General features: G+C 48.8%; 4 protein-coding genes across 5 annotated transcripts; 1 reads left to right on the forward strand and 3 right to left on the reverse strand.

Moving 5' to 3' along the window:
- Positions 1-1,240: 1,240 nt before the first annotated feature.
- Positions 1,241-14,459, reverse strand: ZNF653 (zinc finger protein 653; the record flags this gene model as incomplete). The annotated part of the gene is made up of 9 exons (XM_084249310.1): positions 1,241-1,418; positions 1,635-1,734; positions 2,315-2,429; positions 3,358-3,469; positions 3,566-3,746; positions 3,883-4,500; positions 7,350-7,565; positions 9,387-9,430; positions 14,167-14,459. 9 exons carry the CDS (start codon positions 14,457-14,459, stop codon positions 1,241-1,243), a joined length of 1,857 nt encoding a protein of 618 aa, XP_084105436.1.
- Positions 14,460-14,898: 439 nt separating this feature from the next.
- ECSIT (ECSIT signaling integrator) lies at positions 14,899-25,945 on the reverse strand (the record flags this gene model as incomplete). 2 transcript variants are annotated; one of them, XM_084249573.1, is made up of 7 exons in its annotated part: positions 14,899-15,249; positions 15,807-15,912; positions 16,091-16,239; positions 16,362-16,419; positions 21,504-21,727; positions 21,979-22,396; positions 25,850-25,945. In XM_084249573.1, the coding sequence occupies 7 exons, from the start codon at positions 25,943-25,945 to the stop codon at positions 14,975-14,977; spliced, it is 1,326 nt and encodes a 441-aa protein (XP_084105699.1). In that variant the 3' UTR covers positions 14,899-14,974. The 2 variants fall into 2 exon arrangements, with proteins under 2 accessions (XP_084105699.1, XP_084105700.1); XM_084249574.1 differs by lacking the exons at positions 21,504-21,727; positions 21,979-22,396.
- Positions 25,946-59,050: 33,105 nt separating this feature from the next.
- CNN1 (calponin 1) lies at positions 59,051-64,931 on the forward strand (the record flags this gene model as incomplete). The annotated part of the gene is made up of 7 exons (XM_084248725.1): positions 59,051-59,113; positions 61,034-61,155; positions 63,176-63,242; positions 63,352-63,489; positions 63,663-63,773; positions 64,460-64,606; positions 64,686-64,931. The coding sequence occupies 7 exons, from the start codon at positions 59,051-59,053 to the stop codon at positions 64,929-64,931; spliced, it is 894 nt and encodes a 297-aa protein (XP_084104851.1).
- A 4,626-nt stretch (positions 64,932-69,557) lies between these two features.
- Positions 69,558-70,413, reverse strand: ELOF1 (elongation factor 1; the record flags this gene model as incomplete). The annotated part of the gene is made up of 3 exons (XM_084249080.1): positions 70,125-70,413; positions 69,905-69,975; positions 69,558-69,622 (listed from the first exon to the last, which is right to left on the reverse strand). Exons 1-3 carry the CDS (start codon positions 70,316-70,318, stop codon positions 69,558-69,560), a joined length of 330 nt encoding a protein of 109 aa, XP_084105206.1. The 5' UTR covers positions 70,319-70,413.
- Positions 70,414-70,777: the final 364 nt, after the last annotated feature.

Consider the following 70,777-nt stretch of genomic DNA (forward strand, 5'->3'; position numbering starts at 1 on the left):
CTGCGGTTCCCATGGAAACCACTAGGCACCAGCAGTGCGGGGAAAGCTAAGGGGACTGAGTGAGGGATTGGGTGGCGGGTCTCGCTGGGGCTGCCCTAGCGGCCAGACTCGCGCATTTTCGCCGACTATTCCATTCCTAACTGGGGTAGCTCCAGTCTGAAGCGTAAAAAAAAGGCCTAGCTGTGACCCCGCCCCAAGTTGGTGAGGAGACGACGGGGCCAATCTACGCGTGGAGCTACAGGGCTCCCCGGGGCACGTGCCCGGACTCTCGGCTGTGGTCCCTGGAGTCACGTGGTTGCGGCCACCAGGGCTCACGCGGCTTGCGCGCCACCTGGCGGCCGCAAGGCCTGGCATCGCTCTCCGCACCTCTCCCTGGCGGCCCGCAAGAGGTGTTCTCAGCGTCCTTCTTCAGGAAACGGGGCCAGCTCCCGTCCTCGCCGTGGTGCCAGTTCCAGGAACATGCTGAGCCCCTGCTACATCGGGGCTTTGGCACCGACTTTTCCTTCGGCCTGAGATTTGCCTCCCTCAGCTTTCTTCAAGGTACCTCTTTGTCATTCTGGCACAAAAATGCCACCTCCTCAGGGAGGCCTTCCCTGACTACCCATCTAAGCAGCACCCGCAGTATCGAATATATTACTCTTTCTGCACAGCACTTATCACAGCTGTAGATGTCTTACTCACGGGGTTACTAAACATCTCAACTGGTCCAAGCTCTCTGAGGGTAGGTAATGAGTGTTTCATGAGGGATTAAGAGAGGGCATTGGGATCCTGAGTCCTGGGAAATGCCCAGTGGCCTCTTGGGCCCCCAACCTCCCATCCCTGACCCTGTGAGAGAAGGGGGTGTTTGCAGCTGCCAAGGCAATGGCAAAACTGACAGGAAAGGATGCTGCCTGGCTTGTAGGGGCATCCCCTCCCCCCAGCTTAGGAAGGGGCCAAGTTGCAGATAAAGGGTCCCAGGTCTTCCCCTTCCCGCCCCAATCATTCAGGCCCAGGGGAAGGGCATCTCCTTTCCTGATCTTTAATATTGCTCTGCTCTCTTGACACAGTTCCAGCAGCGCTGCCCCAGGTGTCAGTTCCACAGAAAGGGCGGGTAAGTGGGGGAACCTGCCCTGAGGTGGGGTAAGGGCGCCTACTTCCCACCAGTGGTTCCAGCAGGCCGCCACAGCTGTCCCAGACTTGGTAGGCTTGGGCTTGGTGTCCAAGCAGACGAATAAATAGGGGTGGTCAGTGGTCTGGTGGGTCAGGCAGGCTTGTGGTCTGGGTGGCTTTTCAGCGTGTGGAACTTGACGCTGTCCAGCTTCTCAAAGCGCTTCCCGCAGCGCTCACAAGTGAAGTTGTACTGCACCTCTGCCGTGTGCTTCTTCATGTGCCAGTTGAGTGATGCACGTTGTCGGCATTGGTAGCCACAGATTTCACATCTGTGGGGAGTAGTAGGTGGCACCAGGGTAGGAGGGAGGGCAGGGTCAGAGTGGGAGGGGCACCTAGGAGGGGGCAGGCGCTATCTGGGGTGGGAGCACTCTTGGAATTGGGTAAAGGAGACTCCTGGGGTGGAGCCTGCCCAAGGGATCTGTCCTCTGAGGCTCCAGGCCAGGATCCCCTCCCTCCCAAACCCTCTTGGGAAGTCAGGCACTTACTGCAGGGGTGTCTCGCCAGTATGCGTTCGCCGGTGTACCTCCAGATGATTCTTCCTCTTGAAGGACTTCCCACAGGTTTCACAGGTAAATTCACGGACACCTGGAAGAGAAGGAGGGGTGGAGGCTGAGGACACTGCTTTTGGAGGGAGAGGTGAGGTTACTGATGCAATGCAGACACCAGATTAGAGTCTTGCAGACCTCTAGGAGCAGGTGGCCCAAACACCACAACCTCAGCTAATATGAAGGGCGGTTCAAAGCCTGGCATGAGATTTGGGGAGCTGGAATTTGAGTTTGGGTTCCTGAAGGACGTAGGTGCAAACTGTCAAGATAGGTCTGAATTGGTCCCCAATACTTGGTGCAATTTCACATAAAATCCTTAAGTTTCCACCTCTCAAAAAAAATCTTTAGCCATATCCTCCTGCTGGACACAGGTATCAGCTTCCTCTTTTAAGTCAAGGAGCTGGGAGCAGAAGAAACATGGGAGGCTCTCTCCCAAGCCCACACCCACACCCTGTCCATCTAGGGCGGTTTTAATGTGCCTCCTCTGCCTTGGCTTTGAGAGGGGCTGTCATGTGTCTGGGACTGGGTGTCCAGACTTCACCCTGACTGCCCCAGCCTTGGTTCCCAGGCCTGTGACCCTGGGCCCTCGCTGGCAATGCCAGTCCCATGCTGCTCCTGACCTGAGTGGATGATCATGTGCCGTCGCAGGTGGTTGGATAAATAGAACTTCTTGCCACAGCCAGGGTGAGGGCACACTTTGGTCTTCCCTTTTCGATGCACGAGGTTGACATGGTTCTGAGGGTAAGAGGGGCAGGAGTGGGGCTATATGTGCTGTGGACCCACTCAAGGGCTTTACAGGCCAGGGACACATCCCAGGACAGCTGGGAGGCAGAAAATGAGGTGCCCTTGCTCTTGGGAGGGACTCCCCAGCTCCCAGCTGGGACCCAGGGGTACAACTGGGATCAAGCAGCACTTGATTGAGCACCTACTATAGCAGGGTTGGGGTATCTGACAATTCTGTTATCACCCTGTGAAGGGGTCAGTCATTAGCCCAGTTTAGAGATGGGGACATGGAAGTTCCCGAGGCTCAGTGGCTTGGTGTGTCTCATAGGTGGGGTAGGAGAATGCTTGGGATTGGATTCCATGGCTGTCAGCCGCAGAGCAGCTTTTTGCCACATGGCTATCATCCTCAGGGTCTGGAGAGGGTCATTTAGTCATTTGTTCTCTTCCCCTTTTATTCATTAACTTATTGAGCATTGTGCCAGGGCCCAGCACTAGTCTGGGGCCCTCAATACATGCTTAATAAAAACATGACTTGGCAAGTTCAAAGGACTCCTGGTGCCATCTCCTGTGCCCAGTACAGGGATGACAAGACCCTATCTTTGCCCTTGGGGACCCACCATCCTCTAGTCTACCCCTAGTGGAGGGGCTTCCTGAGTTGAGTACCTGGTCCAGAAAAGATTGTGTGGGGAGCCACCTTGGATGTGCTAAGGTCTGGTTGGTTGGGAGGGCAGTTAGGTGACGCCTGTCTCCCTGTGGCTGAGGCAGGATTTGGGAGAAGGTGCTGAGGTAGACTGGGGTCAAGGGGACACTTGGAAGGCATGCCAGGCAGTGCTTGGCATGATTGGATGGGGCCCTCCATGAGCCACCAGGCTCAGACACTTGTCACAGGTAGCCAGACGCACAAGCAGGCCTGCCCTGCCCACTGGGGTGCTGGCCTCACCTGGAAACTGCTGAGGGCCACATAGACCTGGCTGCAGCCCTCGTAGGGACAGTGGAACATCTCAAGCAGGCCATCAGCATCCATCACCCTCGATCGCTTGCTTCGCCGCCTCCTGGAGGGGAAGGGGCCCGTGGCGTTGGGGCTGTCACACTAGGCAGATGCCTGTGGACTGTTTGTTAACCCCACCCCCATCTGCCCTGGCACCCACTTCTCCGGCTCCTTGGGGATCTCGTAGATGATGGCTGACATGTCGTTACCATCCAGCTCCTCCCCATTGGCCAAGGTCTCAGGCTCAGTGCTCTCAGGCACCATTGCCGTCAGCTCTGCCAGCTCTGGGGCCACCGCCTCCTCCTTTTCCTCCTTCTTGAGCATGTACAGGTCCTCCTTCTCTACGGGGCAGGGACACAGGGTGGGTGTCCGTGGGGGTTTCCAGGGCCATGCCTTGCCCTCCCTCCATCCCAGGTCCCACTCCAGCCCCTGCCAGAGGTCACAGTAGCCCCCCAGGATCAGCACGACCCTCCAGACCTTTCTTGGTCTCGATGCCTGCCATGGTGGTGGGGTCCATGGTGCTGGGCTGGCTGCCCTCAGGCTCTGTCTGGGTGTAGGCTGCCACGCCCTCCATCATGGTGCAGGGTACCTCGTTGCCCAGGCCACTGCTGGGGGCACCACTGCCTGCTGCCATGTTGAGGTGGATGCCCTCGGCTGTGAGAGCATCATAACCAGGGCCCGCAATGATGATCACCTGTGAGCCAGGCACCATGCCTGGCATGGGACAGCTGGCCACCACCTCGCCCAGTGCTTCCTGGGGCATGTTTTCAAACAGAGTGCTGGAGCCGGGGCCCACTTGCACAGGTACTGGCACACACACCACTGTCTCTAGGGCTTCAGGCCCACTGCCCACTGAGTTGGGGCAGAGTGGGGTGCCCTGCTCCGCCAGACTTTCCACGTGGTGGACATCAAATGGGATGTGCATGCCCTCCTGAGTGATAAGCCCGCTGCTGCCTGCTGGGCTGGTGGGGGTAACTGCTGCTGCTGCTGCTGCCACTGTCACCTTAGCTGACTGGCCATCAGAGGGCTCTTCAGAGTCCGAGCCGGAACCAGAGCTGGATGAGTCGGAGCTGCCGGCCACCAGGCCATTGCCCACTGTGGTGACAGAGGAAAGGGGATGGTTATGATAGTGGTGGCAGCAGCTGGTATTTGTCGAAGAGCCCACCAGGGGCTGGGAGGTACGACCCCCATTACTATCACAAACAGCATTCATTTCTCAGCCCCCACCCACTCTGATGTCCTCCTTTTCTCAGAGGTCTCAGTCTCTGGACCCACACTCTGGTTTCCTGGGTCTCCCTCATGGCTCTTTCTTAGCTTCTTTTGCTCTTAGGGCTTGGAAGGCTCCCCGGGGCTGTAGTGAGCTACTCACCCCAGGGTCTTGGCCAGCCCTTGTATGTCAACTACCCTGATTCTTGACATCAGCAAATGTTGGATAATTCAATTCAGTTCAGTTCAGATCCCCCACATCGGATGCCAGCCACATCTCCGAGGCTACTTGTACATGTGGCTATAAATTGGGGGTGCCCAAAACTCCCTCCTCAGGGTCAAATAATTTGCTAGAACAACTCACAGGAGCCAAGAAAGTGCTCTAATTCCAATTACAGTTTTATTATAAAGGATATAACTCAGCAAAAGTCAGATGGGAAATATAGAGGTAAGGTATGGGAGTGGGGTGTAGAGCTACCATGCCTTGTCCACCCCCCCAATACTGTTTCACCAGCCCTGAAACACACGGCATCTCACTGTTCAAGAATTTATATGACTCATGCTCTAGTCCCATCTGCTTCCTTGACCACCTTATCGCAAAAAAGCAGCTTTCTTTCCATTTCTTTTATCTCCACCCCAAATACTACCTTCCAGTGTACTTGATATCTTATCTTGTTTACTGCCTACTCCCTTTATAGATCATAAACTCCACAAGGATAGGGGTCCCTATGCACAGCCCCAGTGCCCAGGAGGCTGACTGGTATACAGTGAGCACACACTTGCAATGACTCAAACCAAGGCCATAATGATGGTCACACCTCGTCCAGGTGTTTGGTGCAAATATCTACACACAGTGTGGTACAGGGGACAGGAAAAATGAATGATGATCCCTTAAGTTACATACTTGTGACCCAGCTGGGACACACTATCTGGAGATTAAGTGTCCTACACCCCCAGAGGATCTGGAGCCAGACTGCCTCAGGTGGGGGGCCCTGGTGCCCACTCTTCTAGTTGTGTGAGCACAGCTTATATGAGCTATCTGTGGGGAATAACATGGGACCTATCTCAGGGGATGTTTGCAATATTTAATGAGTAGAGGTATTTATAAGGTATTTAACAAGGCTCAGGACACCACCAATTTTCAGAAAGCACCCTGTCAATGTTTCCTGTTCTTATAAATTATCATAATGCCCTATCCCTGACTCAGGGTACTGGGGTGGCAGCTGAGGTGGGATGGGGAGGGTTGGCTCCTCCTCCTAACATCTTGTCATCTGCAGAGTGGGTTGAGCCTCCTGACTCCATCCTGAGGAAGGCGGCAGTCAGCTAGTGAGTTGGGAACATAGCTGTGGTATTGATGTGGGTCCCTGCTTGCAGGGTCCAGCTGTAAGATTACAGTGGACTTCACTCCAGATGATAAGAATGCTAACAACAAAAGCTGTACACCCAGAGTCCCTGCAGGAGGTGCATCACTGTGAGAGGCAGCAGTGCTGCTCCAGGAACAGAATTGGTAAGGGTGCTGCCTGGGAAGAGGGCAAGGATAAGGACAAGTCACTCCCTCCCAGGCCCCCAGTGCTCACAACAGACTGGGCTAACTGATTCCAGTGCTCATCACAGAGAGCCCAGGTCCAGCAGCCATTATTGTCAAAGTTGCATTGGGGTGTAAGGGGGCTCCTCTGGGTGCTACCCCCATCCAGACTGATGCATCGCCAGAAGAATCAGTCATGTTACTTCCAGGGTATTAGGTTCTAGTATATGGTGGCGCGTGGACTGGGGCACAGGGCAGGATGGCTGGGAGCCTGGTGACTCATCTTGGGTTGCCCTTTGGCCAGGGTGCCTACCCGGAACACTTCTCACCCACGGCTTCCCCTAGGCCAGCTGGGATGCCACCTGCTTCAAGATGCCTGCCAACTCAGTTTCAGCCCCTGTGAGTGACCCCACCCTCAGCCCTGGCAGGACACCTGGCAGCATGCCCCACGCTTTTTTTTCCAGGCTGATGCCAAGTGTCTGAGGTGGGCAGGCAGCCCCTCACCACCTACAGTGTCACTTCTGCTACCCCAGCAGGGCCAACTGGGCCTTAGTAACTGATTCCCTTCCAGTGCTCAGCAGGCAGCCAGCCTATGTGTGTGACCAACATGGTATAGGAAGAGAGGGGCAGGCACAGTGAGAGATGGGGAGGGCAGGATGACGCAGGGGAAAGGGAAGATAAGGAAAGAGAGGGAGATGGAAAAGGGACAATTGAAGGGGGACTAGGAGATAGAGGGGGAGGCAGGGTAGAGGGAGGAGACAGAAGAGAGAGGGACAGAGAGGAAGAAACACAGAAAACAAATGAGATAGGGAGGGGTCGTGACAGAGCTCAAGAGCAGAGAATGGGAGAAAGGAGAACCAGAAGGAAAGAGCAAAGAAAGCTAGGAGAGACCGAGGAAGAGAGAATGGAATGGGAGAGAAAGACCCAGAACCAAGAATGGAGGATGCAAACCTGCTGAGCCAGGTTTCCAGACCCGAGCCCAACTCAGCCTGTCACTGGCTTTGTCAAGATGGGCAAATCACTCAGTGCTTCACCTGTCCCTCCATAAAATGCAACGGCCTCCATTTCTGGCCTGAAGCCAGTGCCCATGCCATTCTAGTCACTGTGATGTTTGCAATACTGGTCTAAGATTGGTAAGGTCCAGGAGGCAGGGAGCCCAGGCCAACTCATCTGACACCCGAGGCCCCTGTGTGCCCTCACCCAGAGGACTCACCTTTGTCACTGTCTGGGTCTGAGTCGCTGAGTGGCTTCAATGGTGAATGCAGATCTTGGAAGTAGCGGTGACCAGCCTCGCACTGCCACACTGCTGTGGTGTATAGGCCAAAGGTGGGGTCCAGCTCAGCGAGGTGTGGCTCATAGGGGCAGCGGTGCTTATGGTCCTCATACCAGATCACCACATTCTTCAGGCAGTTCACGTTGCGCCGCCGCCCTGCACACAGGTCAGGCAAGTGTGTTGGGCAGTGTTTGGTCCCCAGGGCAGCCATCCTGGCCTTATGGCTCCTGGAGCTTGAGGCACTCGCCTGAGTTCTGTCCAGGGGAAGCAACTGAGGCTCAGATTGGTGAGATGCACCCTACAGATAGAGATGCCTCGCTGGCTGGCAGAGTTAGGTCAAACCTGGGAGCACAGTAGGTGTATAATAGTTGTTGGCTGCTTATTATTCAAATCATCCTCTTCAACATCTCTGGCCTGAACCAGCTCAGTCCCTTGGCCCTAGTGTCCCTGCTAGCCTCCTTTGTCCCCCATAGTTTATGCTTCCTACAATCTATCCCCTCAGGGCTGATAGAGGGCACCTGTACACACCTGAGTTTGGTTACATCTCTGTTCAAAATCTACCAAGGCTCCCACCTCACTGAAGGTAAAAGCCTAAGTTCTCCCTGAGAACTTGTGGGTCCATAAGGCCCATGTGTTCTGCCAGATCACCTGTCACCTTCACCTCTGTTCTTCCCCTTAATCAGTCCACTTCAGCCACTTGGTTTCTTCCTGTTGGTCTTGTCTCTGGGCCTTTACACAGCCACTCCAGTCTTCCCTTCACTTGTCTTTCCTGTAGTCAGCCACCACCTGCTTCCCTCAGTCACTCTAGCTGATATGACTTGCTATCTGTTTTCCCCAGGTGGCATCTAGATACTGTCTGTGGTATTTGTTTCCATGTTTCTTGTCTGTCTCCCCACTAGAATGGCAGGAATGTTTATCTGGGCTGCCCCTATATCCCTGGTGCTACCCAGGGCCTGGAACAGAGTAGGTGCTCAGTGAATGTTTGCTAGATGAGCAAATGTTGTCAGGTGAAGTCAGACAGCCTGGGTTCAAATCCTAGATCTGCCACTTCCTAGCTGGGTGGTTCCAGACAAGTGACTTGGTTTCTCTGAACTTTACCTGCCCCTCACGGTTAAGGTAGAAGAAAGATCCTTATTCTCTGAGAGCTGCCAGGTAGAAAAGAGGGAATGAATACACTGGAGGCACAGAATGGGGCTGGAGACACTGTACCAAAATGACATCTGTGAAATGCATGAAGACCCTGGTCCTGTGGCTGAGTGGGAGGAAAGTGTGCCCCTGATCTTCTAGGCTGAGGGGTGGGAAGGGGCCCAGGAATGGTCCTCAGGCCTAGGTGCCCAGGATTTCCAATCTAGTGATGACCATGGCACAACAGAAACACCAGCAGTCACCTCTTCAGCCTTCTTATCTCACTCTCTGTCCCTCTGGGATTTGGGGATCACAGAGTTAGCTTGGTTCATGCTTCTAAGAACTGTGAGAAAGGGAACACTCAAGAGCACAGTCAAGAGCACAGTTCTAGACCTCAGAGGTCATGGCCTGAGTGAAATAGGCAGGAGGGAGGTGCTCCAGGTCTCTACTGTGACTGCCAGATCAGCTCCCCTCTAGCCTGGCACCTGAAATGTCCGGTTGCCTCTTCTGACTTCCATGCTCCAGACAGGAATGTGAACCACTGGAACTGGCCCTTTCACCTTCCAGCTGTGAAGCCTGGGGAAGGGAGGCAACCCTGGGCCTAGTATCTTTCTGTGTGAGAGGGGATGATGAGAGCACCCCACAGGACACAGATTTATCCCACCAACTTTCCCCACCATGTGCCTTCTCCTATGTGTCCTGTCTATCCATAAGGAGGGCTGGGCCTGTCTCGTCTCACACAGCATCCCATACAAATGATCCCTGTGATAACCAGCAATCCAGGGAACGAACGTCAGAGTCACTTACTCTGACAGAAGCCCCTCCCCTTCCCCTGGCTGCAGTTCCACTTACTTTTCTTCCGCTTTGGCTTTTTGGGGACTTGCTCCCAAGGCTTCCTGTAACAGAGAGGCAGTGAGGAATAATGAGATAATGCAGCAGCTCCACCTACTGCTCCCCCTGCTCCTGGGCTGTTTTAGCTTCTATTTCCTGGACTATTTCCTTCTATTTCCAGCACTTTACTTGGGTTCTCTCCTCCACTGAAACCAGGCCTTGTAGTATTATCACCCACTTCCCACAGGGGAAGACTGAGGCTAAGAGGGGTGAGGTCACCCATGGCCAGAGAGTGGAGAGGTCAGAGGAGGGATCTGGAAAGTCAGTGTAATATAGAGAATCCTGAGATTCCCACCGTTAGGGGCACACACCCTGTAAAACCCTTCCTCTATGAGTAGGGCACATCTGTGACTAAGATGGTATACCTCTGTGACTAGGTGACTAATATTTAATCAAGAGGGAATTGCTGACATAGGCCTGGCCTAATCAAGGGACTCTGTCACTGAGCTTGGTCCCTGCTGAAGTCAGAAACCAGAGGGCCTATGCTGAGGTCAGGACATGATAGTGGCACCTGGTCCCACAGCAACAGGGAAACAGATTCTGCCAATACTTCAAGGAGGTCTGGAAGCAGACCTTCCCCGGTTCAGAAAAAAATGCAGCTGGCTGATACCTTCACTCACCTCATCAGACCCTCCATGGAGAACCAAGGTACAGTGTGCCAAACTCCGGACCCACAGAAACGTGTAGTATTCAGGCACGTTTTGTCACCATGCTTCTTGATCTGCCCACCCCATTCTGACTGCTTCTCTGTCCCTCCTCTTCTATGTCATAGTAGCAAGCTCTTCCCAGAGCTCTTCCTCTTCTCCTGGGATAGTGTCCCTGCCTTCCTGTGCCTCAATTTCCCCATCTGCAGCATGGGATCATAATAGTGCCTTCCACATTGGGTTGGCATGAAATTATGTGCATTGCAGGGAGCTTGGTGCAGCCATCGGCACTTAGAAATCACTCGGCAAGTGATAGTGATTGTTGCTGTGATTATCAAAGCTATATGGGCCCTAGGCTTTGAACACTTCCTCACTGGGTTGACTGGGAACAAACACCTTCTTGCCACAAATATCCCGACAGCAAATCCAGGGTTACTTTCAGTAACACCATCCACCCCATCTGACCCCTACCTGATCTGATAACAACTCTCAGCAACCACACCACAAGTCTGGTCCCAGGACAGCTCCTTGGGGATCCTCAGTCCCTCCTGCCTCAGACTCTGTCCAGGGTGCCACTGCCCCTCACCTATCCCCTTCCATGGCCCTACCCTTCCCAGAGGCTCACCCCAAGCAAGTCAAAATGCCCGTGGCCAAGTCCACCTACTCATGGCCTTGCCATGGCTGACCTGTTTGGAATGTCAGCAGTTAAAATCTCATCTGTGCTATCAACTGGCTGTGACTTCAAGCAGGTCTGATCCCCTGTAAACCTCAGTTTCTTCAGCTATGAAGTGGGAATAAAAGCAGTGCCTTCCAGTCACTGTGGGGATTAAACAAGGTCATGCTACCTGCTGATGTTCTGAATCTCATGCAGTCCTTTCTCCCTTAAACTGCTTCCCTCCTCCAGGACGCCTCACAGTAGCCACCAGTGTTTTTGGACAGTTGCAGGAGCTTATCCAGAACCTGACTTCACTTTCTTTTTAGTGCCCACCCCTGAAATGGTGCCCCAACAACTCTCCCTCACTCTCTACTGTGCTTTGCACTCGATCATGCTTCCCAGCATTTAAACTCACTATTATTTCTTCCATCTTGGATTAAGATGACCCTGAACTCATTCCCTTCCCACTTTTACCCCATTTTTTTGCCTAAATTGTCTACAATCTTGAGCTCCATGACCTCTTTTCGGGCTCCCTAGAGCTACTCTCCAGTCAGGGTTTTTCTCCACTATTCCACAAACTGCCCTGTATGGCCGCCTTGCTCTGCTTTGCCATAATGGACCCCTATAGTCTTCCCCCAGCCTCCAGGATGCCACCTTTACCTGCTTCTCCTTTGTCTCCCCAACTGCCTCTGACCTACACACTCCACCTAACCATATCCCCTTGGCCCTCTTGATCACCTGTCATCAGTGCCCTGTGATCCCCACATTCAGACCTCCCAGCTGGACCTCTTCCTATTGCCCCCCCTCCTCCCTGTCATCCCACATAGGGTCTCATAAACAACTCACATGCAAGCTGTCATCTTGCTTCCCAATCTGGCCCTTCTCAGTTGACAGCAATTACAGCTTTCTAGATGTTCAGGCCCAAACCCGGGGTATCTCTCATATGCCTGACCTGTCACCTAGTTATCCTTTTCTTCTCCTATTCCTCTTCCTCACTAATTGTGTTCCAGCTGCACAGCCTTCTTGCTGTGCTATGTACACAGGAAGGGTTCTGCCTCAGGCCTTTGCACCTCATTCCTTACACACTTCTCTCCAGATGTCTGTATGGCTCACCCTGGCCTCCCTTCAGGTCTTTACTCAAATGCTCTGTTCTCACTGTGGCCCACCCTGCCACCCTATTTAAATGACAGACTCCTGATTCTTCTTTTCCTGTTTCAAAGTCCCTCTCATTCTCTCAAACACTACGTAACTAATTTATTATGTTTCTTGTCTGTAGTAGATGAGCCCTTAGATAAGTGATTCCCTTCTGTCCTCTTAAAAGGTCAGCTCCACGAGATAGTAAGTTTTGTTTCATTCATGGTCATACCCTCAGCATCTATAGCAGTGTCTGGCTCACAGTAGGTACTCAATAAACATTCCCAAACAAATGAACTGTAGAGCCAAACTAAAATGCATTCATCTATTTCAGGGACAAAATTAAGATGGCCAATGCAGACACATAAAGAAGAATGAAACTACCTCATCTAACAGGTACCTACAACTCTTCTCAGAGATCAGCAGAGGATGCCAGCCAGTCCCTAAATGTCAAGTCTGTTCATGCCATTTCTGGGTTTACTTATTCCCCTCACTCAGCTACCTGGACCCAAAGAGGAAAACAGACCTCCAGGCAACCAAATCAGCTAAATGACCAAAATAACCCATATTTATCTCACAATAATCTTGTAGTCTGAGCAAACAGGAACTCCCATAGTTTGAGTTTCCCAGCTTGCAAGTTGATATCATTGCAATAAACTCATCTTTCTGTTTTGCTTTTTCAGTAAGCAGGATCTGCTTTTTGACAGAATGAAAGGACACTGGAAATTCCACTATTAACCATTTATATCTCTTTCTCACTGGATGCTTGGGAGCTCTGAGGCAAATTTACAATCCATTTTCCATTCCAGGTCTCTTGAACTGTTCTGGTCATGTTTTTACTTCCCCAGACCACAAAACTGCTCTTGTCCCCTGTGACTTCTGCTTCAATCCAGCAGCATTGACCCTGGTCCACTATGAGTGCTGTTTTTTTTTTTTTTAATTTTTTCTTTCGATTTTATACAGTTCTTGAACTGAAATCCATCCAGGTAGAAAACAGGTTATAAATAACTGGACAAATGAAGTAATTGAGCCCCTATCTCTCTGTTCATGCCCACTTCTCACAGGAGACTCCTCACTCAGGTTAGTGCATTTTCTTGACTAGCCATGTGTCCTGGGGCAAGGTTTTTGCCTGTCTGAGTTGTCTTAGTTTCCCTGCCCTAATCCAACAGGCACACAGAACTCCAGCTCAGTCAAAGCAAACTTGCACAAATGCCACTTTCGGCTTAGGAACCTCCAGGGCTCCCTCTGGTCAATGGTTCTCAACTCCACATCAAATCTCCCTGTGAGCGTTGCAGAAAAAAAAATACAGTGTCTGCAAAACCACTCAATCTAACTGAATCAGAAACTAGTAATGGGAGATTGACTTCAAGGTTTTTTTAGCATCCAGTATTCCCTGCCATGCTCTTAAGAATATAAACTGGCCTGCAACTCTGGGGAGAGGATAGGTACAATACAGCAGGGTTGGGTTGATTCCTGACATGTCCTCCAGAGAAACATGCATATGTGTGCAAGTAAAAGCCAGGGCAGAGCAAGGATTCTGTCACAGCACTGCTTGTGAAAGAAAACAAACATCATCACAACAGCTAATACCGAGTGCTCACTATATACCAGAGACTGTATTAAGCCCTTCCTGCCTTTAATTCATTTAATAATCACATCAACCATTCACACTGCTCATTTGCAAGATCCAGACTCTGCGAAGGCTCCCTCAGTTGAATGCTCCCCAAGAGGTTTAAGGGAATGCGGCTTGGATTGTGAGGGGTCCTCGGAGTATGAGGGGCCTAGGTTGTGGGAATGGGACTACGCACAATCCCAGGTTGGGCACCATAACCTCAAGAGGGATAGGGCTGGGTGTTCCAAATGTATCCAGTCAGTTCCAGGTGACAATGAGGGGTTTCAAAAGATGGGGCCTTTGAGATCCTAGGGGCCAGCGGGGGCGCAACCTCAGCGGAGGCCTCAGGAGGCGTGGCGGGCCGTCCAGGCATTGGGCAGTTACAACGGTTGGAGATGGGGCCCGTAACAGGATTGGGTAGCCGGAGCTCTAGCGGGCAGGGCCAGGAGCTCGAGAGGCGGGCCGAGAGGCTGGGTGCATGTTAGGATTGGGCAGTCGGAGCGACGGGAGGCGGGGCCGAGAGCTAGGCAGGTCCCAGAACTGCAGTCAGAGACCCAGGGCGGCAGCCCGGGCAGTGGGCGTGGCTCGCAGGTGCCGTGGGCGGGGCCTGAGGCCTCGGGGGCGGAACCAGGCCCAGCGGGGGATGGGGGCGTCTCCTCCCTTGCTCCTTCCCTCCCACAGGCTGGGCCCCCTCACCCGTGGCGGCCGCTACGCTGGCCGCGCTCCAGCGAGATGAGGTAGGCAGCGAGTTTGGCGTCGCTCCAGCCGCTGCGGCGCCGCAAATCCACCCAGGGCCCGTGCGCCTCACCCAGGTACACGCGCCGCACGTCGTACTTCTTCCGGGACTCGAGGCGCCGCCGGGCCCGGTCCGACTCTGTGAGCCGCGGTCGGCCCCGCGCCTTGCGGCCCGCCGCGCCCTCCTCAGCCGCCGCCTCCCCGCCTGCGCCCGCCTCCGCCTCCGCCTCAGGCTCCGGCGCCCGCTCCGCCATCCCCCCCTCCCTGGTTACCAGCCTCCCCCGTTGTTAGGAGCCCGACCGGAAGTGGCGCGCATCTTCCGCGCCGCAGAGAGATTTTTCGTGGACTCTCACTGCCCTGCGGCGCCAAAAAAAGTGAACCGGTGGGGAAAATGGCGCATGCGCGCAACAAGCTTGTGCAACAACCTACTCTTTTCCTTTTGTTTCTAACTTCGCAGAGACGGAGGGAGGAGCTGAAGGATCGAGGCAAGACCGGGTAAAGAAATAGAATAACCCGGGGGGAGGGGGCGCGGCCCACCTCGGCGCCTTTATCCTGAAGGCCTGCTGGGATTGACAAGGAAGGATGGGAGCTGTCAGTTGAAGGCAGAAGAAAGGCCAGGGTCTGACCTGTCAGTGCCGGACACGTGAAGGTCCCTTGGAAAGACGTGACAACAGGTTACCACACTGTCAGAGAGGAGGGAAAACAGCCCCAAGCGGGAAAGCCTTTATTTGCTGTACATCCAAAGGTCATCTCATGCTTTCACACCAGTTCACAGCCTCTGTCCCTTAGACCACTCAGACTCAGCTCTGGCCCTGCCTCCGTCGCTGTCTTCCTCTTCTTTCTGGCCTTCAGGAGGTGACAGGGGTGGCTCCTCTAGCCCTGGGGAGGGCGCCAGGAGCTCTCCTATGGACCCTCCCAGGCGGAAGACTACCGGGATCTGGGCCAGGGCTGGATTAGTCTCTTGCAGGCCCTGGATCCACTTGGCCAGTGTGGCCTGGTCATGGGCACCCGCTATGCATATGGCAAAGACAGGGCCTTCTTCCACTGTTGAGAGAGATGCACCCTCAAAGTTTGTGCATTGGGTGCTGGAGCAACTCCGACCCCCCTCCCCCAATGTCCACACCTCTTGAGGCTCCCTTTGGGTCTCCTGTGTGTGTAAGCCTTTACACAAATTATCCCCTCTGCCTGGACTGTGCACTGCACTCTTCACCTAGATGATGCTTCCTGGTCCTTCAAAATTCTACCAGGAAGTCTTCCCTACTCCCTAACTGAAGCTCTGTTGTGTGTTCTTCCCCTGGGACCCCAATAATGTAACTTACTTGATCCCTCCTCCCCCAAATTGGCTGGAGCTGCCTAAGGGCAGGGACTGGTCTATACTGGCCACACCCAGAAGCCAGCACAGAGGTGCTCCATAAATGTGTGATGGAGGAAATGACAGGCTTGGAGTCCTTAGAGGACACATGAGGGGAGGTGTGTGTTTATGTGTGTGTGTCAACACTTGGACTTCTGCTGGGTATGTGTATGGTAGCTGAGCGAAGTCTCAGCCTGAGGCCTCATCTCGTCCTGTGCAGTGTTTGGAGTCCTGCCTATCCCAGCTTTACCTTCATCAGTGTCAAACTCGTAATCATCCCAGCTGCTCCGCTCATAGTCCAAGTCCAGCTGCATTGGGTAGTAGAGGTTCCATTCCTCAGGAATCTCTTCCACTTTCTGCCTCAAGGAGGAAGGTTGCAGGTAGAGTCAGAGGCCTAAGGTCTTGCAGTCACCTGATAAACCCATCCCACCAGAAGCTACTTCTTCCCCCATCCTGTACCTCTGAGCTCTCACATGAGACCTCTGGCAATGTGAGCCCCCCTCCTAACCCTCCACTAGTAATTTGGGCCCTTACCCTCTCCTCCGGGGGAAGCAAGTCAGCTCTGAGTATGTGGTAATAGATGCATTTGTCCCGAAGCCACAAGGAGAAGGGGCCCTCCACGAAGATGGGCCGGGCTGGGTCATGACAGGCCAGAGCTGCCTGCTGATCAGGACTCTGGATTCCTGGTATGGAGACATGCATGTCAGGGGTGTGATGGGACCTGGCTGAGGGACTCTCCAAAGGCCCAGGGAACCCACCCAGTAGGTCCAGTGAGAAACCTGTTGCCTCATGTGTAGGGCCTTACCCAGGATGTGTGGCTTGGTGGGGTCCAAGGCACCTGTTGAGTCTTTGGATGAAGGCATCTGTGGGAAGAGCAGGGATGAAGGTTTTTGGCCCAGCCCCTACAGTGGAGCTGGGAGAAAGAAGCAGTGAAGGGTGATCCAACAAATTCAGGGCCCCTCTTGGCTCGCCTGTCATCCAAGCCCATCTCCTGTTAAGTTTATAACAGCTGCCCCCAGTTATGATGCTCACAGGAAAGGAACCCTGGAGTCTGCCCCCTGCCTTAAAGTCCAGCTCTGCCACACATCACGTGGCCTTGGTCATGTCTCTATAACTGTGTGCTTCAGTATCTCCAGTTGCAAAGTGAGAATAAATAATTTCAGATGGTTCTAGAAAGGTTGGAACAGTGTCCAGCACATAGTAAATGCTTGTGCTTGTGAAATTAAAAAAGGAAAGTAATTTCACATGCACAGAGTATTCCAGGAGACACAAAAATCAAATTTCCCTCTGGGGAACAGGCGGGGAGAAAAGGAAAACGCTTGTGTATCTTTTAACATTTACACTCGAGGGCCTCTCCGGTGGTGCAGCAGTTGAGCGCTGGGCTGCGAAGCTGCCTGCAGCCTCTGCAGGGCCGGTTCGATCCCTGGCCACCGGTGAGGGTCCCACATGGCGCGCAGACCTCTCCTGCCACGCCCACTGCTCCCCTCAGCATTGTATTTCATCAGTCTGCCAGTTCTGCTCTCCGCTCTGGCTCTGGTGAATTCTCTCACCCTCCCGCGCTTCCGACTATACCCAGTGCTTGTATAAATAAATAAATAAATAAATAAATAAAGCTTTAAAAAAAAAAAAAAACCCACAAAACATTTATACTCTAGGGGGTCTCCCTGGTGGCACAGGGGTTGAAGTCTCAGTGCTGTCAGGCTATCAGGCTGTCAGCAGCCACTGCAGCACGAGTTCAATCCCCGGCCAGGGAGCCAACCCACATGGCACAGCAGACCTCTCCTGTCGCACCCACTGCTCCCCTCAGCACTGTATTTTGGTGGATCTGCCTGTTTTGCTCCCCACTCTATCTCTGGTGAATTCTCTGGCCCCAGTCCTATGCAAAAATAAAAAAATTAATAAAAAAAAAATTTGTACTCTAGATGTGATTCTAAAAACTAAATGAACAGCTCTTTCTGCCCTCTTGTGTCTGTGCAACTTCTCTCTTCTTTTCTTCTGGATATATAAAAAACAAAAAAAAAAAAAAGAAATTTAACTTTAAAAAATGCACATACTCTGACTGAAATGTCAGTGAATGGGGCCTCTCTGGTGGCACAAGGGGTTGAGCACCACACTATGAAGCAATCTGTGGACTCTGCAGCACGAGTTTGATCCCCGGCTGGCCAGGGAGCAACCCACATGGCGCAGCAGACCTCTCCTGAATCGCCCGCTGCTCCCCTCAGCAGAGTACTTTGGTCGGTCTGCTTGTTCCGTTCCCCACTCTGTCTCTGGTGAAACCTCTCACCTCCCCACCCCCATCTCTGGCCTGTACCCCAGCTCTTGTATGCTTAAATAAATAAATCTTTAAAAAAAAAAAGAAAAGAAATGTCAGCAAGATGGTGACTCAAACACAATACTGTCCATCCTTTCAAGTTAGAAAGAATTGAGATGGATCAAAGGGTACTGACACAAAATGTGCTGCCAGTCATTTATTTAGTAAAAACAGCAACAAGTGAGGCTTGGAATATGTTTATAGTACTCTGCCATGGAAGAAACTTTTTTAAAAGTATGTATTTTAGCGGGGAATAAAAGTAGTTTTGCTCTTGGGCCCAGTAAAATACTGGACAATATATCCTGATTTTTAATTGAAAATTGAAAATTATGCAGTTTTTTTTTTTAATTTGACTATATATCCCTTTTTCTTTTGTTCCTGTCAGCAGTAATACATTTACTTATTTGTCTTATCCATCAATACACAGAAATTCTATTCCTGTTACTCTAACCATCACACTAGACGATTAAGGTTAGGATTTCTCTGCAAATTTTTTTTTTAAGTTTTTTTTTTTTTTTTAAGATTTAATTATGTACACAAGAGCTGGGGTGCAGGCCAGAGATGCGGGGAGTGAGAGGATTCACCAGAGACAATGAGAAGAGAACAGGCAGACTGACTGAAATACACTGCTGAGGGGAGCAGCGGATGAGACAGGAGATGTCTGCCTCACCATGTGGATTGCTCCTTGGCTGACCGGGGATGGAACTCATGCTGCTGAGGCTGCGGATTGCTTCATAGTGTGGTGCTTTAACCCCTTGAACCACCAGGGAGGCCCTCTGCAGATTTTGTTTATTCCTAAAGTACATGCCACTAAGGCTGGGAAGTTGGGTGACAGTAACTTGGAAGTTATGTTATCAATTAGATCTCTAGCCACATCTATTTGTTTTCAGTTTGGTGCTTTCTTCCCTCATTTTTGGTATATTTAAAAACAATAAATATTTAGAGTTTAAATGCCAACCCATAAAAAAATAGATGTTTCTTCTCCATTCCTGATCTCTCTTTCCCCTATCTCCTCCAATTCCCAGAGATAATTTTTACCATTTTTGACTTATCTTTTCAGTGTTTATTTTTGTGAAAATGGGCAAATAAATATGCAATTCATTTTCCCTCCTTCTCTCACACCTAAGGTAGCTTACTGAACCACTGTGCTTGCTTTACCTTTTCATTGGCTTTTGTCAACAATCTCACTGAAGTGCCAATTGCCATGGACAATTCTCTTGATGGGGGTACTTGGAGGGTTTCCCTTCTAAATTTTGGTTAGTGTAGACAAACACCTTAACCATGTTTTCAACCTTTCTGTATGTACTTTTCATGAGAGGGCAAACAATTCAAAGGATATTCAATAAGTCCTCAGTCCCGAGTCCCCTGTGGACAGGTTCTTGGACTATGACTTTAAGCAAAACCATGCAGAATGAAACCAACTTGACCACAAGGTAATTAATATAAAAAAGACAAGTTCATAGAACATAATCACTAGACTTCTAAAGACAGACCCAAAACAAACACTCTTATAGAAATGTTGGGCCATTCTTTCATTTTCTAGCTCACTTCTTCCAGTTCAGGGTCGCAGGTGGCTGAAGATTATCCTGGCAGCTCAGGGTACAGGTGGGACTCAACCCTGGGCAGGACAGTGTTCCATGGAACGGTGAATACTGTGCGTGTATGTACCTGCAGGTGCACATGTGCACACACAAGTGTGCACATACACACACTCTAACTAGACATGCCAGTGAACTGCGCACACACATCTTTGGGATGTGGGAGGAAACTGAGGGTCTGGAGAAAACCCAAATGGACATGGGGAGAATATGCAAACGCCACACAGACGGTGGCCCTGGCTGGAAAGCAAATGTTTTCTTCTTACCAACTTTTATTAAGAAAAGACATTTGAGGGCCTTCTTCATAGGCAAAAAGAAGAAAAAAGTATATATATGCTTACAAATGCACTGGATCTCTCTGTAAGTAGACAGGGAAGTAGTCACCACTGGGGAGGGAGACTGGGAGCTAAAGATTCAGTGTGGGAGAGAGCTCATCACTGTGTGCCATCATGTACTGTTGGCTTTTCTAATGTATTACTTTAAAAAATGAAGAAATTACTTTGAAGCTGTGCCCCTCTGCAATGAGTTCCAGGCCAAATCTGTCCTCTTTCACCTGGACACTATAGTCACCCTAGCGCCTTTGTCCTCTGCCCTCAACTCATCGAACCACTATCCACACAGATACTAGATAGCACTTTCTAAAGCACAAATCCTTCCAGAAACATGACTGGTACCCCATCCCTCCACTTAAAACCTACCAACTCTCTCTAACCAACAGATTAAAAACCAAGCTCTTTAACCCAATGTCCTTCCAAAGGAAGCCCTGTTAACATCTATGACTCCTGGCATCCTTTGAACCTGACCCACACAACAGCTCTCTTACGTGGAATGCTCTTCTTGCCTCTCCTGTCCTGCTTGGCCCTTTCTTACCCTTATCTCTTCCAGGAAGCCCTCCATGCCCCATACCCCTTCTCAGGTCCTGTATTCCCAGGGCTTCTATATGTCAGCACTAGTGGCTTGGAGGGAAATTGTATGTTATCTGAGGTTGGCTTTATCACCAATCTTTCACTGCAGTGCCAACTGCCACGGACAATTCTCTCTCTCTCTCTCTCTTTTTTTTTTTTTAAAGATTTATTTATTTATTTATACAAGCACTGGGTACAGACAGAAGCGCGGGAGGGTGAGAGAATTCACCAGAGCCAGAGCAGGGAGCAGAGCAGGCAGAAGGACCGAAGTACACTGCTGAGGGGAGCAGTGGGTGGCAGGAGAGGTCTGCACGCCATGTGGGACCCTCGCCCGGTGGCCAGGGATTGAACCGGCGCTGCAGAGGCTGCGGGCAGCTTCGCAACCCAGCACTTAACCGCTGCGCCACTGGGGAGGCCCCATGGACAATTTTCTTGATGGATGTTTGGAACAAAAGCTGTGAGGTGGTGGAATATTTTGTTTAGTCATTCAAGAAAGAACTGCTAAGGGTCAGCTTTGTACCAGACTATGTGGGGCCTTGGGAGACACAGGGAAACTGAATGAGCAGCTGTGCTCAGTACAGGGTGGTCAGGGTGGAGTTGAGACCTAAGGAACTTAGGTCCCTGGGAGAGAGTGCTTTTGGCAGAGAACAGAGAGCACAGGGATGCTCAAGAAACAGAAAGGGGGGCTTCCCTGGTGGTGCAAGGGGTTAAGACGCAACCTATGAAGCTCACCTCAGCCACTACAGCACAAGTTCGATCCCCAGCCAGGGAGGTGACCCACTTGGCGCTACAGACCTCTACTGACTCGCCCGATGCTCCCCTCAGCAGTGTGTTTCAATTGATCTGCCTATTCTGTTCCCCACTTTGTCTCTGGTGAATCTTCTCACTCCCTAAAACTCTGGCCTGTACCCCAGTTTTTGTATGTATAAATAAATAAATCTTTTTTTTTTAAAAAAAAGAAATAGAAAGGCAGGGAGATGCCTGGAATATAGTATGAGGAGAAGGGTAGGAGCAGCAGTCAGAGGTCAAACTGATGAGAAGTAAGGGGCATGGCATTTGAGGTATGGGAATCATAGTCTGTCTCACCAAAATCATTCAGGGTGATAACCAAGGGTGTGTACAGGGGTGGATACCTGGTATATGGTGACCCTGGCACTAAGGTTGGGCTCTATGTGCTGCAGGCCCAACCTGGCCAGATCCACAGGGTCCTGGGGCAGGTCCCGGGGCACAGGGAACGGGTTGATGTTCTTGAATCGGGAGAACCACAGCTTCATGCGCACGAACTTGAGCATGGGGTAACTTCTGCGTCCAAATATCTGAATCAGCAGGAATTCTGTCTCCTTGTTGGGCATCACCCCTGTGCTGGGCAGAGGGGGAAAGGTAAGACAAAAGATGTAGCTGAGTAGAGGGTGGGGACACATGGAAGGAATCAGAGACAGAGAGAACTGAAGTCAGGAGATTGATGGTAGAGAGGGAGAACAGAATCTGAGACAATAAGAAAGGAAAATTCTGAGGTAGACAGCATAGACATGACAGAGATATTGAGAGAGAGCAGAAGGAGCAAGACAGCAGCCCCCTCTACCACCCTAGCAGGCCTGCTGGCCCCACCGTGGTTCTCCATCTGTTCCAGGACAGCAATCCCACACTCCTGCTGCCGGGGGTAGTGGATGAACATCCTCTGGAAGATGCTGCGCGGCCGGAAGACCTCCTTGGGGAAGATGTCAAGCAGCAGGTTGTAGACAGCCAGGTCCCGCTCTACGCCGTACTCGCGCATCTTGCGGAGGGCCAGGTAGATGAAGTCAACATGGCCCCGTTTGTGGACATTGTGCTGACCAAAGTTCTGCACAGCCTGCAAAAAGCTTGCCTTGTCTCGCACCCTATCAGGTGCCTGCCTAAACAGTTCCTCGTGGGGTGCCAGTGCCTTGGCAGGCCTCTGAGGGGGCTCAGGGGGATGCGGGACCAGTGATGAGTCAGAGTTATGAGTGGCTGTGCTGCAGTGGAGGCTCCGCAGGATCTGGAAAGACACCTAGGGACAGAAAACCGCTGCTGGAGTCTGGCACCTCCCAAGGCCCCTGGGGTCTGCCAGGCTGGCTCCTTCCAGGGAAAGGTGCCTATGGGTACCTTAGGATCTCCAATGAACTGGGATGCTATAGTTCCAAACGCAAACCTGGCACCATTACGAAAAGTGTGAGAAAACAATGGTAAAAACCCTTGTTGAGCCAATTTGGCAATATTCCCTATGTGACAATCACATACCTTTCTGCATCTGGATATTTAAATCTGACAGCTATAAACACATTTGCACCAAATGACATCAGAACATCTATTGTGGTGGTGGAAGTGGCCCCAATGTGTATCAGCAAGGAAATGGTTAAGTAAATGGCTGTGAACATGGACAAGGATCAACTGCTACTGTAAGTACCCTGCGGGTCTCTTGTGATCCCAAATAAGCTCGAAAGTATATTATTAAATGGGGGAGGGGGGAAGCAAAAGCAAGGTGTGAAACAATGTGCAAAGTAGGTTCCCATATGTGTAAAACCAAACAAGTATATACAGTAGATCCTCATTATTTATAGAGTCCATAGTTTTGAATTGGCCTACTTGGGGGAATTTATTTGTAATCCCCAAATCCATGCTTATGGTACTTTCCCTGTCATTTGCAGACAAGTACAATGCACTGAAAACTTTGAGTCACCCAATGGTGATGTTTCCAGTTGAGATGACCCTCTGACTTTTTATTTTTGGCTTTCATTCTGACAATAAGTGTCCTTTTAGAAGTTTATTCAGTATACATTGTTCACATCTTTTTGTTGGTGATTTTGCTGTTGAAAGCATAGCCTGTAAGTACTGTGTAGTGTTCCTACATGCAAAAATGCCCCGCTGTTCCCTACAGGGAATATACATGTGATAGATAAGCTTTGTTCAGACATGAGTTAAAGTGCTGTTGGTTGAGAGTTTAATGTTAAGGAGTCAACCATGTATATTAAATAAAGTGACTCTAAACAGAAAACACATATAACAAAGTTATGTATGTACTGACGGAAATGTGTCCAGGGGCTTAGAGGAACATACCTGTTTCCCTTGGAAGCAATGATTCAGTTTTTACTATTGCAGTGTATGTGGCAACTTTGGAGGACACAACTATTTTAAATAACAAGAATTGGGTTTATATGTATTGTTTGCTTCTGTGAAATATCTCTGGAAGAAAATACAATAAACAGGTAACATCTCTTTCCTGTAGAGAGGGAGGTTAAGGGGTGGCCAAACAAGAGAGGGATCTATTGAAAGATAAATTTCAAGAACTGAGTTTAAAAAGAAAACATGTTTTGTAGTCAATGGCAGTCTTGGCTTCATTGTATCCTATCACATCCTACTTTACCTTTCATGTCTCACTTTCCCCATCTGTTAGATGGCACCTCCTAAGGGTCCAGGAGCTCTCATTCCTGGAGTGGCGAGTGCATGCTGCTGGGAGCAGGCCAGTTTCCTCTAGAATATGAGGCAGCAAACCAGTCTGTGTAACAAAACCTGCCAGCCTTGTGCTTTTGTTATTAAAGTTTTATTGGAACACAGTCATGCTCATTCATTATATCTGGTCTTTGGTTGCTATTACACTATACTGGCAGAGTTGAGTATAGTCATACCACACTTAACAAGGATGAGGATATGTTCTGAGAAATCCATCATTAGGTGATTTCATCATTGTGCAGATGTCACAGAGAATAACAAAACAGCTAGTACAGCCTACATAATCAGGCCATTGGGACAGCCTCTTGGAACTACAGTCATATGCAGCTGTTGAATGAAACATCATTAAGCAATGCCTGGCCACAGTTGTGACACAGACCTTGTGGTCTGCAAAGCCAAAAATATTTACTATCTGACACTTTATGATAGTTTGCTGACCCCTATTCTGGATGGTAGAGTAGCAAATGTCTTATTTTGATTTAAAATGAATGTTTAAATTAGAGTAGTTAGACATAAGGCATCTTTAAAAATACATGGCTAGTAAGAGCTAATAGTTACCAAATATTCTTTTTACCTTTTGATTTTTTATCAACTGATTATTCTTGTGTTCCAGGCATTGTTTAGGACCTTCTGAGTATGAGGCTCATTTAATATTTACACTGTCCACTGGGGGAGAACCCTTACTGTACCCATTTTACAGATAAGGAAACTGAGACTCAGAAAAGTGAGGAGGATGACAAGTATCACACAACTGCAAAATAGCAGTGCTGAGACTCAAGTCCTGCCCTCAGACTTTCTGCTCAGCTGACTCCCAACAGTCATTCCATGTCCTGCTTAGATAACATGATGTTAAAAGAAAGTGTTAATTGAAAGTAAAAGTGTGGTATACTACAGGTGGCATATACATAGGGAAAAAATTAGAAAGGAGGTTCTAGAATGCCCCAAAGAAGGAGAGACACCACAAATAAAATACATTCTGCCCTCTGAATTGGGTTCTGCCTCCATGGATTCAACCAGCCACAGATTAAAAATCCATACTATGTATGGCCTAGAATGACTGTACTGAACATATATGGGCTTTTTTCTTATTATTATCCCCTAAACAATACAGTATAACAACTATTTACATAGCATTTACATTGTATTAGATATTGTAAGTACTCTAGAGATGATTTAAAAGTATACAGGATGGGGCTTCCCCTGGTGGTGCAGCGGTTAAGCGCCGGGCTGCGAAGCTGCCCGCAGCCTCTGCAGTGCCGGTTTGATCCCCAGCCGCCAGGCAAGGGTCCCACATGGGGCACAGATCTCTCTTGCCACCCGCTGCTCCCCTCAGCAGTGTATTTCATCGGTCTGCCTGTTCTGTTCCCCGCTCTGTCTCTGTTGAATTCTCACCCTATCACGCTTCTGACTATACCCAGTGCTTGTATAAATAAATAAATAAATCTTAAAAAAAAAAAAAAAAGTATACAGGATGATGTGTGTAGGTTTATGCAACTACTATAACCCTTCATATAAGGGATTTGAGCATGCTTAGATTGTGGTCCCTGAGGGGGTCCTAAAATCAACGCCCCACTGATCCCAAAGGATGACTGTAATGTAAATAACTGCATGGTGCAGGACATGTACTATGAGAGTAAGTGCTCACTAAAGGAGTCATTATCACTATAATTGTTTTGCTAACTATGGCCAGATCAGCTTAGGTCATCTGATGACTTTGGGTAAGAGATAAAAGTTCAATTTTCTGCCCCCTTCTGTACAAGTTGATGCAGAAGCTACCTATAGTCAGCATCCAAATCCACTTAGTTCATCCATCCTTATTTTCAAATTCAACCCTCTAGCCAATGTGGGTCCTCATACCTCTTAAGACGGACAAAGCATGCTCAATGGGCTCTCAGAGCAGACAGGCCAACCCAGACCTCATAGAACTTCACTGGGTGGATTCTGAAGGACATGAGAACAAATCCCAGGTCTGTCTGCCACCTTCCATCCAAATGACTTTCTAGCTGGTGGTTACCTGAGAGAAAGAGGTTCCAGACAGGGCTGCCCTGCAAATGCCTCCCCAGCCCCGAGAGAAGCTCCGGGTCAGCAGGATGGCTTGGACCCAGCTCATGCCTCTGGTTGATGGACAACCACCCTGCCAAGAGAGAGGAGACAGCATTAGCCTAGCAGCCCACCTATGGAGACAAGACCGTCTAGTGGGTGACACCGCATTCCAGATAGCATGGCTAACTTGCCAGCCCTACTCGCTCCTTCATCCACGAGATGGGGATTAGGTGACTATTAAAATCAAGGGTTCCTATTCTGTGGGTTAACCCCTTCATATTTTGAGGAATTTGCTCCTGCAGTGGTCTCCTCCCCATTGGATTTTTTAAAAAATAGCTTTATTTACATACCATAGAGTTCACCCTTGTGAAGTATAATTTAATGTTTTTTAGTATAGACAGAATTGTGTAACCATCACTGCAATCTAATTTTGGAACATTATCACCCAAAAAGAAAACCTATACCCATTAGCTGTCAATCATTTCCCCTCACTCTCAACCCTAGACAACCCCTAACTTATTGTCACTATGGATTTGCCTTCTCAGGGTGCTTCATATGACATGCTCTTTTCTGATTAGTTTGTTTCATTTACCCTATCTTCAAGGCTCACTTACCCTATCTAAGGCATATACAAAAATTTCATTCCTTTTGCTAATTACAAATGATAATGAGAACACTAATAGAAGTTTTTGTGTGAACGTGCTTCTACTTCTCTTCGGTATATACTTAGTAGTCAAATTCTGGGGACAAGTGGTAACCTATGTTTAACATTTTGAGAAGCTGTCCATCTATTTTCCAAAGATGGCTATCTCACATTACTACAGTGTATGAGGGCTCCAGTTTTGCCATATCTTCCCAATGCTTGCCATTTTTTTCTAAATTTATTTATTTTCTTATATAATTGTTCACTTTTGTACAGCAATTGGTTACTTCCCTCAGGCTATTGTCTCTTTTTGATTATAGACATCATAGTGGGTGTGAAGAAGTGTTTCCTTGTGGAATGGATTTGCATTTCCATAATGATTAATGGTGTTGAGCATCTTTTCATGTGTTTATTGCTCAGTGTGTATCTTCTTTAGAGAACTATTTAGAACTGTCTTTGTTCATTTAAAAATTGGCTTTTTGCAGGGAGGGGATAGGACAAAGAGGAAAAAAAGCACAATGGTCAATGGAGGTAAAATATGGGTGAAATGGTGATGGGTATACTAGGGTGGTAATATCTGATGGGGGTATCCCAATATTACCTCAATTAAAAATAAATACACCAGGGCCTCCCTGGTGGCGCAGTGGTTGAGCGCTGGGTTGTGAAGCTGCCCGCAGCCTTTGCGGCGCCAGTTCGATCCCCAGCTACTCCCCGGCCACCGGAGGAGGGTCCCACATGGCGCGCAGACCTCTCCCCTCCCGTGCTTCTGACTGTACCCAGTGCTTGTATAAATAAATGAATGAATGAATGAATGAATAAATCTTTAAAATAAATACACCAAATAAAAATAAATTAAAATTGGTGTCTTTTTATTCAATGAGTCTTTTCACCTTCTTGATGTTACTACTTGCAGCACAAGGTTTTTACTCTGATGAAGTCCAATTGTTTTTCATTTACAGTTGTGCTTTTGATTTCGTATCTAGAGATCTATTGCCTAGCTCAAGGTCATAAAGACTTATTCCTATTTTATTCCAACATTTTGAAGTTTTAATGCTTACACTTAGGTCCATGGTCCACTGTGAATTAATTTTTGTAAATGGTGTGAGGAAGAGGCTCACTTTGTATGGCTATCCAGTTGTCCTAGTACTATCTGTTGAAGAGACAATTCTTTCCTTATTTTGTCTTGGCACTCTTGCTGCAAGCTTGGTGAGCATAAATGTAAGAGCTTATTTCTGGGCTTATTTCTCAATTCTACTTCATTGATCTATATGTTGTGCCAAATGCCGGTACCACGGTATTTGATTATTATAGCTTTGTAAGTTTTGAAATCAGGAAGTATAAGTCCTCCTATTTACTTCTTTTGTTTATTTATTTTTTTGCATAGAAGAACTGGGGTGTTGGCCAGACGTACGGGAGGTGAGAGGATTCACCAGAGATAGAGTGGGGAGCAGAACAGGTGGATTTACTGAAATACACTGCTAAGGGGAGCAGCAGGTGAGACAGGAGAGGTGTGCTGTGCCATATGTGGATTAGATCCTTGGCTGGGGACTGAACTCGGGAAATAGGGGTGACAGTGCTGAGACTTAACCCCTAGGCCACCAGAGAGGCCCCTATTTACTTCTTAACATTATTTGGCTATTGTAGTTCCCTCACAATTACATACAAATTTTAGAATCAGTTGTCAGTTTCTGAAAAAAAAAAAAAAATCAATTGTTGAAGCAGTATTTAATCAGCAGACTAATTTGGGGATTACCGGTTTCTATGCATACAAGAACTGGGGTACAGACCAGAGGCGCAGGGGGGTGAGAGGATTTACCAGAGACAGAGTGGGGAACACAACAGGTAGACTGACTGAAATAAAAGTCATTATTATTTTTTTAAAGATTTATTTATTTATTTATACAAGCACTGGGTACAGTCGGAAGCGCAGCGGGTGAGAGAATTCACCAGAGCCAGAGTGGAGAGCAGAACAGGCAGAATGACGAAGTACACTGCTGAGGGGAGCAGTGGGTGGCAGGAGAGGTCTGTGCGCCATGTGGGACCCTCGCCCGGTGGCTGGGGATCGAACCGGTGCTGCAGAGGCTGCAAGCAGCTTCGCAACCTAGCGCTCAACTGCTGCGCCACCAGGGAGGCCCGACTGACTGAAATATACTGCTGAGGGGAGCAGCTGGCGAGACAGGAGAGGTCTGCTGTGCCATGTGGGTAGCTCCCTGGCTGGCCAGGGATCGAACTCATGCTGCAGAGGCTGCAGATAGCTTCATAGTGCTGTGCTTAGCCCCTTGTGCCACAAGGAGGCCCTTATTAGAGCCTCTTTAATTTCCCTTAATGATGCTTTAAAATTTTTAGTGTAGGGGCCTCCCTGGTGGCACAAGGGTTTAAGACGCAGCACTATGAAGCTATCCGCAGCCATTGCAGCACGAGTTTGATCCCCACCCAGGAGGTGACCCACATGGTGCAGCAGACCTCTCCTTTCTCACCTGCTGCTCCCCTCAGCAGTATATTTCCGTACATCTGCCTGTTCTGTTCCCCACTCTGTTTCTGGTGAATCCTCTCACCCCTCTCTCCCCCGCATCTCTGGCCTGCACCCCAGCTCTTGTATGCATAAATAAATCTTTAAAAAAATTTTTGTAGGGCCTCCCTGGTGATGCAAGGGGTTAAGACACAGTACAATGAAGCTATCCGCAGCCACTGCAGCATGAGTTCAATCCCCGGCTGGCCAGGGAGCTACCCACATGGTGCAGCAGACCTCTCCTGTCTCATCCACTGCTCCCCTCAGCAGTGTATTTCAATCTGCCCGTTCTGCTCCCCACTCTGTCTCTGGTGAATCCTCTCACCTCCCACCATCCAACCTCTGGCCTGTACCCCAGTTCTTATATGCACAAATAAATCTTAAAAATTTTTTTTAGTATAGAAGTTTCTTGTTAAATTTATTATTTTGTTACATTTTTGTTAAATTTATTCATAAGTATATTATTCTTTCCAGAGCTATTGTATATGGGATTATTTTCTTAATTTCCACATTGTTCATTGCTAGTAAATAGAATAATGTTGATTTTTAAAAAAGATTTATTTATTTATTTATACAAGAACTGGGGAACAGGCCAGATGTGTGGGAGGGTGAGAGGATTTGCCAGAGACAGAACAGGTAACAGAACAGGTAGATGACTGAAATACACTGCTGAGGGGAGCAGTGGGCGCAACAGGAGAGGTCTGCCACGCCATATGGGACCCTCACCAGCCGGCTGGGATCGAACTGGCGCTGTAGAGGCTGAGGACAGCTTCACAGTGCTGCGTTCAACCCCCTGCGCCATCAGGGGAGGCCCAGAATAATGTTGATTTTATGTTTTGCAACCTTGAGTTCAGCAAAGTTGGATTCCTTAAGATTTTCTATGTACAAGATTATGTTACCTGCAAGCATAGTTTTACCTCTTTTCCAATCTGGATGCCTTGTCTTGTTCTTGATCTTAGAGGAAAAGCATCTAATCTTTCATCATTAATTATGATGTCAGTTATGGGTTTGGTTCCCATCTATTCCTAGATGTCTAGTGTTTTTATCAGAGTACTGGATTTGGTCAAATGCTTTTTATTGTTGTTGCAACAAAAACTGGAAAGTGTTTGGACCATTCTTATTGCCATTTAAACTTTCTCTAGCATCTTCCATCTTGACATGAAGTCTCCTTCCAGCTTCTGCACCCACTCTCTGCTCTTTCTACAGCAAAGCTTCTCCTGAGAGATTATCTACACAATAGCTTTTTCCTTACCCTCTCCAACTTAGCTGCTGCCCCCACCACTCTGTTGACACTACTCTTATGAAGTCCTCATGTATGTTCTACATTTATCAGAACGAGTAGTTACTTCTCAGGTTTCATCCTATTCAATTTCTTAAAAGTATGTGGCATGGGTAAGGACTTCTCCCCAACCTTCTTAACATTTTAGGTTTTCTTCCTAGCTCGCAGGCTGGTTTCTTAATCAGCAAGATCTGCTTTCTTCTCAAGTTAGCAATACTTTTACATTTTTTTTTTTTAAAGATTTACTTATGTATACAAGAACCGGGGTACAAGTCAGATGTGCGGGAGGGTGAGAGGATTCACCAGAGACAGAGTGGGTAACAGAACAGGCAGACTGACAAAATACACTGCTGAGGGAGCAGCGGGTGAGACAGGAGAGGTCTGCTTCGCCATGTGGGATTCTCACCAGCCGGCCAGGATTGAACCCGCGCTGCAGAGGCTGCAGAGAGCTTCACAGTGCGGCGCTCAACCACCTGCACCACCAGGGAGGCCCTATTTTTACATTTAAACATGCAGAAGAATCACCTGGAATCCTGTTAAAATGCAATTTGGGGTGGAGTCAAAGACTGCACAAACAAGCTTATGGTCTGGAGACCACACTTTGCATAAGGGTACAAAGAATTCCACCTTCTGGATATGTCTGTATGCTATCCTGAGGCATCATTCAACTTGCTCCTCTCCTATCTGTATTCCTGTAGGCAAATCTACTGGTTCTCAAACTTTGTTTATATTGGAATAACTTAGGGAACTTATAAAACTCCCCATATCCAAGCCACACCAAGATATGTTAAACAAGAATATCTAGGCCAGGCACCAGCATTTTATAGTTTCCCAAGACTCTAATAAAAAGGTGAGGTTAAGACCTTACTCTAGGGCCTCCCCGGTGGCGCAGCGGTTGAGTGCTGGGTTGTGAAGCTGCCCGCAGCCTCTGCAGCGCCTGTTGGATCCTCAGCTGCTCCCTGGCCACCAGAGGAGGGTCCCACATGGCGCACAGACCTCCCCTGCTGCCCGCTGCTCCCCTCAGCAGTGTACTTTGGTCCTTTTGCCTGCTCTACTCCCCGCTCTGGCTCTGGTGAATTCTCTCACCCTCCCGTGCTTCTGACTGTACCCAGTGCTTGTATAAATAAATAAATAAATCTTTAAAAAAAAAAAAAAAAAGACCTTACTCTAAACCTTTGCTACTTAAAGTGAATTCCAGGGAGCAATCTCATTGGCATCATCATCTGGAACTTAAGAGAGATGCAAAATCTCAGCCCTAATCCAGACCTACTGAATCCGGAGGTACATTTTAACAAGAGACCAAGATTTTCCTCTGTGTGTTAAAATCTGAGAAATGATGATTTAAGGGGCCCCTCTCATGGCACAGGGGTAAAGTCTCAGCGCTATTAAGCTATCAGCAGCAACTGCAGCAGGAGTTCAATCCCAGCAAGGGAGCTAACCCAACATGGCTCAGCAGACCTCTCCTGTCTCACCTGCAGCTCCCCTTAGCATTGTATTTCAGTAGATCCACCTGTTCTTGTATGCATAAATAAATAAAAATAAATCTTAAAAAAAAAAAGAAATGATGATCTATATGTTGATAGCTTCCAAATGTTTGTTTCCAGCCCTCAACTCCTGTCTCCATAAGTAACTGCCACTTTGGCTTATAACTCACCATCTTAAACTTAATCTGCTCAAAATTGACATCCCCACATAAACTTATTCCTTCCCATGTTATGCCAATAACACCATTATTCTTTGTCTTTCAGGCCACAAACCTAGGAGTCATTTCTGAGTCCATTATTATCCCTCACTCCCCTAGTCAACCCATCAACTAATCCTAGCGACTATTTCCAAATCCTTGCAAATGCATCATTTTCTCTCAACCTCCAGGCCACCGTGCCAATCCATGACCTATTCCATGAATAAATTACTCAGCTTCCCACTTGTTTGCTTACCTGCCTCCAGACAGTTTTCTCTCCACTGTGGCCACAGTGAGCTTTGTAAACTCAGTGTTCCCTAAAATCACTCGTGGTGCATCACACTTAAGATAAAAGAGGACAGGGCCTCCCCGGTGGCACAGTGGTTGAGCGCTGGGTTGTGAGGCTGCCCGCAGCCTCTGCAGCCCCGGTTCGATCCCTGGCTGCTCCCCGGCCACCAGAGGAGGGTCCCACATGGTGCGCAGACCTCTCCTGCCGCCCGCTGCTCCCTTCAGCAGTGTACTTCGGTCCTTCTGCCTGCTCTGCTTCCCGCTCTGGCTCTGGTGAATTCTCTCACCCTCCCACACTTCTGACTATACCCAGTGCTTGTATAAATAAATAAATATTTTTAAAAACAACAAAAAAAGATAAAAGCGGACAGGGTCTACCCTTCCAAACTCAACTCTTGTTATTGGCAGCTCCAGCTACACTGTTTTTCAGACAAGTTTATTGTAGTCTCAGGATTTTTGCACTTGCTTTCTCTATTTGGAAATTTCTTTCCCCAGATCAGTCCATAGCTGTCTCTGGTCATTTGGGTCTGTACTGAAATGAGAAGCCTTCCCTTGACTGCTGCCCCTCTCCCATTCTAAAGCCCCCATTATCTCGATGAATGAGTTTTTAGCAATTATTAGCATCTGGAATAACCTGTTCTGTTTATTTATGACTTGTTCAATATCTGGCTACCACAGGTCGGGATTTTTTTTGTCTGTCTCCCTCACTGTTTTGTCTTCAGCACCCGGGACAATGCCTAGTATCTAACAGGTAACTAACACTATCAGTTGAATGGGAAGAGGAGCTAAATTTCTACAAAACTTCTAATAAATCTGAGTCCTGTCGCGGATGTACCTACAGCAGCTCTGAGGCTGGCTGTAAGGATTCAGGGTCCTCTGGGAGAAACAGGCAGAAGCGGATTCGAATTCCAGCCTAGATGATGATTTGCGGAGTCACCTCGGGAAAGGGCCTTAGCCTCTCCAAGCGTCAACTGTCCCATCTGCAAAATGGGAAATCAGCGGGGTGAGGCGGCGGATACGAGGGCGCCCTTTGTCGCAGGTCCCTGTCCCGCATCCCTAAAGGTCATGGCGCCCTGGCCCTGCAACCGGATCTCTTTGGGGCCGCTCTCCCGCGCCGCCGCCCAGAATGGGCCACCCTAGGGCCCAGAAATTCGCTCTCTTCCCGCCACGCGTTACCTACTTACTCACGCGGCGAGTCGCGTACTCCAGGCCAGGTCCGCCTTGCAGCTGGGCGCCGCCATATTGCTCATAGAACTTCCGGGTCATGTGCCACCAGGAAGACAGCAAATCGAGAACGCCGATTTAGCTGGTTCCCGCCCACAGATGGAGTCCCACCAATAGAAATGCTCAACGGCTTAGTCTCCGCCTCATAACGAGTTAGGCTCTGCCCCCAACGAGGTAACCCTCACCTTAGAATTGCGTGTTGAGTGAGTCCTGCACCGATTCCACATTAGGAGCTTGAATGGGCGTGGGTCGTGAATCCAGCAGGCGGCCCCAGTTTTCACACCGGAAATGTGGGAAATGTTGAAGGTCGACGTGTTGAATTCCTTCATTTGTTCCACATTTATTGACCGCTTTTGTGTGCTAGGTGATGAAGAGGGGGCGCTGCTAACCTAGCTCCAGGACTCCGAGCTGACCACCTGTGCCTTGGTAGGCTCTTCCCTAAAATGAGTCAGTTATAACAGTATAGGTGTTTGTGAGGTTTATTTACGTTAATTTATGCAGAACAGCCATGTATGTGTTATCATAGGGGATTCCCTCCAACACCTTCCTCAACTGCCCAACCGTGACACCTGGGACTACCCTCACTGAGGGTAAGGCTGTATGTTTACTCATGGCTTTCTTGATTACAAATCACTGTGCACTGTGGCGAGTGTGTTTTTGTGTGTGTGTGTGTTTGTGTGTCTGAGACTGCGATGTTGGGGATAATAGAGTTTGAGATTTTCATTCCTTTTTGTAGTGCACAAAACTGGAGCAAAGATGTCTAGGTGTGTGATTGTGTGTGGATCAGGAATGGCCTCATTTGTGTTAATGTGAGCCAGTCTGGGCATTGGTGTGTGTGGTTTTCAGTACGCCCATGTGTTTGTAACTGCACATACACCTGTATTTGTGCCATTTCTTGGTACCTGTGAATCTGTGTTGTGTTGGGGAAGGGTGCGGTGAGGTGTGGAATTTGTCACACAACTCTGAGGGGCTGTCAGTGTGTATGTGAACATTTCTGTGCTTGTTCCTATGCCTTAATGTGTGTGTGTGCGCGCACACACACACACACACCGGTGGGTTGATGACTGTGTTTGTGACACCCTGTGTATCACCAACTTATAAGTGATTGATTGTGTTTCATCATTGAGACACTTGTGACTGTGTGCGATACCCATGTCTGTTGGAGCATGATTATACCTATCAGCATGCCTCTGTGATAGTATGTCTCTGACTCAGTCACACTGTGTGTGACTCTGCTCATGACACCCTCCCTGTGTGTCTCTGTGTCACAGCAATGGTGTGACAGGTTTAACCATGCTAAATATGGCGCTGTTACGGGCCTGGTGTTTCATTCAGAGCTTCTGTCCCCTTGTCAAAGAATTTAACAAGAAGGAAGACAAATGGCATCCAAACAAGGTTTTATTAAGCTTGTGCACAGGGGAGCCAGGACTCGAAGAGATTTCCAGCTTGGCTTCCTAAGGGAACAAAGAAGGGATTTTTAAGGGGTAGATCTATCAGGGTGGGGAATAAGGGAGCAGTGTTCTGTGTTGGGCTCTACTACTAAGGCATATGCAAATGGATTACTTGTGTCTTCATATGTGGCATGTCTCATTAGCATCTTAAATCTCCACCCAGGGGTGAGCATTCTAGCATGCTAGTGAGATTCTAGTCACACTAGATCTGGATTTTTACTAACTATGAATGCAGGAACCTCGGAAATCCTCCCTTCAGGAAATTGTGAAACAATTATTAATCAGGATATAAGCATCTATTGGCCAGGTATGGTGCCTTTGGTCAGTCTGGTGGATTAAGCTGTTTAAAACAAGATGTTAGGTAGCCACCTGCCAGCTTGCAATCCTTCAGATGGAATACTGGGCAGAACAAGATGTTGGGCAACTCTCATCCTTGAAATTTTATTCACCTAGGTTATTTCAGGACGGTCTCTGACCTTGTGGACTCTGCGTGATTGTGTCCAACCACAGATGTGTGTTTGAAATGTTACAGGGCAGGGTAAGGGGCACCCTAAAACCCCCAAACCTGCCGGCTCTAAATAGGTTCTGCCATCTACTACATCAAGACAAAACATACTTGTGTAAGATCTTCAATGGAAAGTAACTTCAATACAATTAGTGTGCAACAAAGAAAATACAAAATATATTGTTTCCAAATCAAACACCTGAAGTTACCCTTCCCCTCGTGGGTAAATGCCCAGCAAAACAGGCTTGCCCAAAGCAAGCCCACTGAGGCCTGAAAGCCTAATACAAGTCTACGGCACCTCCTCATGGGGACTCATAGGAAAGGGACATAAGTGACCCAGCACATTTGGGACAAAGGGAGAAAAATAAAAATCAAGGTAAGAACTTTCATCGTTAACCTCCCCAAGGGTCTCTCATCCATATGTATTTCAATCAGTCCAAGACCAAGAAGCAAATGCAGCTTTTTCACATGTCTCTCTGCTCCATGTACCTCCTCCAGGTCTCCTTGCTCTCCAGTCTTCTTCCGAGTTTCTTCTCCAGCTTTCTTCTTTTCCTGGGGATGACGTGCTTGCAGCCCTGGGTCCAGGGTGGAGAAGCCTGCCCTGTCTGTTTGTAGCACTTTGTGTGTATTTCTTTGTGACTGTGTGTCTGGTCCCCAGGGCATACCTATGTCTGCCTGAGCTCCAGCTGTGAGAGATGATGTGTTTCAGCCCCTGGATTTGTACATATTGCCCACTGTGTGTGGTAGGCTTGTGTTCTCCAGAGAGTCCCCTTGCCTCAGGGCATGCAGATTTTGGAGAGAGTGATGCTGAGTGTAGGACTTCTGTAGTCTGGCACAGGAGATGCCAGAGGCCTGGACGTGTCAACTGTCACAATGTAGTGACCACTCCTGCCTGTCCCCATAGTGTGCCCATCTTCTGGTTCAACCTCCTGCCTTGTCTTGTACCAAATGAGCCCCCAATCTCCCAGAAAGTGCTCTCTGCAGCCTCGTGCAGGCCTGGGAGCTCCTTGGACTCAAGTGGATGCCTCAGGTGAGTCTCCAGGTAGGATAGGGTGGAGCCACGCAGAACAGAGGTGGTGCTAATTTTCCCCAGCCCTTTCCCAGGTTCCTGTCCTCCCTCTCCTTAGCCATCAGTGTTTCTAGGCCATACCAGCGGAGCTCCACTGAGACAACATCAGTCTGAGAGCCAGCTGGGCTTGGGTGGATGTACTCCACCCAAGTCTGCCCCTACTCTATACTCTTTTGGATGGGAAACTGGCATCATGTGGGGGGAGGGAGGGCAGTTTGGACACTGGCAGTGTCCATGTAAAGAAGGAACCCCTCTAGGGTGAGGTTGGCCCAGCTAAGGATCCTCATGGTCTAGCCACTGTCTCTATGCCACCAAGGCAGAAGTAGACCCAGAGCCTTGACCGCTCCATGCCAGCCCCCCATCTGCCCTGTCCAGCAGGGAGGGGTGCCCTAGATCTCTTGCCACCCTCACCAATGGACTGTGGTTGAGGCCCTGTGTTACCTGCTCCATGGTAATTAACTGCCTGCCCTATGAACTGTGGATGAGGCACTGTTTCCTGGCATCCAGTTGGGGAAGAGGGACACAGGGTCACATTCGTTCACTCCCCTTCTACTTCTGATCCTTGCCTCCTTCCTGATCTGGAGATGACTCTCCCCAACCAGGAGGTCAGATGTTCCTGTGTTCCCATGCAATGTCTCTATTTGGCATCCCCTACTTGGAGTAAAGGCCCCTAGAAACATAACTGCCCCCCACTACCCCACCCCCACATATTGAACATCTCCTATGTGGTTGGTTACCATAAATTGCCAGGACAGGATTTTGTTTGTTGCATGTGGTGTTCCAGGATTAGGGACAAGGCCTGTAACATGGCAGGTGCTCAATAGATATTAGTTCAAAACATGAGTAACTGGATGGGTGAATGTTCCTGATGCTCATCTCAACCTTTTTTTAAACTAGCAACAATCCCTTGTCCCTTGTGACAACCCCATGTGACTTCCTTCTGCCTGCCTGCCTAATTACTCTGCTACTACCTTCCGTAGGGCCCCGGCCCCAGTGCTGGCTACACTACCTCCTTGACTTCTAGGTGACTTTTGTGTCTGCTCAAAGCCCTTTGTTATTTTGGGGTATTTGGATTTGAGTATGGGAGACCTTGCTGTTCCTTTGCTTCCCTCCCCCTCCCTCACCTGATCTCTCAGTCTCCTGTCCATAGTTGGTTGCTGAGTACATTGAGATGTCCCCAAAAGTTGCTAGTGGCCTTGCTGAGTAGTGTGCCCCTGCACGCTACGGCATGTGGGTCAGGGGATCCAACTCATGCCTCAGTGGCTGGCGGTAGCTTGCTAGCACTGAGGGTTTAACCCTCCCTGCACCACCAGGAAGGCCCCCAAAAATCATACTTTAAAAAGTAGTATGAGATGTAGTTTCACTGGACTGGGGGTGGCTCCTGGGCTCCCTGCAGAAAGCCCCAGTTTTAGTCTGTTAATAACCTGAGTGTTTAAGCACATGAAATTAGGATTTGACATCAGCAGAGGCCCCAGGTGGGACTATTATCTGCTCCCACAATGCCATTTCTGCAGTCTCAAGACTGTGGTCCACAGACTGGCTGTGGTCTCTGTAGCCTACAACACTGTATGGTGGTGTAAATTTGAGAGGAGTTGACCTTGGATACGCTGGCCTTGTACATCCTCAACATCCTATGGATGCGTGCATTGCTCTGGCCATGGCCTAAGGCAGGGGAGCTCTCATTTCCCAGAGTAGAATGTGAGAAGGAAGTGAAGGGATCTGGAAATTTCCCCAACCCTACTGTAGCCTTGAACCCAGGCTGCAGTGGGCAAGCTGTGCATAGGAACCCAAGGTTGTGATCCATGAGAAAGCTTGGGTTCACTCAGCATGCTTTTGTTTAGTGTCCTCATTGTGCTAGCCACTAGTCTAAGCATTGAGGAGCAGCTGAGGGAATATATTCCTCAATTTGACAGACAAAAGAATACATCTCAATATTCTATAGAAATATATATGTATTTTAAAATATTTATTTATTTATGCATACAAGAGCTGGGGTAGGCCAGAGGTGCGGGGAGGGGTGGTGGGGGTGGTGAAAGGATTCACCAGGAGGACCTATGGAAATACACTGCTGAATGGAGCAGTGGGCGAGACAGGAGAGGTCTGCTGCACCGTGTGGGTTAGCATTCTAGCCGGGGATTGAACTCAGGCCACAGTGGCTGATGATAGCTTCATAGTGCTAGTGCTGAGACAGCCTCTTACCACCAGGGAGGTCCTCTATAGAAATATTTTTATAGCTAGGGCCTCCCTGGTGGTGATAGTGGTTAAGCACAGTGCTGTGAAGCTATCTGCAGCCTCTGCAGCAACCAATTTGATCCCCAACTGGCCAGGGAGCACCCATATGGCACAGCAGACCTCTCCTGACTCGCCTACTGCTCCCCTCAGCAGTGTACTTCGGTCTATCTGCATGTTCTGTTCCCCACTCTGTCTCTGGTGAATCCTCTCACCTCCCACACCTCTGGCCAGTACCCCAGTTCTTGTAATCATAAATAGATAAATATTAAAAAATCATTAAAGTTTTAGTGATAATTGATTAATTGAGGTATAATTTGTAGACTTTATATATCAGCATGATATTCTTTAAGTCTTTTTTTTTTTTTTTTTTTTTTTGTGGGACCCTCACCGGTGGCCGGGGAACGAACAGGCGCTGCAGAGCTCTCGCAGCCCAGCACTCAACCACTGTGCCACCAGGGGAGGCCCCTTTAAAGGTCTTTTAAAACATGGGCCTCCACGTTGGTGCAGCGGTTGAGCGCTGGGTTGCGAGCTGCGCGCATGCAGTTGAGCGCTGGGTTGCGAAGCTGCGCGCACGCAGCCTCTGCAGCGCGGGTTCTATCCCCGGCTGCTCCCCGGCCACCGGAGGAGGGTCCCACATGGCCGCAGACCTCTCCTGCCACCCGCTGCTCCCCTCAGCAGTGTACTTTGGTCCTTTTGCCTGCTCTGCTCCCTGCTCTGGCTCTGGTGAATTCTCTCATCTCCCCGCGCATCTGACTGTGCCCAGTGCTTGTATAAATAATAAATAAATGTTTAAAAAAATAAAAAATAAAAAATAAAACACATCACACCCAATTAGGATGGCTATTATTTTATACTTCCAGATTATAACAGTGCTAGTTAGGATGTAAAAAAAAAATGGGATCTTTGCACCTTTGTACATTGCTGTTGGAAATGTAAAACTGCTCAGCCACTATGGAAAACAGTCAAGTGGTTCTTCACAAAATGAAATTGGAGGGCCTCCCTGGTGGTGCAAGGGGTTAAGATACAGCGCTATGAAGCTATCTGCAGCCACTCAGCATGACCCCCAGCCAGGGAGGTGACCCACATGGCACAGCAGAGCTCTCCTGTCTTGCCCGCTGCTCCCCTCCCCTCAGCAGTATATTTCAGTAGATCTGCCTGTTCTGCTCCCTGCTCTATCTCTGGTGAATCCTCCACATCTTTGGCCTATACCCCAGCTCCTGTATGCATAAATAAATTTTAAAAAATGATATTGGAATTACTGTATGATCTAGCAATTCTGCTTTCAGATATGTACCCAAAAGAATTGAAAGCTGGGACTCACACAGATATTTGTATACCCATGTTTATTGTAACAATATTCATAATATCCAGAGCAATTAAAGTATCCATGGATGAGTAAATGGATAAACAAAATATGGTATACATACACAATGGAATATTATTTAGCATTAAAAAAGAAGGCATTTCTAAAACAACTACAACATGAATGAACCTTGGTGTTATGCTAAGTGAAATAAGCCAGTCACATAAAGACAAATACTGTATGATTCCACATATGTTGTTATAGGACAGGGAGAGGGGCAGCCCAAACCCCGCAAACCTGCCTATTCTACATGGGTTCTGCCATCCGCCGCATCAACACAAAACATATGACACTTTAATGGGAAGGAACTTTAATAAAAACTAGGAAACAATACAGGTAATGTTGTAGAGCAACCCCGATACAAAACGGGGTGCCTGACTGTGGGTCCTCACCCGCGCGCTTAAAAGGACTTATCAATGCTCTACTGCAGGCACACGTGAAAGGTTAATAAAAGGTTTATTTACAAGGGAAGGGGAAATGAGGAAATGTACAGCTCTGGGAGAAAAGCGGGAGACAAAGTTTTCAATGAGTACTACCCGATCCGCTGATCAGGAATCCCAAAATGGCACTCTGAGAGCTGGCTGCCAGCCAGGAGCGGTGAAGCCGGGAGGCAAGCGATCGCGAGCCAGAGAGAGAGCCCAAGGCCCATGTGTTTGGTTTTTTATATCCAACCTGGCTGCCCAACTCCACCCTCAGGTCCCAGCCACCCTCCCCTTGGTGGTGATGGGATTTGTCTTTCCCAATGTCCTGATGGCTTTAGTCTGGAGTGGGGGTGGGGTCCACAAAGCCTGTATGGGATTAACTCAGGACATCACTTCCCCCTAACAATTCTCCCCTTTCACTTTTTGCCACCATTTCCATGGTGATGAAGATCAAACATATGGATGCTGGGATACAGTCTCAGATGAAAGTTTTCCAGGGTTCCAGTCTGAAAGAAAACGAATCCCTCCAGGTATTGTCCATTGTGGAAAGCAAAAGTCCTCCATTCCTGGAAAAACAGTTCATCAGTCCCAGCTGAAAGAAAACATCTGGAGGCATTAGCCAGAACAAGACAGCACATATGTCAAAATCACAGGAAAAAAAATGTTAAAATGGTTCAACTTATGCAAAAATGAATTCTCTCAACCTTGATCCCAAACTTTAACAGCATAGCAAAAGTTTGCAATTAAGTCTACTTTTAAACCATTTTGCCTATTTTTGCATAAAATCACAGGGCAGAATAACTAAGCAGCAATTTTTAGCTGGCTTTGTTGAAATACTCCATATAGGATCAGAGCGAACCATTGGCATCCGGTCGATGTAGGCTTCAGGTACAAAGTTAGTCTCATCAGACTCCACCTGGGCTTTCCTCTTCTCGAGGGTACCAGGGCATTTTCGTTGGCCGGGTTGTCCAGTCCTGCCAATGGAGGCAAGCTTCCTCACCTTCTTTGGAGGTCTCTGGAACCCTACAAACAAGGCAAACAGGTTCTCCTCTTCTTGGTTCAGCTCTGTTTCAACTTTCTGGAAGAACTCCACACAAAGCCACACAATGAAACTTATGTCCAATTTTTTCAGTTTAAACAAAATCCCTATGGAAGTTATACAAAAACAGACTCTGAGATAAGTAGTAAAAGATTTTTACCACTATTTTTACGCTGTGTTGGTATCAAGGGGAGAGAAAATGCAAACACAAGTTAGCTTTGTTGGAAAAAAAAATTACAACCTTGCTGCAGATCCTGGTCACCAAAACAAGAAAACTTTGTGGATTTAGAGCAAAATGCAAAAAAATCATCAGTATTATTATGTCAAGGAAAACTTAGTAAATATGAGGTGTATTTCCAAGTCTATTCAGTCCTTAGTAGAAAAGTTTTACTCTCAACAGTTCCATCAATAGGAATCTGTTAAGACCTTTTCTCCCTATATTTTCAGAAACAATTCCTGTAGATATTAAACAATTGAAGTATACAATATTACAAGGTGACAATCATCATTGACAATTTATATCCATATCAGGTCAAGGTGTTATTACCCGATTTCCCAAGTGACAATGCTTCCCTTCTAGTTTTACTCTACTAGGTGAGCCAAATAGAACAAATTCATCTAATGCCTTTCCCAGGAGGAAAGGGAGAAACTTTGTGGAGTGTCTCAGGAGCTCTACTGAGGTTCCACAAAATTTCCTTGCATCAGCCAAATGACAGGCTACCAAATTTGTACTTGAATTTAGATTTCTGGGAAGCTTTGCCATAAATATCAGAAAAATAACAGAAACAACAATGTTCAATCTCTATGAAGGCACCGGCTTAGTTCAGTAGCACAATGTTGACAATGAAACCATAACCTTTAGTTTTTCTCATAACTGGAGACTCTTTTTTCCAACGTCTATGGGCACCATGTATACCAATTTGTCAATCACTGGAGGTCAAGACAAGGACACAAGGAAAGGACATACAGACATACAACATATAGACACAAAGAGCTCTTTAGTTACCATTTATCACGCGTGGGATATCTCATGCAACTGCAGTTTCACTCATTGGCCAAAGTAACAAAAAGAAAGCAGAGAAAAAAACTCAAAGGTAAAAAAAGCAAAAAGTTAAAAAAAAATAACAAAATCAAAATCAAGATTGAAAACCTTTCTGTGTAAAAAAAAAAATACTGGCAGCATATGCATGATCCTAGATGTTATTTCACGTCTCCTAAACTTTGGAAGGAAGAAGATTAGTTAGAGCATGTTAGTTTTCTCAGGGTTTCTTCAGGAAAAAAAAATGAGTCCTTGGGTATCCTGTAACAATAACTGGAAAAGAAGTCAGCAACATTCAAGTTTTTGTCTGTTTCTTAAACAAATATCTCAAGTCCTCAATGGGTTCACAAGACCAATGGGACTTCGTCTCTGGGTCAGTTCCTCCTGGGGCTTTCTTAACTCTGGAATGATGTACCCAGGGTTTTATGCCTGCAAGTTTCAGAGAAGTATGTGTGCTCAACAAGACATCATAGGGACCAGTCCATTTTTCTGACAGCTGGTTTTGAGCATCCCCACTCTGCCAAGTCTTCAGTAAGACCTGATCTCCAGGTTTGAAGGGATGCAATGGTTGATCAGGAGGCATAGAGATCCTTGAGGTTGCAAAGTTATGAATCACTGCCAGAACCTCCTGGATGTGTTTCACATATTGCGTGATCCGGCAATCTTGTGTTATTTCCGGACTGGCTTTCAGAACTGAGGCCTGAAAAGGTCTTCCAAACACAATCTCAAAGGGGCTTAATTGTAGCCCACTTCTAGGTGCCACTCTTATGCGGAGGAGGGCAAGGGATAGTACCTGGTCCCAACGAAGTTGTGTTTCTTGGCACAGTTTTGCCAAGGTTTTCTTCAAGGTGTGGTTCATCTTTTCTGTTTGCCCGGAAGACTGCGGTCTCCAAGCAGCATGCAATTTCCAGTTTATCTGTAACGCACTGCTTACTGCATGGGTGACGTCAGAGACAAATGCCGGCCCATTATCACTCTGGATAGAGTCCGGCAACCCAAAGCGAGGAATTATCTCTTTCAGTAGCTGTTTGGCAACCTCGGAAGCTTTTTCCGTCTTTGTGGGAAATGCTTCCACCCATCCCGAGAACGTGTCGACAAAAACCAAGAGATATTTGAAATTGCCTGTTGTTCTAGGCATTTGTGTGAAGTCCACCTGCCAGTCCTCAAAAGGACACTTGCCCCGATATTGAACCCCAATGGCTTTAGGGTGGGAGTTAGTCTTGGGGTTATTCCTGGCACATAATTCACAACCTCTGGTGATCCGTTGTGCTATTTTGTGTAAATACGGGCCCTTCAAATATGGGCGCACTGTTTCTAATAAGGCATCTCTCCCATAGTGAGATCCTTCGTGAAGATGTTTTAGCACCTGATATACCAGGGCCTCCGGGAGGAGTATCATCCCATGGGAGTTTACTCTCCAAGTAGAGCTGGGATCAAACTCAGTAAATCCCCATGCACGAGCTCTCTCCTCATCCCGCTCGGTGTATTCAGGAGCATACTGAGTCAGGTCCACAAGAGGGATGAGTGCACCCTGGAGAGCAGAATGGGCAGAACGGGCAGCGGCCTTAGCCACCCGATCGGCTGCCCTGTTGCCCTTTGCCATGTCAGACCCACCCTTTTGGTGGCCAGGACAATGCATCACGGCAACAGCTGATGGTAAAGCTACTGCCTTTAACAGGGCCAGGATTTCTAATGGATGTTTGACGTCCTTGTTACTGGCAGTAAGAAGTCCCCGCTCCTTCCAAATGGCCCCATGCATGTGGAGAATCATAAAAGAGTACTTGGAGTCGGTAAATATATTGACTCTTTTACCTTTCGAGAGTTCCAATGCACGGGTCAGGGCTATTAATTCAGCTTTTTGAGCTGATGTACCTGCCGGAAGAGCCTTGGCCTCCACGGTGTTCTGGAGCGTCACCACTGCATATCCAGCACATCGATGGCCTTGGTCCATGAAGCTGCTGCCATCTGTAAATAGCTCCCACTCTGGGTCTGGCAGAGGCTGGTCAGTTAGATCTGGTCGGCTGGCATACACTGTGTCTATGGTTTCTAAACAATTGTGGATTAAAGTGTCATCCTCAGGTCCATCTGCATTGCTTGGAAGCAGTGTGGCGGGATTCAGGGAGTTAGAAACCTGCAGCTTCACATTAGTATTGTCTAACAGAGCTGCTTGATATTTTCCCCTTGGTGGTGATGGGATTTGTCTTTCCCAATGTCCTGATGGCTTTAGTCTGGAGTGGGGGTGGGGTCCACAAAGCCTGTATGGGATTAACTCAGGACATCACTTCCCCCTAACAGTAAGGCAAAGAGTCTAGTTTCTAAATGAAGCATCCAGAGTTACCCGTCCCCTCGTGGGTAAAAGTCCATTCAAATGGGATTGGCCCAGAGCAAGGCCCCAAAGCCTGCTACAAGTCTAAAGCATCTTCCAGTGGGGACCCACAGAAAAGGGTCACAAACAACTGGACAAGCCCGGAAGGAAAAGAGCAAAATCAACATCAAGATAAAAGCTGCCATTGTCACCTCCCCACGGGTCTCACCCACATCTGTGTCACCCTGTCCACGACCAAAAGACAAGCACAGTTTCTTTACGTGTCTCTAGGATCCATGCGCCTCCTCCAGGTCTCCTGGCTCCATCCTGCTTCCTTCCTTAGTCTCCTCTGCAGCTTCTCCTCTTCCTGCTCAGCTCCACCCTCCCTTGGGAGGGGCAGGGAACCTCCCCCTTTCCTGGGGACCACCCTGTTACAATGTGAGGAGCCTAAAGGAGAAAATTCATAGGGAAAGAAAGTAAAATGGTGAGTGTCAGGGGCTGGGGAGGAGGGCAGAAGGGAGTTGGTGTTTAATTGGAACAGCTTTTCAGTGTGGGAAGATGAAAATTTTCCAATGACGGTGCTGCAGTGGTTGCACAACAATGTGAATGTAGTTAACACCACAGAACTGTATATTTTAAAATGGTAAATTTTAAGTAATTTATATTTTATCACAATTTTAAAAAGTTGTACTTAAAAATTATTTTTATTTATGCATACAAGAGCTGGTGTGTAGGCCATAGGTACAGGAGGTGAGAGGATTCACCAGAGACAGAGTTGGGAACAGAATAGGCGGATCTACTGAAATCCCCTGCTGCAGTGAGCAGCAGGTGAGACAGGAGAGGTCTGCTGCGCCTTATGTGGGTCAGGGGATCCAACTCATGCCTCAGGGCTGGCGGTAGCTTGCTAGCGCCGAGGCTTTAACCCTCCCTGCACCACCAGGGAGGCCCCCAAAAGTCATACTTTAAAAAGTAGTAAGAGGGGCCTCCCCGGTGGCGCAGCGGTTGAGCGCTGGGTTGCGAAGCTGCCCTCAGCCTCTGCAGCGCCGGTTTGATCCCTGGCTGCTCCTCTGGCGGGTCCCACATGGCGCGCAGACCTCTCCTGCCGCCCGCTGCTCCCCTCAGCAGTGTACTTCGCTCCTTCTACCTGCTCTGCTCCCCGCTCTGGCTCTGATGAATTCTCTCACCCTCCCTCGCTTCTGACTGTACCCAGTGCTTGTATAAACAAACAAACAAATAAATAAATAAAATACGTGCCTCTTTAAAAAAAATTAAAAAATAAAAAGTAGTAATGTAACAGGGTGGTCCCCAGGAAAGGGGGAGGTTCCCTGCCCCACCCAAGGGAGGGTGGAGCTGAGCAGGAAGAGGAGAAGCTGAAGAAGAGACTAAGGAAGGAAGCAGGATGGAGCCAGAAGGACAGGATAGAGCCATCCGTGGTTAGTCAGCCCCATGGGGAAATTGGGCTTCCCTATGGCACTGGCTACCATAAGCGCAAATGTGATTTTTGGTTTCTCTAGTGTTTGTTTCATATGTCGATTTGCTGTTGAAAAACTGGCTTGGGCTTTGTGAAGATTCTGTGTGTTTGTGTGTAATTTGTTTGTAGTGACTTGCTAAGAGATTTTAATTTGTGGAAATTGTTCTGTGCCAGTTTTACTCAAAAGATTAGGCAGTACATTGGACCATGTGGCCAGATCAAAGATGGCGCCTGAGGCCACTTGGCGGGCTCTTGTAAAATTCAGAGGTTCTTGTTGCTAGGACTTTGGGACTTTTTTTTGTAATCTCTACTGTCTCATTAGCATTTCTAAAGGCAATAATGGTTCTTCAGTGGTATGTTGCTTTGTCTTTGGCTACTTCCTGCTCTTTGCCTGATGCATTTTGCCAGCCAATTGTGGAGCAGTGGTGTTTAAATTAGCAAATGTATGCCTGGGTGTTAAGTGCAGAGTACCCTTAAGCAGTAACTGGTAATTGCTGGTAGCCTTGATGGATTCTTGGAGATAACTTGAATTTTTGCAAAGTCTGGATCAGAAAAATTAACAAGATTTTGTCTGAGTCTGAAAGGATTTGCTGCTGTGAATTTTGTCTACACAATTTGTTTTGGGCATGTTTGCCATTTTGAATCCTGGATTTGTTCAATTGCTGGTGTAAGACAAGATTCTAAGTTTCTGCTTCCTACTGAGGAAGGTCTGTTATGGAAAGCACTCTTTAGGGTGCATCATATAACTGTACCAGGTTTTCATACCTGTGTTGTTGTCCCTCCCTAGTGTGGGGGAGGTGTAATCTGTGCTTAGATGTTTAATCTGCTCTTTCAGCTTCTGTCCCAGAGTGGCTAACAGAAGTAAGGAGATGACTCCTTTTAATTGAAAGTTAATTACTGATAATTTGATTTTCCTTTTTCAGGTTCTATTCCAGGAAACTCAAGGAGTGCCTGCTTGGTGGCTAACAAGAAATGACTCCTTTTGCTTAAAAATTAACTGTTACTGTAACAGGGTGGTCCCCAGGAAAGGGGGAGGTTCCCTGCCCCACCCAAGGGAGGGTGGAGCTGAGCAGGAAGAGAAGCAGAAGAAGAGACTGAGGGAGGAAGCAGGATGGAGCCAGGAGACCTGGAGGAGGCGCATGGAGCCTAGAGACACGTAAAGAAACTGCGCTTGTCTTTTGGTCGTGGACAGGGTGACACAGATGTGGGTGAGACCCGTGGGGAGGTGACCATGGCAGCTTTTATCTTGATGTTGATTTTGCTCCTTTCCTTCCGGGCTTGTTTGGTTGTTTCTGACTCTTTTCTGTGGGTCCCCGCTGGAAGATGCTTTAGACTTGTGGCAGGCTTTGGGGCCTTGCTCTGGGCCAATACCATATGGATGGACTTTTACCCACGAGGGGACGGGTAACTTTGGGTGCTTCATTTGGAAACTGGACTCTTTGCCTTACCTGTATTGTTTCCTAGTTTTATTAAAGATCCTTCCCATTAAAGTCTCATATGTTTTGTGTTGATGCGGCGGATGGCAGAACCCATTTAGAATGGGCAGGTTTGCGGGGCTTGGGCTACCCCTCTCCCTGTCCTATAACATTACTTTTATTCTTTCAGTTGCTGTACAGAATACCCCAGGATTGACTTCTAATAAAAAGTCTTCAACACTGAAAACCCTAAGGTGATAAACAAGGTCGTGTAACCCTTGTGATTAATAAAACTTTTCCTTCCTATTTCCAAAGTCTTAGGTTTGTAGGATGACAACTGGAAATTTTTCTGCCAGCAACACTCCACATTTTTTTTGGACTTTGACATTTTTTTTTCTGAGCCTATGGAGTAAAACTGCAGTTACATAACATATTCTACATGGCATAACTAAAAAAAAAAAAAAACTGTCTTTGTCTATATGTTGTATGTCTGTATGTCCTTGTGTCTGTCTTGACCTCCAGTGATTGACAGATTGGTATACATGGTGCCCATAGACATTGAAAAAAAAAAAAGAGTCTCCAGTTATGAGAAAAACAAAAAGTTATGGTTTGGGCCTCCCCGGTGGTGCAGCGGTTGAGCGCTGGGTTGCAAAGCTGCTCGCAGCCTCTGAAGTGCTGGTTCAATTCCCGGCTGCTCCCTTGCCACCAAAGGAGGGTCCCACATGGCACTCAGACCTCTCCTGCTGTGCCCGCTGCTCCCCTCAGCAGTGTACCTTGGTCCTTCTGCCTGCTCTGCTCCCCGCTCTGGCTCTGGTGAATTCTCTCACCCTCCCGTGCTTCTGAAGGTACCCAGTGCTTGTATAAATAAATAAATAAATAAAGCTTTAAAAAAAAAAAAAAAGCCTCATTAAAAAAAAAAAAAAGTTATGGTTTGATTGTCAACATTGTGCTACTGAACTAAGCCGGTGCCTTCATAGAGATTGAATATTGTTGTTTCTGTTAATTTTCTGATATTTATGGCAAAGCTTCCCAGAAATCTAAATTCAAGTACAAATTTGGTAGCCTGTCATTTGACTGATGCAAGGAAATTTTGTGGAACCTCAGTAGAGCTCCTGAGACACTCCACAAAGTTTCTCCCTTTCCTCCTGGGAAGGCATTAGATGAATTTGTTCTATTTGGCTTTTACCTAATGAAGTAAAACTGGAAGGGAAGCATTGTCACTTGGGAAAATGGTAAAACTTTGGTATGTACAAAATGTTAACAGTAGTTTTCTAAAATGTGTATAAAAAAAACCTCTCAGTATCTGGTATGTATGTAAATTGTCAATGGTGATTGTCACCTTGTAATATTGTATAATTCAATTGTTTCACATCTACAGAAATTGTTTCTGGAAATATAGGGAGAAAAGGTCTCAACAGATTCCTATTGATGGAACTGTTGAGAGTAAAAAACTTTCCTACAAAGGACTGAAAAGACCTGGAAATACACCTGACGTTTACTAAGGTTTCTTTGACATAATACTGGAAATTTTTTATGCATTCTGTCCTGAATCCACGAAGTTTTTGTTTTGTTTTGAGTAACCAGGATCTGCAGAAAGGTTGCAATTTTTTTTCCAGCAAAGCTAACTTGTCACTTTTTCTCTCCCCTTGATACCAACACGGCATACAAATAGTGGTAGTAATTTTGCTACTTATCTTAGAGTCTGTTTTTGCATAACTTACATAGGGATTTTGTCTGTTTTAACAAAAAATTGGACGTGATTTTGATTGTGTGGCTTTGTGTGGAGTTCTTCCAAAAAGTTGAAAAAGAGCTGAACCAAGAAGAGGAGAACCTGTTTGCCTTGTTTGTAGGGTTCCAGAGACCTCCAAAGAAGGTGAGGAAGCTTGCCTCCATTGGCAGGACTGGACAACCCGGCCAACGAAAATGCCCTGGTACCCTCGAGAAGAGGAAAGCCCAGGTGGAGTCTGATGAGACCAACTTTATACGTGAAGCATACATCGACTGGATGCCACCGGTTCGCTCTGATCCTGTATGGAATATTTCAACAAAGCCAGCTAAAAATTGCTGTTAGTTATTTCTGCCCTGTGATTTTATGCAAAAATAGGAAAAATGGTTTAAAAGTAGATTTAATTTGCAAACTTTTGCTATGCTGTTAAAGTTTGGGATCAAGGTTGAGAAAATTTGTGTTTTGCATAAGTTGAACCATTTTAACATTTTTTTCCCTGTGATTTTGATATATTTGCGGTCTTGTTTTAGCTAATACTCCAGAATTTTTTTTCTTTTGGCTTGGATAATGGACTATTTTCAAGTAATGGAAAACTGTCATACTGGACATTCATGGACAATGCTACTGACTAATTGTTGCTTCTCTTACCCACATTGTAACCCTGAAAAAAAAAGACTGTCTCCTAAGATTACACCATGAGATCTGTGCCACCATAGATATGGTGGAATAAAAATTAAAAGGGGGGGATTGTAACAGGGTGGTCCCCAGGAAAGGGGGAGGTTCCCTGCCCCACCCAAGGGAGGGTGGAGCTGAGCAGGAAGAGGAGAAGCTGAAGAAGTGACTGAGGTAGGAAGCAGGATGGAGCCAGGAGACCTGGAGGAGGCGCATGGATCCTAGAGACACGTAAAGAAACTGTGCTTGTCTTTTGGTCGTGGACAGGGTGACACAGATGTGGGTGAGACCCGTGGGGAGGTGACAATGGCAGCTTTTATCTTGATGTTGATTTTGCTCTTTTCCTTCCGGGCTTGTCTGGTTGTTTGTGACCCTTTTCTGTGGGTCCCCACTAGAAGATGCTTTAGACTTGTGGCAGGCCTTGGGGCCTTGCTCTGGGCCAATCCCATTTGGATGGACTTTTACCCACGAGGGGATGGGTAAATTTGGGTGCTTGATTTAGAAACTAGATTCTTTGCCTTACCTGTATTGTTTCCTAGAAGTTCCTTTTCATTAAAGTCGCCTATGTTTTGTGTTGATGTGGCGGATGGCAGAACCCATTTAGAATAGGCAGGTTTGCGGGGTTGGGCTGCCCCTCTCCCTGTCCTATAACAGTAAGAGATGTAGTTTCACTGGACTTGGGTGGCTCCTGGGCTTCCTGCAGAAATCCCAAGTTTTAGTCTGTTAATAACCTGAGTGTTTAAGCACATGAAATTAGGATTTGACATCAGCAGAGGCCAATGCCATTTTTGCAGTCTCAAGGCCTCCTGAGGCTCTGGGGCGCAACAGGATACACGCAGAGTACCCTGTCTGTCCTGTCTCTTGGGGCGGCCCCAACAGTGCGCGCGGCTGTAGTACAGTCGCCTCATTGGCCAAGCTGAGAGGAGATGAAGCCAATCAGCTGCGGTTTCAGGAGGGCTCGCGCACGCCTCACCAGACCCAAGTGGCTGCAGGGGCAGCTGCTAGGCGCTCTACTGCCCTCTGCTGAGCGTGCCCAGCTCTCTCCGCTCAACCGTGGTGTGGGTGAGGCGCGGTCACAGATGGTGGTGGGCTAGTCGCTGACCTAAGTCGTTGCCTTCAAAGCTCCCAGGGCCCCTCCCCCTCTTGAGGCAACCACAACTCTTATTTCCCCTTCTAGAAGTAGTCAAATACAGGCATTTACATCTGGTATCCTTCCCGGTTATACAGGCATTCCATATTTTACGCGTTTATTAACATAGAACACAATGGAATGGGTGAAGCCCTGATATAGACCCCTTAACAAGCAGTCCTCAGTACAAGTCAAAGAAAATGGTAGCTGCACAGTGGAGGAACCTCGCAAACACCATCTAACTAAAGTTAACTGCACCAGCCATGAGTCATAGTGACATCATAAACTCCTGTTATAAGAAGGGAATATCACCCCTCTGGCATCCTTCCCGGTAATATAAAAATCTTGATCTTGTCAAGATAAATCAAATTGAGAGAGGACCGACAAAATCACCAACCAGCATTCTTTAAAAGTGTCAAGCTTATAAAAGACCAGGGGACTGTCATGGGCTAGAGGAGTCTAAGGAGGCAGTTAAATGCTGGGATCTTGGGTTGGGTCCTGGAACAGAAAAAGGATGTGACTAGAAATCCTGGGGAACTCCGAATCCAGTTTGTAGTTTTATAATAGTATTGCACAAGGTTAATTTCTTAATTTTGATAAATATGCTATGAATATATAACAAAGGGCGGCTGGGTTAAGAGTAAATGGGGGGGCCTCCCTGGTGGCGCAGCGGTTGAGCACTGGGTTGCGAGGCTGCCCGCAGCCTCTGCAGCACTGGTTCGATCCCCGGCTGCTCCCCCGCCACTGGAGGAGGGTCCCACATGGCGCGCAGACCTCTCCTGCCACCCGCTGCTCCCCTCAGCAGTGTACTTCGGTCCTTCTGCCTGCTCTGCTCCCTGCTCTGGCTCTGGTGAATTCTCTCACCCTCCCGCGCTTCTGACTGTACCCAGTGCTTGTATAAATAAATAAATAAATCTTTAAAAAAAAAAAAAGAGTAAATGGGAACTTGACGCTATTTTTGCAATTTTTCTCTAGGTCTAATAATATCTCAAAAATAAAAAGTTAAAAACAGGGCTTCCCCGGTGGTGCAGCGGTTGAGCTGCCCGCGGCGCCTCTGCGGCGCCGGTTCGATCCCCGGCTGCTCCCCGGCCACCGGAGGAGGGTCCCACATGGCGCGCAGACCTCTCCTGCCGCCCGCTGCTCCCCTCAGCAGTGTACTTCGGTCCTTCTGCCTGCTCTGCTCCCCGCTCTGGCTCTGGCGAATTCTCTCACCCTCCTGCGCTTCTGACTGTACCCAGTGCTTGTATAAACAACCAAACAAATAAATAAATAAAACATGCCTCTATTAAAAAAAAAAAGTTAAAGACAAACCAATCTACAAGGCAGGCATCAACACGCCCATTTTCTAGAAGAGGAAATGGAGGCACAGAGAGTTTCAAACACCCATCTAGATCATACAGTCTTAGAAAGCAAGTTCTAAATCCATGGAATGCTAATTCAGAGCCCAGTTGAAATGAAGTGCTGCATATTCTGCCTTGAACTTTGTCTATATCACTTGGGCCCTGTAGATGGATCTACAGGATGACTTGTTATTATCACCAGGCCACTGCAATTGTAACTGTTCTTCACATTTATGGAACTTCTTAGGAAGAGTCTAAAAAACAGGATTTATTATCTCAGAGGGTGTGTTACTCAGGGTTTCCCAGAGAAACAGATGCTAGATTATAGGAATTGGCTCATATTATTACAGAGACAGAAGTCCAAGATCAGCAGTTGGCAAGCTGGAGACCCAGCTTGTAGTCCCATTCCAAGTCCAAATGCCGGAGAACCAGGAGAATGCAAGGTAGTAGCCCAATGCAAGAGCCAGCAGGCTTACGACCCAGGAAGAGCTAATGCTTCCATTCCAGTTTGAAGGCAGGAAAAGACCCACATCCCAACACAAGGCCAGGAGGAAGGAGGAGCTTGCTCTTACTAGATGGAGGGTCAATCTTTTGTTCTACTCAGACCTACTGATCTGATGAAGCCCACCTATATTGGGGAGGACAATCTGTTTTACTCAGTCTATAAATTCAAATATTAATCTCATCCAAATATACCCCCCACAGACACACCCAGAATAATGTTTGACCAAATATCTGGGCTTTCTTATAGCCCAATCCAGTTGACACATAGAAGTAACCATTAGAAAAGGTAAGGATGCCTGTCATTTGAAATTGCCCACACCCATCAACAATGTTCTAAATCTCTCCAGCACCGTGTATTATTGGCTATTCTGATGTTCTGCCAATCTGGTTGTCACTCATCTACTTTTTTTTAAAGATCTCTTGTTCAACCTGATGTTTTTCCTACAAAACATCTTCCTGAAAAGATCAGGGTTAGAGGACCTCCCTGGTGGCCTAAGGGTTAAGTCTCAGCACTCATCCCTATGGCCTGAGTTCAATCCCTGGCCGGGGAGCTACCCATACATGGTGCAGCAGTCCTCTCCTGTCTTGCCTGCTGCTCCCCTCAGCAGTGTATTTCAGTCAATCTGCCTGTTCTGCCCCCCCACTCTGTCTCTGGTGAATTCTCTCACAGTTCCCCCCACCAACCCCGACCTCTGGCCCACGTCCTAATTCTTTTACCAAAAGAAAAAAGAAAGCTCAAGGCTAGAAAAGGGAGAGAGCAGTTATGGAATGGCCTGGAATAAACCCAGCCAGAGCCCATGATTCAACCTCCTCTACACGCTCCAACTGGTCTTCAGGGAAGGGTTGAAATGGAAATACAAAACCCCAATCTCAACTATCCTCAGTCCAAAAAGTGCTAGGAAATTATACCCTTCATTTGTGTGTAAGCATCAACATTTCAGACAGACATGGGCTCAAGTCCTGGCTCAATTGCTTTAAAGATTTATTTATTTATGCATACAAGAACTGGGGTACAGGCCAGAGGGGCAGGGGGTGATAGGATTCACCAGAGACAGAGTGGGGAACAGAACAGGCAGACTAAAATACACTGCCGAAGGGAGCAGCGGGCGAGACAGGAGAGGACGGCTGTGCCATGTGGGTAGCTTCCTGGCCAGGGATCAAACTCATGGTGCAGTGGCTGTAGACAGCTGCATATTTGTGTCTTAACCCCTTGCGCCACCAGAGAGGCCCCTCAATTGCTTTTTTTTTTTTTTTCAAAGATTTATTCTATACAAGAACCGGAGTACAGGCCAGATGCGCGTGAGGGTGAAAGAATTCACCAGAGTGGGGAACAGAACAGGCAGACTGATGAAATACACTGCTAAGGGGAGCAGTGGGTGTGACAGGAGAGGTCTGCCGCGCCATGTGGGACCCTCGCCGGCCAGCCAGGATTGAACCGGCGTTGCAGAGGCTGTGGACAGCTTCACAGCACGGCGCTCAACTGCCTGCGCCACCAGGGAGGCCCATCAATTGCTTTAATTCCATTGACACAGCATCTTTTGAGTGCCTGCTGTGTGCAGGCACTGTACTGGCCACTAGAGACAGAGCAATGAATAAAACAGACAAACCCTGTTTCTGTGGAGTTTCTGTTCTAAAAGGATGTGACATAAGGAGATAAGAAAAAGAAAGTGGAGAAAGGAGATAGAGTGGTGAGGACTCCTTAAAACCATTTTTTAGAATGAAACTTTTTATGGGAAACATACCACAGTCAGAGGCATATGAACAGCTCCCTCGCACCAGTTTTCTCTCTTGGACTGCTGTGTTTTGTTGCAAGAATTTCTCCAGATGTGTTTTATCTGTTACTGTTTTAAAGAGTGCACGTTCGTGATCATCACTGTGACTTGGAGATGATAAAACATAGACTTAAAAAAAACCAAACAACTGGGGCCTCCCTGGGGGCACAGGGGTTAAAGACACAGCACCATCAAGCTATTGCCAGCCACTGCAGCATGAGTTTGATTCCTGGCAGGTCAGGGAGCAACCCACATGGTGCAACAGTCCTCTCCTGTCTCCCCTCCCTGCTCCCCTCAGCAGTGTATTTCAGTAGATCTGCCTGTTCTGCTCCCCTTTCTGTGTCTGGTGAATCCTCTCACTCCTGGCACCTCTGGTCTACACCACAGTTCTTGTATGCCTAAATAAATAAATCTTAAAAAAAAAACCCAACTGATTCATAGCCAGTCTGGGGGTAAAGGATACTATTATTTTAGAGTAGGTGATTAGGGAGAGCTTCTCTACAGTGGTGGCATGTGAGCAGAGGTGAAGTGAGTGAGGCCATTCAATCATCTTGAAGAAATGTGTTCTGGTAGAAGGAACTCTAGTTAGTACAAAGATTTTGAAGTAGAAACAAGTTTGGGCACTCAGGAAATACATGTGGAAGAATTTGGGAACAGCAGAACCACAAGATCCTGGAAGAAGGGCTTGGTTTCTTTGAACCTTGAGTTTCCTGGTATACAAAATGGGTCGAAAAGAGGGTGGTGGTGAGGATTAAATGTTTCTGCCTGTTATGGAGAAAGGGGAAAGCTAGCTGAGGAGGCCAGTATAGAGACAAGTACAGGAGGAAAGGGGCTTGTTACTCTCTCTAGGGGTATGTGTGTGTAGTATTTCTGAGAATCAGGAAGGTTCTAGGGATCTGCTAAGTTTGAAAAGAGCTAAGGCTTCTCTTTTTTGACTATCCAGAACCTTCCAGGAAACTCCATTCCATTTTTTAAAAAAAAATATATATATTTTAAAGATTTATTTATCTATGCATACAAGAGCTGGGGTACAGACCAGAGATGCAGGGGGTGAGAGGATTCACAAAAGACAGAGTGGGTTACAGAAAAGACAGACTGGCTGAAATACAGTGCTGAGGGGAGCAGTGGGCGAGACAGGAGAGGTCTGCCTCACCATGTGGGTGGCTCCTTGGCCGGCCGGGGATCGAACTCGTGCTGCAGAGGCTGCGTAGTGCTTCGTAGGGCTGTGCTTAACCCCTTGCACCACCTGGGAGGCCCTTAAATATTTTTTAAAAGATTTATTTATTGGGCCTCCCAGGTGGTGCAGCGGGTTGAGCACCGCATTGTGAAGCTGTCTGCAGCCTCTGCAGTGCAGGTTCAATTACTGGCCGGTCAGAGAGAAACCCACATGGTGCAGTAGACCTCTCCTGCCTCACCCGCTGCTCCCGTCAGCAGTGTCGTTGGTCCATCTGCCTGTTCTGCTCCCCGTTCTGTCTCTGGTGAAATCTCTCACCCTCCCACGCCTCTGACCTGTACCCCAGCTCTTGTATAAATAAATAAATCTTGAAAAAAAATATTTATTTATTTATGCATACAAGAGCTGGGGTACAGGCCAGAGGTGTGGGGGGTAAGAGGATTCACCAGAGATAGAGTGGGGAGCAGAACAGACAGATGTACTGAAATACACTGTTGGAGACAGTGGGCCAGACAGGAGAGGTCTGCTGCTCCATGTGGGTCACCTCCCTGGTTGGGGATCGAACTCATGGTGCAGTGGCTGTGGATAGCTTCATAGCGCTGCCAGGAAACTCCATTTCTTACAAGACCTCACTTTCTCATTTAGATGGGAAACTAAGACACAGTTGCTGGGGACTGAGAAACGTCTGATAGATGAGTAGGGGACTGCACGCTGGACAGCCAGTCATGGGGGAGTCCCTTGAGGAGTTTCAGGATGGGATCAGAGAATCTTTAAATCTACCAGAGAGGGACCAGGGACACTGACAGGAAAAGGAGTGAACCAGACACATGGAACAGAAACAGCAGAGATGACGAGATAACGGAGACACAGAGGAGACAAGGGACACACACAGGTAGACAGGGTGAGACAGGCAGATGCAGAGAGAGAGAACAAAGGCAGACACAAACATGGGTAGGCAAAGCAGACAAATGGACATTGAGCGACCCTAGAGGGAGACACACAGATTCGGAATTGGAGGGACAAGTCAGATGTAGAAAGGGCTGCTCCTTAGGGAGACCCGGGCTGTCCCGTTTTGGGGCAGGGATTATGCTGATTATAAAGGACTCCCCCACCCCGCCCCAGTCGTGCGGGGGCAATGACTTTAGAGCTCCAGCAGATTCTATAAATGGCCAAGCTGCTGCCGGCCTGGGGTGGGGGGCGGGGTTCAGTGAGTCAACGCGTGCGTCATCGCCACCAGGATCCCGCCAGCCCCTCCTCCTTCCCGGCCACCAGGGGGCGCCAGCCGCAAGCTCCGCGGAGATGGAAGATCTCATAGGTGCAGTAGTGACCTGCGACCCACCAAGGGGTCTTTGGCCTCAGCAGGATCTCAGAATCTGTGTGTTTGATCCCTGCTTCCTCCAACCTCTTGCCATGTGACCAGAGTAGATTGCATCCCTCTCTGCCCCATATCGACCTCATTTATGAAGTGAGGAGTTAGTTAAATAGATTCAAGGCACTTAGTAATGGGAATTGTTAGTTCATTTTGTGTACTGTGCACCTTCAATATTTCATCACAAGTTATTACCTTGTCCTTAGCACACTACCTTAGCCCAATCGTTCTTAAACTGGGAGATCTGCATCCTGAACCTGCCCGCCTCCCCTGCACCTCAAACACACACACACACACACACACACACACACACAGAGCATTTGGCAATGTCTGCAGATATTTGTTTGTCAAGACTGAGAGGGGTGTTACTGGAGGCCTACCAGCATCTGGTAGAAGCATACAATGTCCAGGACATCCCCCACTCTGTATTCCCCAAGAATGATCCTGCCAGGATGTCAACAATCCTGGGGTGAGAAACCATACTTTAGCCTCATACAATTGATTTCCGCTCTGTCGTTGGCAAACTGGGATGCCATAGTCCTGTGACTCAGTTTGCCCACATGTAAAGAACATATAACAATAACATCCACTTCTGAGTGATGTGAGGATTGAGTTGACATTTTGTCCAGCACTTGGAATGGGGCCTGACACAGGGGCTGATGTTATATTAGCATATCATAGCCCTCCCCTTAGCACATGGCCAGCAGATTGCATGGCCTTAACATACCAGTACACGGCAGGTTGCCAACATGTCACCCAAGTGCCATCATTAACATGTTGTGGCATGAGGACCTATCACCCACTACTGCTTGCAGGAGTTTCCTCCAGGCCAGCCCATTTTGGACAGGGACATATGGGGGTGACCATGGCCTGGGACCTAAACACAGTCACTCTGTGACTCAGGTGGCCCACAGGTAAATGGGCAGAGTGACATCCAGGATGTTTGCTCCCGCGGGTTCTTATTTTTTCTGACCTTCTCGTGGCTCTCATGCACTCTCATTAGCCTATTTTACAGATGTGGCAACAGAGTCTCAGAGAGGGAAGGGATGTGGGTGTTAGTGTCTGGAGTTAAATCCAGGTGATACTCAATAAACTACCACTGTGGCAGTCCTGCCTCAAGACTGGGGAGAGATGAAGAAAGATGACCTCAAGACACAGTGAGATGGCCTTAGAAACAGTCACAAAAAGACTCAGAGATCCAGTCAGACGCCCAAAGAACAGTGTGTTGGGGGGGCAGCAAAAGGAGAAAGGCTGGTGTTTGTCTGGCTAAGCAACACCCCCCCCCCAAAAAAAAAAAGACTCTGGGCTGCCCCCCTAGGTGGAAACAATGACACAATCAGCTCCCAATACCAAGGCCCTGACATCACAAGGGGGGGTTGGCTGATGTGGGGGCATCCCGCCCCTTGGCAGGCCCCTACAACCAATGGGACAGCTTTTGAAGAGGCCCGGGCCGCCTCCTGAGCTTCAAAAACGTGTGAGGAGGGAAGAGGGTGCAGACGGAGCCTCAGCTGCTGCCACCACTACCACCACTGCTGCCCATCACCCACCAGCATGTCCTCTGCTCACTTCAACCGAGGCCCAGCCTACGGGCTATCAGCAGAGGTCAAGAACAAGGTAGGGCTGGTAGGCCTCCCACCGGCCTGGCCCATGTGCCCTGCCAGAGGCCCTACTCTTAGGGTTCCTTGAACCCCCTCCTGCCTATCCCCATGTGACTTGGAAACTGAGAGGGAAGAGGGACAATTATGGAGTAGGGGCCACTTTCCTCCAAACTGATGAGCATCCTAGAGCTCTCAGCTACTGTTGGGGTGAATGGGGAGCACATAGGCAACCACATTGAGAAAAACCCACTATATCAGAGTCCTGTTAACTCTTTGTGTTCCTGGGGGGCTGGAAGGCATATGATATTCTTCACATTTCACCTGACAAAGAATTGGGGAATGTGTGAGAGTTGGGGTTACTGGGAGGTGAGACCCAGAAAGTGGGAGACTGTGAAGGGAGGAGATAACTGGGGAGGGCAGAGAGTGGGTATTAGGAACAGGGCAGGACTCTCCTAATTCCTGGTGGGGAAGATATGCATACACCACCTTCATGCTATGCATGGTGAGGTGAAGTTCTGAGAGGACAGGCAAATAGCTAGGGCTTTTGGTGTAGGACTCAGGCCCTACACCATGGGGTCAGTTTCTTCAGGGAGCTAATTTTAAGTTCCCAAGCCCCTGAAGTAGTCCCATGAGTGGGAGGGGAGGAGTCCCAGTCCCATTTGACAGAGAGGAACATTGAGACACAGGTGGCTTTTCCCCAGTGAAGGGGGGGGGGCACTGGGATGGGAACCAGGGTTGGGGGAATCCTCTAGGTTGGCAGAGGCAGGTGGGGAGCAGGAACTCTGGACTCAGCCTGAAGCCAGCACTGCCCCCTTCCCCCCAGCGCCAGCCCCACAGCAGATCGAGCAGCCTAGCCATATAAGGCGGCCTCAGGGAGTCCAGCCTGCTGTGCTGTGCTATATAAGGGCCGGTTTGCTTTATAAAGCTGGGCTATTGGGGTTGGGGGGAGGAGCAGCAGGACTGGGGCCAGGTGAGGGGGCTGCTCCTTTCTCCTTCCCCCAACCCAGGAGAAGGGGTAGCCTTGTTCCCTAGAGGCTGGGAGCCTGTCTGGACTCAAGGGGGGGGGGGGGATGGACGAGTGGGAAGGGGAAAGAGCCAAGAGTCGCAGTGAGATTGTGGAAGCCTAAGACAGAGAGAGGTGGATGAGAAAGGGCGAATTAGGGGTTAGATAAGACTAAGATCTGGATGGAGAGTGAGACAGGACAGACTGCACTGCCCCCACCAGAAGCAAGGAACCTGGGGTCTAGGAGGCGAAAGAGACCGACAAAGGCAGAGATGGACCAGTGAGGAGCCCAACCCCCAGTCTGATCCTCAGAGATGGGGGCGGGAAGACAGAGCCAAGCAAAGAGAGCTAGGGGAGGGCCCACAGAAGGAACAGGGGATGGGGAGAGGGAACACAGGCCTTGTATGGGGCCAGGAGTAAGACAGGGCAATCCCCCACCACTAATCAGGGATGAAGACTCAGAAAGCAGGACTGGGAGACACTGAGATAGACCAGACAGAGCAGTCACCAGCAAGGCAGCATTCAGGGATACCTCCTTCTGCCTGAGTCTCCCTGTTTTCCAGTAGGGGGGTGGAAAGGGGCAGGGCCGGGGAAGTAAAACCCCAAGTTTGGCCTGGAGGGAGAGCCAAGAGGCTAGGCACCACCCCCACCCCCCACCCCGCCCCCAGCTTGGAGTATCTTGCTCTCCACCCCCTTGTCTGCATTCTCTGGTGCCAAACCTCAGAATGCTTGGAATGGGCCCCCTGGGCAGGTGCCACCTCAGTCCTGGCCCTTAGTCTCTCCTCCCTTACCCCCCAAGGATGCGAGGACAGAATTGCCTTAGTTGGGAAGAGACTAAGAAGGAGATCAGGCCCAGGGAGTCTTGGATTGGGTGCAGTGCCAAGTCTGTGTCCCACTGCACACTCACCGCCTTCTCTCTTCCCCCACCCTCAGCTGGCCCAGAAGTATGACCACCATCGGGAGCAGGAGCTTCGAGAGTGGATTGAGGGGGTCACAGGGCGTCGCATTGGCAACAACTTCATGGATGGCCTCAAAGATGGCATCATTCTTTGCGAGTAAGTGGGGTATTGATTGCATACTTGGCCTTGTGCTCCCACCCCCCCGCCCTCTGCCTGGTCACTCTTCTCTACCCCTCCACCACTGAAATGACTATGAGCTTGGAACTGTGTTGGGTGCTTTTTAGCTGAGGCCTTGAAAAAGTCATCAGAAGTGGCTAATAACCCCATGTCAGTTTAAAAGGCTCAGTTAGGTAAACACATCACCCAAAGCCCAAGCTGTTCTAATGGGAACTTTCAGAATCTAGTTGTCCTAACCACCAAGCATACCAGGCAGGCCTGCTTACGGCTTCCAGAATCTGAAGAAAAGGGAGTCACAACTAAAAGGCGATAGGTAACAACGGTGGCCCATTGCTAGCTTGGTGACATGAAGGCAGTGCCGGTCATTTTAGTAGGCCCTGATTTTCTACCCCTCTCAGAAACCATTCACACAGAGAGACGCAGACCCTCACAGCTCCCAAGCTCTGAATTCACATTCCATTGCCACTCTATTCTGGGTGGGGCTCTGATCTCAGCCAGGGTCCCCTTTCTTTTGAGTTTGGCCCAGGGCAGGGTGACCATGAGGACAGGTGTATGTCCTTGGGGACCTTTCCAAAGGTACAGCCTTACTCAGACCTAGGCCTTGGAAAAAGACAGAGCAGGAGACATTACATTCTACCATATCCTCTAAGAACAAGGAATGGAGGAAGTTCCTGCTGTTCTAGCTTAGATAGGGCTACTTGGGCCTTAGAGTTCATGCAGTCATTTAAGCACTTATACATTTTGGGGTGACTGCTGTGTACCTAGACTGGTCTAGGTCCTGGGGACAGTGAATAAAAGAGGCTTTAATTATAGTGAGGGAGATGAATCCAATGTTAGATGAAATCATCACATACTTGGCTATGGAGGGAAGTGTCAGAGAGGAGTCTAGAGGACAGGGAAGAGGGAGCAAGGGTTGCTGTTCTGGGAAGTCTTTCTAAAGATGTTACATTTTTGCAGAACCTTGGAATACGTGTAGGAGGGAGTGGGGAGAATGGTACGGGTAGGGGTACAGCAAGCACAAAAACCGTGAAGTTGGGAGTGTACCTGGTTTGCCAGCATGTCAGCACTGAGTGATTAGGAGGAATGTGGGAGTTAGCTGTGGACCAGGTCATGGAGAGCCTTTTAGTGATTTAAAAGTTAGGATTTTATTCTGAAGGTACTGGAAAATGTTGGAAGGTTTTGAACTGGGGATTAACGTGAATTGTTTTTAAAAAGGCCCTTCTAGCTGTGAGATGAAGAAGGGTCCGTAAGGGATGAGGTGGAAGCTGGGAATCCATGGGGAGACCTCTGCAAGAGCCCAAGAAAGCTACTTAGGGCTGAGAGCTGGATGCAGATGGAGGAGCCTCAGGCTTCCAGATGTCTTCAGGGACAGAGTCAGAGGACTGCTGAGGGATTGGATGTGGAGGTAAAAGGGAAGGACAGTCAATGGCAGATTGGAGGGCTATTCCAGGCACCTAGAAGGATGGATTCACTGAGTCAGAGAGACTACCGGGAGTTTTATTGGAGGAGGTGAATGTTAGGAGTCTACGGGAAGGTACATTTGATTTGAGTACCCATAAAGGGAGCTGGATTGGATGGTAAGAGGCCTGGCAGTAGGGAGGTATTAGGGAGTCACTGGCATATCATTGACACTTAGTTCTAAGAGACTGGATAACATCAAAGGGGCCAGTGTGGCCAGAGAAAAGCACTTTGTTAGTGGTCCGAAAGACAAAAGATGACTACAACCTGGCCAGTGAGGTAGGCACATACCAGGAGTCTCGGGAGCAGAGACTTTTCTGACCTGGCGCTCAGTCTACCTCCCGAGGGGTTTAGCATCTCAGTCTTTGAGCTCTGTGTGGGCAGGGAGGCGTGGCTGCAGCTGAGAGCTGATTGCAGCGGGTAAGAGCAAACTGGTATGGCGCACCACTATCATCCTCACCCCTTGCTGTTAGGTTGGGAGTGGGTTGGGGCACTGGGGTCACCTGGTCACTGGGGTCTCCCTGTTTCTTCCTCTTTGTAGGTTTATCAATAAGCTCCAGCCAGGCTCTGTGAAGAAAGTCAATGAGTCGACCCAAAATTGGCACCAGGTGAGCCCAGACTCTTTTGACCCTTTCAACTTCTGGCCCATGGTCCCTCAGCCTTCTTCCCCACCCCCCTGTACTTCTTACCCCACTAACCACGCCCTCTCCCCTCTAGCTGGAGAATATTGGCAACTTCATCAAGGCGATCACTAAGTATGGAGTGAAGCCCCATGACATCTTTGAGGCCAATGACCTGTTTGAGAACACCAACCACACACAGGTTCAATCTACCCTCCTGGCCCTGGCCAGCATGGTGAGTGGTCAGGAAGGGCAGGCATAGGGTGGGGGCCGTGGACTGTCTGGGTGGGATGTGAGTGGGGCATGGGTAGCAGTGGCAGATCAAGTGAAGCAAAGCATCTTCGAGGGGAGAGTGCATGCCCAGCCTGCGGCTCCCTTGTCAGTCCCTGCCTGTCTTGCCCTTCCCAGGCCAAGACAAAAGGGAACAAGGTGAACGTGGGGGTAAAGTACGCAGAGAAGCAAGAGAGAAAATTTGAGCCAGAGAAGCTAAGGGAAGGACGGAACATCATCGGGCTGCAGGTACTGCCCCCCTTCCTCACCCAGGTGGGCGGCTGAAAAGGTGGGGAGGGACTGGATCCCGAAGGCTATTGTGGGGACTAAATTATATGCTGAATAACGAGCTTAGCATTTTCCATACATGAACTCACTTCTTCAAAAGTACTGGGGGTTGGTACTGTTGCCATCATAACCTTTGTACAGATATGAAAAGTGAGGCCTGGAGAAGCTAGCTTGTTTGCTGGATTGCCCCGGTGATGAGTGTTCCGACTGGGACTTGAACACTGGAAGTCAGGTCACAGTGCTCTGAGCCTGACTGCAGTGCCCTCCACAGGCTGGCATGACTGCACCAGGGACCAAGCGGCAGATCTTCAAGCCAGGGTTGGGCATGGTGCACTGTGATACTCTCAATGTCAGCCTGCAGATGGGCAGTAACAAAGGGGCCTCACAGCGGGGCATGACGGTGTATGGGCTGCCACGTCAGGTGTATGATCCTAAATACTGCCTGACACCTGAGTACCCGAAGCTTGCTTGCTTCTCTGGGCTCATTTCCAGTTTTTAGCCCTGTCTCTGGGCTCATTTCCAGTCTTTAGCCCTGGGCTAAAAACTGTCTGCTGAGAATGCCCTCTAAGTTCCCCTGAAATTGACATGTTTCATGGCCCATGGTAAGGCTCTGTAACCCATGGGTGATTCTCCTTTTGGCTCCCTAGATGGGCACCAATAAGTTTGCCAGCCAGCAGGGCATGACAGCCTACGGCACCCGGCGCCACCTCTACGACCCCAAGCTGGGCACAGACCAGCCCCTGGACCAAGCCACTATCAGCCTGCAGATGGGCACCAACAAGGGAGCCAGTCAGGTATGTGTGGGGCCATGGGGTTGGGTTGTGGGGCCAGTGCCCCTTGATGCCCATGGACTGACTGCAATGCCCTCCACAGGCTGGCATGACTGCACCAGGGACCAAGCGGCAGATCTTCGAGCCAGGGTTGGGCATGGAGCACTGTGATACTCTCAATGTCAGCCTGCAGATGGGCAGTAACAAAGGGGCCTCACAGCGGGGCATGACGGTGTATGGGCTGCCACGTCAGGTGTATGATCCTAAATACTGCCTGACACCTGAGTACCCGGAGTTAGGGGAGCCCGCCCAGAATCATCACCCACACAACTACTACAACTCTGCCTAGGGCCCTGGGCCTCCCTGCCTTCCCCCAGGGAGGCTGGCTGCTGCTCTCGGCAGGGCCTAGCTTGGCCGGCCGGCCCCTCCCCCTGCATGGCGTCCTCCAGCCCCCTGGCACCTGCCTACAGGGTTAGCGTTTGTGGGGAGCAGACTGAGGGCCCCGTGGGGGGAAAAGGACCCTCCTCTCTGTAGCACTGGGTCCAGTATCTAGCCAGGTGTTCCCAATAGCACCCAAAGGTCACAATGAGCAAAGCTACTCTGGCTGTCCCCTCCCAACTCCCTCACAGATGGGTCCCCCAGGACAAGAAGCCCCGCAAGCAAAACCCTCAGAGCCTGGCTCTGCCTGCCCCTACCCCATTCCCACAGTGGGAACAAACTGCATGCCCAGAGACCCAGCGGACACACGCGGTTTGGTTTGCAGCGACTGGTATAAGTGGATGTGACAGTGGCATTTGTGACTGGAGCACTTTTCTTTTTCTATTTCACTGGAGCACAATAAAAGGCTATAAAATCACCTGAAGACTCTGGCTGCTCTGTCTCAGGACCTGTGGGGCCACGGCGCACGCACACATGGACACACACACAGAGTTTTGCTTAGATGCTCTCCACCTCCCATACACATTTACATACACACTCATACACAACCTAAAACACACACACATGGAGCTCCAGGCACCTGTATGATTCACATAAGATCTCCACACACACACCATTTTGTGTGTACATGCTCTCTGCAGACTTAGGCACAAAGACTTCCCTTGCACACAATTCATACATGTGCAGTATACATCCCCACCCATGATGCATAAAAAAGCACTCCCTCACACATGCTCACTATCAATATTAATATTCACAATCTTATTTAAATGAGACAGAGCAGGACAGAGACTTCCATTAAGGCATAAATCAGACTACAGAACCCATAACAACTTGCTTGTTTCCTTTTTGTGCAGAAATGAGGGGATATGTGTGAGGCCATGTAGGTGAGGGGTCCAAGGAGAGCAGCCAGAAGTGCACATGGCTATCACCATGAATACACCCTTGCCTGTTCGTTTAACTGTTCTGTTTCTGAATAAATCCTGTCTGTGACTAGCTGATTGCTCGCTCTCTTTCAGCACTCAAATACCATCTTTGGGGATCTACGGGAAGCAGAGAGGCGCCCAAGGGCTGAGATGGGCTAGATGGGCTGTGAATCAATTCTGCAACTCCCTAGCTGGGTGACCTTGGGCAAGTCATTTCGCCTCCCTAGACATTTCCTGGGGTCATGGAGAAGTGAAAATGGAATGAGCCTCCACATGGGAAATGACATTTGGCACTCATCAATGAGAATGGACAAGCTCAGTCCCGAGTAGGGCAAACACTTTAGGCTGGGAATAGAGGTGGAAAGTGGGGAAGAATGGGCACTTAAGGGGCCCAGGGCAATGGTCCGTTATAGACAGGCAGAGTGGTAGAGCATTTCACTTTGGGGCACGGTTGCCCCATGTACCAAGTTCTTAACATCCTCTTCTCAGGGCTGAGTCCCAGGTCTGGCCTGCAAGCCTAGGACCCATGAAGCCTGTGGACAGGGCCCCAACTCTCCTTGCCCCATTTCAGAGGGGAGTCTGCTCTCCCTGTGATGAGGGCCTCAGTCGTCTGCTATTGTCAAGGTTTCATGGTGAGGATGCAGCAATGTGGGGGCACAAAGGAGTCTTCTCCCCTTTCTTCCCCAGGGCAGCAGATGAGGCTGGAACATGGGCAACTGCAGAGACATACCCCAGAGGACCTGCATGTAACAAACACAGCTCTGGAGCCTTGTAAATCAGATTCCAGGCGCTCTTGGCTACCCTGAGTCTTGCTCTCCTAGGGCCAGTGTGGGGAAGCTATGCTGAGGATCCAGGCCTGGCCCAGGGCCCTGCCTGCTTGGGAAGACGGCACCATATTAGAACTTGTCCTGTGAGACTAGGTTGGGCGGGACCTGCAACAAGCCCCCCTCCACCGGATCCTAAAGAGCACCTCCCACACTAGGCGCCTGTCTTAAGCTCTGTCCAAGTCTGCTGGTCTTGCCTGGTGACCTTACTTGGGTCCTTGGTGGGTGGAATAGAAGCCTCTGGGAGGGGGTATGTCAGGTCAGGATGGGCTGGGGGAGCAGATGGCAGTTGGGCCTGGTGGCTAGGGCTTCCAATGAGCTCAGCATCTTCCTTGGCTATTCACATCCCTCACTACACTGGGTGGTTCTGTAACAGGGTAGTCCCCAGGAAAGGGGGAGTTCCAGGTTTCCTGCCCACCCAAAAGGAGGGTGTTGCTGAGCAGGGAGAGAAGAAACTGCAGAGGAGACTGAGGGAGGAAGGAAGGAAGCAGGAGGGAGAGCCAGAAGGCGACCTGGAGGAGGCACATGGAGCAGAGAGACATGTGAAGAAATTGCACTTGCCTTTTGGTCATGGCCTGGTTGAAACATGTGGGCGAGAGACCCGCAGGGAGGTGACAATGTCTTGATTTTGATTTTGCTCTTTTTCTCCCAGACTTGTCTAGTTGTTTATGATTTCTGTGGGTCCCCACTGGAAGATGCTTTAGACTTGTGACAGGCTTTGGGGCCTTGCTCTGGGCCAATCCTGCTTGAGTGAACTTTTACCCATGAGGGGACGGGTAACTTTGGGTGCCTGATTTAAAAACTATATTCTTTGCCTTTCCTGTATTGTTTACTAATTGCATTAAAGTTTCTTTTCATTAGTCTCACATGTTTTGTGTTGATGTGGCGGATGGCAGAACCTATTTAGAGCTGCAGGTTTGCAGGGTCTGGGGTGCCCCTCTCCTTGCCATGTAACAATTCCAAGTCACTTGAGCTCTGTGCTCATCACCCATGAGACCACCTCAGGGCATCATTAAAGGACACCCAGGGACATACCATCAGTCACATAGATATATTCTTTTACCACCTCTGAGCAATTACTGCAGTTCTGACACTACCTACCTGGTGATAGTGTCAGATCCCACCAGTGAAGGACTCTATACTACAAGACTGCCCCCTCCCCACCTTCAGTCGGCAAGTCCAGGTTTGTCATCTGTGCTTCTGAACAACCAGCTATACATCAGTTTCCCAGAACCGCCCCTCTCAGGTTTGACTAACTTACTAGGACAGTTCACAGAACTCATAGAGAAGTATTTACTTACTAGATCATCTTTTACTATAAAAGGATGTAACTCAGGAACAGCCAGATGGAAGAGATGTATGGAGCAAGGTGTGTGGGGCTCCCATGCTCTGAGTATGCTCCTCTATATGGCACGTCACCTGTCCAACCTGGAAGCTCTCTAAATCGCCTTCAAATTTCTAGAGCTTAATCTATAGCTCCCTCCCTCCTTCTCAGAAGTGGGGTGTGTGTGTGCGTATGACCTTTCTAGCAACTGGCCCTATCCTGAGCCTATCTAGAGCCCCATGCTAGCATAAACTCAGCTGTGCTCAAAAGGGGTTCCTTACAAATGGCAAAAGACACTTATTAGGAAATTCCAAGGGTCTTAGGAGTTCTGAGCCAGGAACCAGGGACAAAGACAAATGTTTCTTTACCATGTAGCTAAATCACACTCCAAGCTCAGCCCTAGACAAAGGTCCCTTGCTCCTCTCCAATGCCTCTCCTCCTCCAATAGTTCCCAGGATGACCTGGCTCCAGTCGTCACAAAGAAGAAAGATTTCAGGCTATGGAACCAGACCTCCTGGGTTCCAGGCCCAGCTGTGTTGCCACTGGCAGTGGACTCTTGGACCAGTGACCTCACTTTGGTCAATTTCCTTATCTTCAAACACCAGGCACCTGCTCCACAGGGTGGCAAGCGATTCTGAGAACAGTGTCTACAGTGGTATCTCCTTCAGGTCACCCCCCTCAAGACTTCCCTGACCACCCACCAATTCTGCCAACTTGTTTTTTGTTGTGACTGCTATAAAGGCCTGTGGATTTCTTATATACAGTAGACATGTGTGACCCTGAATGTTGAATGAGTAAGTCAGTCCTTCAAACTGACTGAACCTTACCTCCGATGGTCTACTAGATTGCCTCTGAACACCTTCTGCTTTCAATAAGCCACTGCGCCTGACCCAGAACCAAGGAAACCAAGGAAACCATTCAGGAGTTCCCTTGCTGCTTTATTTAAGGGCTTGTGACACACAGTCGTCCATGACCCAGTCCCTCCCTCCTCTACAAAGCAACTAAAATGAACAGGGCTACCCTGTGAGGGAGCTCACAGGACTGTGGCTTTGAACCCTAGGCCACAGGCCTTGGAAGTATGGAAAGGAAGGCGGGCAGTCCAGTTCAAATGGACCAGTTGCTGGGGAGGTGGGCAGTCGGCTGGACTTGCCCTTTCTAGGATCTCAGGACAAGGCCCCCAGGAGCCAGGGACTACAGGAAGGAGCATGTAAAAGGATTTTGGAGCCAAGGGAGGCAGTTCAGGCCCCTGGGGCCCAGTAACCCCTCAGCTCCATCCCATGCCCACAAGCAAAACCCCAAAGCCATACCTGCAGCCATACACATTCACACCCACTCTACACACATACAGAGGCTGCAACAGTCCTGGACCCACACCATGGACCTTGGAATGTCTCTGGGTTGGTACCCTTTGGGTGGGTCCCTGGTAGGTGGGGCTGCATAGTGTGGGAGGGTCTTCTTTGTTGTTACTGATTGGCTGCCTCGCAGGCATCTATCCAATCACTGTATACATCCACTGGTTCTGACAGATCTGCGTGGCTCAGGTCAAGGGTGACTGATAATATCAGAGACCCCTTCCCACATAGATCTCTGTTGCTCATGTCAGTGTCAGTCATGCCCCTACCCTGCATTCTACCACCACGTGGTGCCTTCCTCTGGGTGGCCACAGCGCTGCTCCAGGGCACTCAGTTTAGGCATTGGATTTCTGCAACCTTGCCCTTGGCCAGTTGCCCTTGAGCAGTCCAGCCTAGGCACGTAAGCCCTGACCACCCTACCCACATACCCTGGAAAAAGCCCAGCTTCCCAAGGATACAAGTGATGGGTGTCTGGAATTCCTCTAGGCACACAGTACAAGAGATGACTCCGGTGTTTCGGGCACGATCCCTGGAATGTGAGGATGTGGAGGGACAGGTGAGCAGGGAAGCTTGTGGGTGATGTTCCCTCTGACTAGGAAGGCCCGGGGCAGAATGAGGGAGGGTGGAGGTAGGGGGGCACCCCTGAGGCAGGATCCCTGGCTCCCCACCTCCACTCACATTTTTACATCACAAGACTTCTCGTGGTTGCAGAAAGGGCAGGTGAACTGGGTCTCCAGGGTACCAGTCATCTTTTTCTTGGGAGGTGGCTTCCGTTTTGATTTTCTGCGTCCCATATCTGTAGGAGAGTGAACCTGGGGTAGGGGACAGAAGTTAGTGACTTGTGGGACCCATTCTGCCCTCCAGTTAAACATTCTAGGAAGCAGGCTCTGCTGGCCTATGGTGAAGGGAGGACTTGCACAAGGGTGCCGGAGCGTCCCATTCCTTGGGCAGACAATCTCTGCAAACCCAGGGTAGGGCAGGTGGGATTAGGTTCCTTGGTCAGGTGGCCTGGGTTCAACCCTGGCTTCCCCACTTACTGTGTGACACGGGGCAGGTTACCAAACCTCTCTTGCCTCAGTTTCCTCTTCTATGAAACAGAGATAAGGCTGCTCTCTCAGATGGGTCTCGTGGGTCAAGAAACAGTAAGTATTAAGCACAGGGCCTGGGCCGTCACTGGCACTTCCACAAAAAGCTACTGTTCCTGGTGAGGATGGCAAGGGATTCTGATAGGCCAGTGCTGCAGGGCCAGGGAGAGCAAGTGCATCTGGAGGAATGACACTCAGGGATTAGAGACACTCAGAGTTTCCAGTCTCTGGGCCACCTACCTACAG

The sequence above is a fragment of the Talpa europaea genome (genome assembly GCF_964194135.1).
Source record: "Talpa europaea genome assembly, chromosome: 12".
In the NCBI taxonomy this organism is placed as follows: Eukaryota; Metazoa; Chordata; class Mammalia; order Eulipotyphla; family Talpidae; genus Talpa; species Talpa europaea.